Genomic DNA, 72,089 nt, shown 5'->3' with positions numbered 1-72,089 from the left:
TCACAAATGGAAAGAAACGAAAGTTGTAGATAATTAAAAGACCTTTCCGAAATGACCAAAATCAACAAATTCTAACAGATAACGAATCAGATATGAATTTAACAAGAAATCAGATCGTATACAATGAAAAATACGGAAACGAAAAACAAGAGAACAAAGAAGATATCCGTACAAACGAATTCGAATACGAAAATAAAGAATACAAGAAAGATATCCGTACACACGAATTTGAATTTGAAAAGAAAGAGTACAAAAAGATGTTCGTACCTCGAGATCTTAGTAACCGAGAATGCTAATAACGATTTCAGAACCACAAATCACAAGAACCCTAATTCCACAAACGCCAAATTCATAACCCTCCAAAAAGTTCTTGATATTCATCTCAATCTCCATCTATTTTCTCTTTCTCTCTCCCTCTCTCCTCTCTTATTTAATCAAAGTAACGCAAACCCTTTTTTTTAGCAAACCCTAACTCTTCTCTTCCTTCTCCCTTTTTTTATTAAAACCCTCACTCTTTTTTAATAAAGCCTTACTATTTTTTTTAAAACTAATACTCTTAAAACAATATTCTGATCATAAATATAAAAATAAACTTACACAAACTAATTTAATTACAACACACTGACATTAATAAATAATTAAATCAAATAATCCAACTAAAAATAATTATAAAATATCGGGATGTTACAATATGTATGCACTGATGTGAAATAAGGTACAGGACTCGAACAAAACTGACTTAAATATTTTAGTTAATTATTATATGATCAACAAATATAGGAAATTAGATGGAAAATATCTAAATTTTTTGCTAACACGTATCATGGTTGGAGGGTTATTTTTTTTGAGGTTTTTTGAAAAATAACCAAGTCTAAAAATATTTTGCAAAAATACTGTTATTTTTTAAAAAAAATTGCAAAAATACTATTTTTCAAAAAAAAATGCAAAAATACAGTTTTTTGGCAACCAGAATCCACTGCATTCAACTTTTGACGAGTTTCTGCAACTACATGCAACCTCAAATCAACTAAAAAAACTTTATTAAGCTAGTTGCATATCTGGTTGATTCCGTATATTTACAAAAAAATCAAAAGATAGTAAAATCGCAAAAAAAATAGAAAAATTAGTATTTTTGGTAAATTCTCTATTTTTTTAGCTTATATATATTCGGTGGTGATGGTTGAGATGTTGTAACCCGGGTAACATTAAAGAATCGGGTTAATCCGAGAAAAAATCATATTATTATATAAAATAATTTGTAGTCATTTAAATTTAACTAAAATGCTATATTATTTAATTACACAACAATTTACTTGCAATATAGTAATAAAGAAGAATAAGCGAAATTTAGTTCAATTTTAAAAATCGGATCGATTACATATCTTGGAGAGCATTAATCAATAAAATCATATATTTTTAAAATCTTATAAGCGATAATGATTGGAATGCATATTTTTCTGTTGACAAGTGTGAATTATCTTATGTGTCTATTTAACAAATTTGGGTAACAATATTGGGTTTAATTAGGGTTAAAAAATATTTGGGTTCAAGTTTTTCTACTATTTTAAGCCACGCTTGTGTTTGATTTTGAGCCTCACATTCTTAATTTGAAGTCGCACTCGACAGTCCCCACTGAATAGCGACGATTCAAATTTTTCGGCGATGGTTTCGAGTGGCGATGGCGGTTTCAAAAATTACAGATGAAGGAAAATCTCATGGTGGCATCTGCTTGTCCAAACGGTGGCGACCGAGCGTGTCAACTCAGCGGGTCAAATGAGTCATACTGAATTTTAAATTGGAATGATTGTTATTTCCGTTATGGGTAAGTCTAATATCAATAAAAACATGGAATCGGGTATTAGTTTTCATTATCGCACGGTATATATATATATATATATATATATATATATATATATATATATATATACAGGTCCAATCAGGAGCCAACGTGGGTTGGGAAGGAAGGTCAGCCAATCCACCGCAATGTTTCATTGCGGGAGGGTATAATATTTCAATGCGAGCCTTGACCTCCGCAATGATTCATTACGGCGGGTGGCCATGCACACCGCAATGTTCCATTGTTGGGCCGGCCCACAGTTTTTAATACCCCAACTGCCCCTCTCTTTAGTTTTTAATGCCCCAACTGCCCCTCTCTTTAGTTTTTAATGCCCCTTTAGCTTTAAATGTCACTTTTTTTATAATTAAATATAATTTCCTATTTATATAGCTAATATTAATATTCCACTTATTTATTAAAAATATAAAAATAATATTAATATTCAACAGTAATTAATTAAATATAAGTAAAAGTAATATTTTAAAATATTATCAATTTTAATAATAAAATTTAACAATTTTATTTTTTCTGTAATTTTTCTTTAAATTATCCTATGAGTTATTTTAGTTTAAAAAATAGTATTATTAATTTTATACTTTTTTGTGAATTCAAACTTATTTTTTGTGCAAAAGTTGAGAATTGACTGGTCTCTCCCTATTTATGTGCCAATATTAATAAGAATTGACTGGTCAAAAGTTGAGAAGGTTGACCGACCCACCGCATTGTTTCATTGCGGCAGTTGTTTATGCCGCAATGTTTCATTGCGACAATTTATTCAACAGTCCTACCCTCAGCTTCCGCAATATTTTAATCTGTGCCTAAATTTAATTTTTGGATTTTAAAATTCAGATTTTCAGCCTATAAATAGCTCTTGTAATCTCATTTCTTTTCAACATTCTCTTTTCTATTTTCATTCTACATTTTCCCTTCAACATTCTCTTTTCTATTTTCTGAAAAATGGTTTTCTACTATGATTTGGACAATAACAAGGTAATTATCGATGGTGTGGCTTACGACGGGCCCGAAGGAGAAGAAGACATGGCAATAGTTCTCCGCCGTATTCATATGGCGCTTGAGCGCAATAAAAAAAAGGAAAATGAGGCGAAAGCGAAAGCGGAAAAGTTGAAGAAAAAAAAAACGACGATAAGGGTGATAAAGACGGTTCTTCCAACACCGTTAAAACTTGATCATTCTCGTCGGAATAAAATATTTAAGTTATTATATATTTTGTTTAAAAAAATATTTGAATGTACTCCATTTATATTTGAATGAAATAAATTATTTAATGTTTTATTTTTCTTGTACTTGTCCAATTTATTTTATCAATTTTAAATTTTAATAAACAAATATAATGCTAAAATTTGAAAATGTGAAAAACTAAAAAAAAATGAAATTTTATCGAATTTTCGTTACCAATAAAAAAATAATTATATTTGAATGAAATAAATTATTTAATGTTTTATTTTCCTTGTACTTGTCCAATTTATTTTATCAATTTTAAATTTTAATAAACAAATAAAATGCTAAAATTTGAAAATGTGAAAAACTAAAAAAATAAAATTTTATCAAATTTTCATTACCTATAAAAAAATAAGTGTATACTTTTTAACTCTGTTATTATCGGAAACAAATTAATTCATTAAAATATGATTTTTTGTAATTTAAGAAATTAAATCACTGCTTCATTATTTCATTACGGAAGGTGCAATGAAACAATGCGGTAGGAAAAAAATGAAAAAATTATTTAAATTATTAAATAGTTATTAATATTAATAATTTAATACTAACATATATTAATAATATTTTAATATTATTTATATATTTTAAGAGCGGTGTTTTTAATATGTATTAATATCATAATTTTTTGATATGATTATAATCATTATATTTTAACATCCGTACAGTTGGATCATCAAAATTTGTATTTTATAACTTATATGTCAAGAAATATCATCTGACACAACTATTGTGTCAAATATTAACAAAACTATGTAAAATAGTTGCATATTATAATTAAGTTACTCTTATAAACATTTATATTTTGAAAATAAAATTTAACATATTAAATATATAATTATATTTTAACATCCGTATAATTGGATATTTGGAATTAATAATTTATAACTTATATGTAAAGAAATATCATCTCACACAACTATTGTGCCAAATATTAACAAAACTATGTAAAATAGTTGCATATTATATTTAAGTTACTCTTATAAACGTTTATATTTTAAAAATAAAATTTAACATATTAAATATATTATTATATTTTAACATACGTATAATTATATATTTGAAATTAATAATTTATAACCTATATGTCAAGAAATATCATCTGACACAACTATTGTGCCAAATATTCACAAAACTATGTAAAATAGTTGCATATTATAATTAAGTTACTCTTATAAACATTTATATTTTGAAATTGAAATTTAACATATTAAATTAAATATAATAAGTCTAGAAACTATTTTTTAATATTTTTTTTGATTAATTTTCTAATTTTAAAGAAAATAACAAAAATAAACAATCCAAACGCAATGATTCATTGCGGGTGGTGGTATCCACCGCAATGAAACATTGCGGGGGTGTGTTGTATAATTTTTAAAAAACTGTAAATACTTACAGTTGTTGGTTTGTGGGCGTTTACAGTGCCGCAATGAAACATTGTGGCTACCGCAATGAAACGTTGCGGTTGTGCATTAAATGCACACACCTACCTTAATTTGTATGTACCTTTGATCTTATACTGTTGTTTTTACTGCTGCTTAACATTCTGCTCAAATTTATTCTTCTGAAAATCAAGGTTAGTATTCAAAATTCATGGCTTCTTATTTATTTTATTATTCAAGTTCATCTAGTGATCATAACGATTTTAATTATGTAACCGCCCCCCACAAAAAAGAGGGTTTATCGTAAAATCTTTAATGATGATGAAGTAATAGATGTTGATAGTATTGAAGATAAACTTAATGATCCGGGGAAGGGAAAAACGCATAGTGATGATGATGTTGGTTTCGGTTGGAAGAATCACGATGTTCACGGTGATTCCGATGATAGTAATGATTCTTTTAATGGAGATGATGATGATAAAATTAATGATAAAAATTTTATTGGAAATATGAATGATGCAGTTCCTTGTGTTGGTATGATATTTGATTCGTTGGATGAAGCGTAAAGTTTTTATCGAGGTTATGGTCGAAGTATAGGGTTCGAGATAATTATTCGAAGTAGTCATAGGCATTCAAGAAATGGTGATATATCGTCACGTTTGTATATATGTCTAAAGGGTGGAAGATTGGGCCCAAAACCCTTGGAAGTTGAAGATAGGGTTAAAGGGAAACGACCTCGAGATGTCATTCCTCGAACTTGTTGTCGTGCTCGTATGTGTGTTGCTCACAAAGTAAGCTCAAACAAATGGGAAGTAACCAAGGTTAACCTAGAGCACAATCATGCTATGATTACATCAGATAAGGTAAAACTCATGCAAAGATCACGCAACATAGATCCGTTTACCCGATCTTTGATTGAGTTATTTTCTACAAATCAGGTATCGAGACCCCGAAAGTGATGAAGTTACTTAGTGAGACGTGTGGTGGAATTGAAAAAGTTTGCTTTTCCGCTCAAGACGTATGAAATGTAATACGTGACATTCGAAGATGGGTTTTTGATTCCGGTGATGCGGAGTGTGGATTGGTTTTGTTACGAGGCTTGCAAAAACAAAGTGATGGAAATTTTTTCTACCGAGTGGATGTGGATGAGGAGAATCAGGTTAGGGGTTTGGTGTGGGTTGATCCTCGTTCGCTTAACGCGTACAAGAATTTTGGAGATGTGGTAACTTTTGACTCACATATCGGACTAATAGGTTTGACATGCCTTTTATTCCAATTACGGGAGTGAATCACCACTACCAAAATATTTTGTTTGGATTTACACTTATAAGGGACGAGAAAGAGACTTCTTATAGATGGGTTTTGAAGACTTGGTTGGAAGCGATCGATAACAAGCCACTTATTACCATTATTACGGATCAAAACATCGCTTTAAGTAATGCCATTGCTGAGGTTATGCCCAACACCAACCATACCTATTGTACGTGGCATATTAGTAGCAAGTTTCTGGAGAAACTATCTACTTTGTATACTCAATACTCGGAGTTCAAGACGGATTTTAATGCATGTATCTACTAGTCATTGTCACCAACGGAATTTGAAGCTAGGTGGGAGGATTTGAAAGAGAAATATGATCTTGAAAATCACAATTGGCTAAATGATATGTATGCAATTAGACGATAATGGGTTTTTGCTTTCACGAAACAATATTTTGCCGCCGGTATGACTACCACCTCAAGGAGCGAGTCTATGAATTCATTTTTTGATGAGTATGTGAATGCGTCGACTGGTTTGAAAGAATTCATTGAGAATTCACAAAAATCTTTGGAGTCACAATATTTACGGGAGGTTCAAGCCGATTTTGACACCGAGTACAAGGAAATGAGACTATTCTCTAACTCGTCAATGGAGATACATGCCTCCAAGATATACACAAAAGAGATGTTTAAGCGATTTCAAAAAGAGCTTCAAAAAAGTCAATCTTTTGTTGTGAAAAGCATGAAAGGTTGTGGAGATTATCTTTCAAAGATGTATTTGGTAGAAAAGTCCACCTTGCCGAAGATTTATAGAAGGAATTTTTTCTTGAAGGTTTCCATCGACGGGAGTTATTCTTGTACATGTAAAAATTTTGAACATTCCGGGATGATTTATAGACACATGATCCGTTACCTTAACAAGAAACAAAAGACGATGATACCGTCAGATCTTGTCACAATGAGGTGGACAATAAACGGAAACAAAGTTGCGGGACCTCTACCGTGTACCCCTCGGATGCTTGGTAATGTTGTAGAATCTCAAATGGCAAGATATAGTGGATTGTGTAAAGCTTTCCCAGGTTTGTCCGTTGCGGTACAATTACTTGATGAGCGTGATCGAGAGAGAAAAGGAGTATGTGATTAAGTCTTTTCCGTGAGAAGAGAGAGAGAGAGGAAAAAAAAATGAGGACTATGAAAGTGAAGATGAAGAAGATGATGAAGAAGATGATCCGTTATTAGATCCCCCAAGGTCACAAACAAAAGGACGTCCAAAAGCGGGTAGATTCAAAAGTGGTATCGAGACGTCAAGTTCAAATAAACAATTTCGAAAGTGCCGTTTTTGTGGGGCGAGGGAAGAAGGCCATGATAGAAGAAATTGTTCGTCGAGATTATTAGGAAAAAAGGAAAAAAATGATTGTAATTTCTTATCATGTATTTTGAAATATTAATAAATTTTAATTAAATATTTTCAATATTGTTAATGTTAGTACTTGTTGGCATTATTAATAATCCGAAAAAAAAGTGACTCCAAAAAAAAAATTGAAAAAAGTTATTTTTGAAGATTTTTTTTTCAAAGTTGGGCCGAAAGTTTTCTATAAAACAGAAAAAATATTATATAAAAAATAAATCATTTGCAAGTGCAGTGAGCAATCTGCAAAATTCTGCAAAACTATGTTTACCCCCGCAATGAAACATTGCGGGGGTAAATAGAGTTTTGCAGAATTTTGCAGATTGGTCACCGCACTTGCAAATAATTTATTTTTTATATAATACTTTTTATGTTTTACAGAAAACTTTCTGCCCAACTTTGAAAAAAAAATCTTCAAAAATAACTTTTTTTCAATTTGTTTTTGGGATTATTAATAATGCCAACAAGTACTAACATTAACAACATTGAGAATATTTAATTAAAATTCATTAATATTTCAAAGTACATATTCCAATAATGCTAAACAAAAACAAACTGAATTAATGATAGTTTTAATTACATATTTTCTAGATTTGGACAGTTTTTTTTAAAAAAATTGGGCATTACCACTTTGTTTTTAAGTTAAATTTAACCTGTAAAATAAAAAAATCGGCATGACCTATTTGTTTTTAAGCCAACCAAAAACCTGTAAAATTTCAAACCAAACCAAACCAAACTAAACTTAAAAATGAATGGCCTTGACATGCCAACTAAAAACAAACCAAACCAAACTAAACTTAAAAATAAATGGTCTTGACATGCCAACTAAAACCAAACTAAACTTAAAAATAAAAGGCCTTGACATGCCAACTAAACCAAAACAAACTAAACTAAACTTAAAAATAAATGGCCTTGACATGCCAACTACAAACAAATCAACTAAAATAAATACATCTAACCAACCAAAATAAATACAACAAATTTGAATAAAATACAACCGAGCAAAATATGTACAACTAACTAAAGTAACTACAAGTCACTACTCAAATAACAAACTAGTGTCCCGCCTCTCTTTGTCGAATGCCCCACTCAGAAATGTGTCTAACAACCCCTTTTGATAACTCGTGCGCCATCCGATAGCGAAAAGTCTGTACATCAACTATAACGCCCCCAAATCCGGGGTCAGAGGATTTGGTCGTCACTATAAAACTTCAATCCAAATTATCATGTTTAATTAATAAACAAATGCCAACGAAAGATATTTATCATAAATGACCCAAACTAATCCAAGATCTTTTAAGGTTACAGTTCTAGAAACAAGATATCCAAATTCCATCAATAAATTTTTTACTTTCTTTTAAAACTTTTTTATACAAAATCCAATTCAAAACTAAACCCACTAGTATAACTTCGAAATGAAGTATACTAGGCCCAAATAAAATACACAACTATAATATAATATAATATCAAAAACTTTACATAAAAGAACTTACATTAATTCACAAACCCTAGACTTGTTGGATTTTTAACGCAGCGGGGTCATGACAAAACACTTTTACACATACAAAATCCAAATAAAAGCATATAAATCGTGAATAAAAATTCGAGGGATCGAATCTAACCTTTAAAAATAATTCGGAGACAACGACCAGAGATCCTTAGCAGTTGCTCCTCAAGTGTGAAGCACTCCACCGGTATCCACCAAGAAAACGATATTAAGGAGGAGGAAGGAGGTGGAGAGAATTGGGTTTTCCAAACTTTTTGGATTTTGTGTGGGTTCGAATAAAATAGGGTCTATAATAGTGTATTTATAGGCAAAATTTTCAGCTGAAATTTTCCCATAAATATTATTATTATTATCTCATTTATTATTCTCATTAATAATTAAAACACCTTTTAATCATTAATCCTTTTTTCTAAACACTTTACAAATAATTCTCTCTCTTGATTTAATTTCCAAAAATTAAATCATTTAATTAATAATATTAAGAACTTTTCTTAATTAATTTATAATCAATTAAATCTCATTTAATCAATTATTAAATTTTCCAATTAATTATTTATTTCACAAATAAATAATTATTAGCCATTATTAATTAATTTCTCCACCATTAAATCATTCTCTTTTTATGGTGTGACCCTGTAGGTTCAATATTAAGCCGGTAGTAGAAATAAATAATAATAAAACTATTTTATCATTATTTATATAAATTCTCTAATTTATTAAATATGATTAATTAATTAATCACATTTATTCTACATCGTGAGTGATGCTTCTCAACATATCGCGACTATCCGGATAATATGAATTCAGTGCTTAGAATACCAAGAACCTATCAGTGAATAGTTACCGTACAATAAACTCCTTCTACCCTACAATGTCCCGATTAAATACAAGGCATGGATCTCGTGTCAAGCCTATCTAATTTAATTACTTGCTTACCATTTACTATGCATAGTTCTATGCAAATTAGAAACTCCTTTCTAATTTCATTCACTCTGGCCAGAGATTCCTGAACTAGCATAAGTGGATCAGCCTTGAACATTCGCTTCCTTCACTGAAAGGGGTAGATCCTTTATTGATCATACACTATCTTCGTGTACAAATTCCTATACCCAGAAGAGCCCTAATAATTGTCCCTGGAGACTAAGAACTAAACCAAAGCATAGTTCAGTGTACACAAGATGACTATGATGACCTCAAGTCTAAGGATACTTGTACAACTATCACTATGTGAACAACTGCTGACACGTGAGTGAACTCCATCAGTTGTTCAGTTGTGCGAGTCATGTTCAGTGAACTTATTCTATAATAAGCACCTACATACTAGCTATAGTGTCACCACACAAATGTCTATGAGAACAGACATCCTTCATAATGAAGCAAGCATAGTATGTACCGATCTTTGCAGATTATTAATTACCAGTTAGTAATCCTATGACCAGGAACTATTTAAGTTTAGAGTTATCATCTTTTTAGGTCTCACTATTATGATCTCATCATAATCCATAAGAAGCTTTACTCTAAACTATGGTATATCTTATTTAAACACTTAAATAGATAGAGCCCGTAATAAAAACAAAACAAGTCTTTTATTAATATCAATGAAATCAAAACAGATTACATAAACAGTTATTCCTAAATCCTAATACCAGATTGGACTTAGGACATATTCCTTTCAAGATTAACTGCCTTCCAAAAGCTTCTTCTTTGCTTCCTCGAATTACGCAGCTAAACAACGCAAGCTAATCCTCGCTAGAGGTTAAATTTGAAAACAGGCAAGTATGAGCGAAAGAAATGCTCAGCAAGATCATTATGACATATATAGAGTCTTTTGATATAAAACCGACATCTGCATTAGGGCAAACCATTTAAAATCATAATTACTGAATTATAAAATTTTAGTTGAGGAATCCCAGAATTGATTCCTAAATTGTATTCAAAACCATTTTGATATTTTTTAGCGAAATGCTTCAGCAATACTTTAAATCTTGACGAGAATAAAACTCGTAAAACAATGTTTACGGAAATATCGTAAACAACAACAACAAGAAGCAATGATTATGGAATGAATCATAAACTTTACTCAAAACCGAACTCTTGATATTAATAATTATTTTGCTATCATATCAAATTAGATATCAATACGAGCTTTGATGCTCACAACATTCCATACTGAAGTCAACATCAATCATATATACTAATACCACCTTTGATATTTAATAACAACGTAAGTATCAGCATAAATCAGAATCTGAATCAAAACTGCATTTACCCTTATTCCAAAACAGAAACAGCTGATAAATCATTTATTCTATGAATATCAACAACGATATGATAACTTAGATTAGGATCATCCTCCGACGGATGTACTATCACATGCTGATCAGCACGTGTGATAGCACAAGGTCATGAATCGTAGAAACGTGACCCCAAAAACACGAGTACTCAAACAAAAAAAGCAATATACCTGCCTGTGGCAAAAATTGTGTCATAATATTCCATATGACACTTAGAAATAGCCCTCCGCTGGACCGTCCATCCCGGTCACTTACGCAATTATGATCTAATCTTAAAACCTTTTATTGAAATGGAGTCATAATAATCGACACCCGAAATAATTTTATTTTCCCCAATTCTTGGGTAGGAATATTCGCAACCAAATCACTTTTCCCAAAATCCAAAATATTTATAAATCTGATAAATGGAATAAGTAAAACACTTGACTATTCTGAACATAATAGCAGATGAGTATTTGCATAAACAGAATTATTTAATTCAGTAATATGTAAAACATTTATCAATTCTAAACTGAGAATAGGGAAAGCAATACTTGCATAATAAGCTTCAAATTAAATATCACTTGAACAATAAGTGATGACGGGGATACTTGCCTTTTGGTTTTAGTAGTTAGTCACACTCGCAAAGACGCATCTATTCTGACATTCTGTCTCAAAGTATCACCGTCCTGCTTTTCAACACTTTACTGATATGCTACTCATGCGATTGCTAGAAGTCAAATATTCAATACCATTCCATCTCATTCTTTATCCAACGTCTTGTCCTGACCAGCTCGAGAGATCCGTATCTATAATTAAAAGATATAGCTTTAATTGTCTAAACGATAATCACTCGACGAACTGCGCGTCAAAATTCTATCGTCTACCCATACGATAGCCCACACATAAATATAACAGACAAATACAGGACTCTTGATCTACATACACACGTAAACACATAACTCACGTATCACATAATTCATATAACACATGCCTCGGTTCGTCAAAAGATTCGACTTGATAGTTGGTCTAGGGTTGACTCAGAATGACTTGTAAAATAAGGGACATTTCAAAAGCTGAAAAGAACTTACATTAATTCGCAAACCCTATTGAACTTACATATTCCAACTGAAATCGGACTAAAAATATGATTTATCGATCAATAGTTGACTCAGAATGACTTGTAAAATAAGGGATCTTTCGAAACAAAAGGATTCGGGTCTCGAAAGTATTTTTATTGAAAGCGGAATATTTTTCTGAATCTAGAGGCGCTCGTTTCGTATTAAACGGACGAACGGTTGATTTATTATGAATTTTTGAACATTTTCGGATTAAAATTGGACTCCAAATCATTTAAAAATTAAATAATAGGGCTCGAACACCCGAAAATAATTTTATAAGAATTATCGAGCTTGGAAAATAATTTAAAATAATATTTTAAAGCTCGAAACTATTTTTCGAAATTTTTAAATCAAAATAAATAATTAAATCTTATTAAATAATTAATTAAAATTAATTAATAACTAATTAAATTAATTAATCAATTAATATTTAAATTAATTGACCAAATAAATAAATAAATATCAACTAAAATTAATTAACTAAATAATTTGGATTTATTTTTTAATTAAAAATAAATTTTCAGAATTAAAATAATGATTTTCAAAATGAAAATGAATTTTCAGAAATTAAAAATAGGATTTTTGAATTAAAATAAAACAGAAAATGCAGAAACATATTTTTGGTTTTGAAATAGAAGGAAACAAGATCAAAGTCGGGTCAGCTAAATCAGAAAACGGGTCGGAACCGGGTCACCCCCACCCACTTGGGTCGGGATGAACATCGGCGATCGAACCTAGTTCCGACCGTCGCCATTAAAGCCGGAAAGGTCGAGCTTTTCCGGCCAAACAGCGATCTCGACGAATCCTTAACCAAATCAGACGAAATAACTCGCAAAACACAGATCAGGAACTATACAACAAGTTCATATAATCATAATCATCAATCAACCTCCATGTAAACTGAAAAATCAAAATTTAAAACGAATAAAACAATATAAACAAAAATTCGGTCCAACCGATTTAGCAGTAGAACGAACAGAATAATAGTATAAATCAATTGCACATAACATGGAGAAGCTTATTATCACATCAAAATTATTCAAATATTATTCAATCAAAAACCCCCAAATCGGGGTATAAACCCCAAAATACGACTTTACAAATTATTAATCATTTGAAAGATTTGATGGCATAAACAGAAAGAGCATGAAAATCTGAACATTTTGGTTACTCATACTTCAAAAACTGAGATCTGCATTACCCTCAAATTTGGGTTTGATTCTCAGAACTCTTCAAGAACACCAAGAACACATATTTAAATAATTTTCAGAAAATCAAACCTTAATTTCTATATGATATTAAACTCTATTTTTGAAGTATAATATACCAAATTGACCAGAAAAATATTATCTACACGATGGAAGCATCAAATCACATCAACAACATCCAGAACAAATTTTCATAATTTAATTATTAAATAATTCGAATATAAATAAATAAATAAGAAAATTACCATGATTTCTGGGCAGAAACTGATGATTGATTCAGAAAGAAGATTTTGAGAGCTTCGTTTTGATATGCTGCACGCCCGAATCGGAGTTCGATAACGCCTTCGTTCGTGTGTTTGATTCTCAGGAACGTATCGGTTTTCTAGGGTTTTCTCTGTATTTACGGTATTTTAACTGGTTGAAAATGAATAAAAGAAATAAATGAAATAAAAAATAAGCTATTTATATTTATGCAATATTGGATCGTTCTGGATCGTTTTGGATCGTTAAATTAGTTGTTTAGCCGCTAAGTAACTTCAAAATGATCGAAAATAGATTATTTAGCCGTTAAGTAACTATGAAAATGATACAATTAAATACCAGAATTGGATAATTATCAAAACCGAGCTTTTCATAAAACACCATATATGAAAATAATGTAAAAATATCCCGTCTCTCCAGAATATGGATTTTATTGATTTATTGAAATGGTTATCGTTTCGAAAATCTTGCGTCGGGCCGCGCACGGGTCAAACCGTAATCCGGACCAAAAAGTCAAAACACGAAAAATGTCCGGAATTACCATATCAGGTTAGGAAGGAGTTTTCGGAAGAGTTTCGGGTTGTAAAAACGCAAAAACAGTTGAAGTTGGAGGATTCCCAGCTTTATAAAATATTTTTATAATTACTTAGAAAATAATTAATAATTCCATAAATTATTATAAAATCACATAACAGCCCAAAAATTACCAGAAAAATATCACAATTATCTATATTTTATTCTGAGCACATAAAAATTAAAATACTCAAATAATATCACATATAAACACCCAAACATCAATTCCAATTATCAGCTAATTCACCAAAATTCACATAACAATCACATAAACAATTACAAATAATAATAATAATAATAATAATATTTGAAAATATGGGATATTACATCAACTTTAGTGTTCCACACAACTGATGGCAAAGAGATCCCGTTGAGCATAGCGTCCATGTACTTGGAGACATATACACCACAATCAATGCCACCATCTTGCTTGGGTCGAGCATCAAGACCATGAACCCCCATATATTTCAATGGAAATCGAGATGGATGCAAATAATTGAGCATATATGGGATCAACTTTTCCTGCAAAATTTTACACATATTTAGATAAAAATAACGGGAAATGAACCTAACAAGTCATTATTTCATTATTAATATATTTAAAACTAGTGGTAGGGAATTAAAGAATGATATAGTTACCATAATGTAATACTGGAAGGGGTGAGCGATGTTCCCTGGCGTGTCTTTGTCGTCCCTAATAGGATCAATGTTTAGCACTCTCATTTTATTGAGATTAACAATAAACAAGAACCAATGAGAGTTATCACACGTGGGAAAAAATGCAAAGTCACAAAACTGAAGAGGCAAGCTACCCCCCTTGTTAGCATAATCTCTAAAGAACTTCTCCATTGACTCATTGACATCACTTTTTAGGGTACTCGGGGAAGCCTACAATTACAAGTCAAAAAATAGGTTAACATTTATACAGCAGAATTGATATCCGTTTATAGAAAAGCAGGTAGGAGCATTGGTATTTGTTTATAGATTACCATCAAGTTAGGACAATGCTCAAGTGCCATCGCCATGAAAAAGCTAGGAGCAATGAAATACCGCCTGGGGTTGAAACTTTCAGTTCTGGATTTTTTTTCCCATTTTTCCCAGAGTTTATCCTCTTTAAGTCTCAAGAGCTCATCATAGGCATTGAGAACATCATCCTCCACCCAATACTCTGGTCGCAAAGTTTTAATTGGCTATGTGTAAGAGGATAAGTAACGCCCCGCTCACTGTGATCACGCCAAATGTAATCAACCTCTAAACTCCAGAAATGTCGATACAACCACCTCACTTTCCGATTTTTTAGTGGCCTTGTCATATCACCACGCCGCTTAGGACCACCTCGTTTCGCCGCATCCTCCGCCAAATCTTCAACTAAGTACATTTACAAAATAAACAAAAACACAATTAGCACATTTTGAACTAATTAATCTAAGGCCATTTACTTTAAAAAAGAGTTAAGAGTTATTACATCAAACATGTCCCGTAGCTCACTATGAACAGAAGACTCGCCCATGCCCAAATGTACAAATGGAGTGACAATGGAGGAAGAGGTCTCTAAAGATTCTAGAGTATTAGGCATCTGCAATTAAATAATAAATTAAGTACATATTTAACACTTAGTTTAATCCATTTAGTTGTTGGGAATTATATGATAATTCATGGGAAATGAACCTAAATAAGTCATTATTTTCATTATTAGTCCATTTTAAAACTAGTTGTATGAAATTGATGATATTTCACGGGAAATTAACCTAAAAATGTCATTATTTTCACTTTTAATCCATTTATAACTAGTTGTAGGAAATTATCTGATAATTCACGAGAAATGAACCTAAATAAGTCATTATTTTCATTATTAGTCCATTTTAAAACTAGTTGTATGAAATTGATGATATTTCACGGGAAATTAACCTAAAAATGTCATTATTTTCACTTTTAATCCATTTATAACTAGTTGTAGGGAATTATATGATAATTCACGGGAAATGAACCTAAATAAGTCATTATTTTCATCATTAGTCCATTTTAAAACTAGTTGTATGAAATTGATGATATTTCACGGGAAATTAACCTAAAAATGTCATTATTTTCACTTTTAATCCATTTATAACTAGTTGTAGGGAATTAATCCATTTTAATCCCATTTAGTTGACATAATAGAGAACAAATAATACCTTTAATGGAATAGGTTGAAATGTCATAGATCTGTGAACGGTACTGGAGTAGTATAATCAACCTGCAATTGGAAGCCGGTACATAAACATATTCAACGCACGAAGCTAAAATATTTTAGGTGCATAGAATGACAATATTTGTTAAAGATTTGTACCTGAGGGGGAATGAATACAGCTGTGGGAGCAGGGTTGGCTGGAACAACATCAGGAGACTGAACCTCAACCTGCAATTAGAAGCCGATACATAAACAATATTCATCACACGAAGCTAAAAATGCCTAGGTGCATAGAATGACAATATTTGTTAAAGATTTATACCTGAGGGGAATGGATAAACCTGTGGGAGCAGGGGTGGCTGGAACAACATCAACAGACTGAACCTCAACCTGCAATTAGAAGTCGATACATAAACATATTCAACACACGAAGCTACAAATGTGTAAGTGCATCGAATGACAATATTTGTTAAAGATTTGTACCTGAGGGGGAATGGATACAGCTGTCGGAGCAGTGGTGGCTGGAACGTCAGCAGGAGACTGAACCTCAATCTGCAATTAGAAGACGATACATAAACATATTCAATACACGAAGCTAAAAATGTGTAAGTGCATAGGAGGACAATATTTGTCAAAGATTTGTACCTGAGAGGCAATTGATACAGGCGTAGGAGTAGTGACGGGTGGAACATCACCAGTAGACTGAACCTCAACCTGCAATTACAAGCCAATACATAAACATTATTCAACACAGGAAGCTGAAAATGTGTAAGTGCACAGGAGGACAATATTTATAAAATATCTGTACCTGAGGGGAATAGATACATGTGTGTAGGAGCATGGGTGGCTGGAACATCACCAGTAGACTGAACCTCCTGCAATTACAGCCGACACAGACATATTAATTGAAGTTCTACGATGCATGAAATGAAAGCTCTTGTTAGAAATTTATACCTCACGTGGACGTTTAGGGGGGACAAATATTGCGGTATCCTCCTCAGGACCGCCAATCTCATCCTGCCATTAATGTAAATTAAAGACACACATGTCATTTACATATTCAATAGACGAAATTTAAAAGATCACAAGTTCGTGAATGATAGTTATTAGTACCTCACGAGGACGCTTCTGAGAGATAGGGGGTGTTGTCTGTTGCGAGTTACTAGGAGCTGTATCATGAATGTCTACCTCACGTGCATCTCCAGCAGGAGGCTGACGCTCAACAGGAGGCTGCTGAATATCTTTTGGTCTGATGAAAGCGGGCCTACTGTATCCAAGACCCTTCCACTCAGTCATTACCCGATCATAATGTGCGAGAAAATCAGGAATGACATCATAGAACCAGCTAGGAGGGCCGCGCATGTGGATCATGTATGTCATCTTCATAGCACTCTCTAACTACAAATAAATAAACAAGTAAAAACTGTAAATAAGTCCTTAGTTTCATTTTTTATCCATTTTACAAGTAGTTATAGGGAATTAATGTTAATTTACGGAAATTAACCTAAATAAGTCCTTATTTTTATTTCTAATCCATTTACAAGTACTTATAGGGAATTGATGATAATTCACAGGAAATTAACCAAAATAAGTCCCTACTTTCATTTTTAATCCATTTTACAAGTAGTTATAGGCAATTAATTATAATTCAGGGGAAATTAACCTAAATAAGTCCTTATTTTCATTTTTAATCCATTTACAAGTAGTTATAGGTAATTGATGATAATTCACGGGAAATTAACCTAAATAAATGAATATTTTCATTTTTAATTCATTTACAAGTAGTTATAGGGAATTAATGATAATTCACCGAAAATTAACCTAAATAAGTCCTTATTTTCATTTTTAATCCATTTACAAGTAGTTATAGGGAATTAATGATAATTCACGGGAAATTAACCTAAATAAGTCCTTATTTTCATTTTTAATCCATTTACAAGTAGTTATAGGGAATTAATGATAATTCACGGGAAATTAACCTAAATAAGTCCTTATTTTCATTTTTAATCCATTTACAAGTAGTTATAGGGAATTAATGATAATTCACGGGAAATTAACCTAAATAAGTCCTTATTTTCATTTTTAATCCATTTACAAGTAGTTATAGGGAATTAATGATAATTCACGGGAAATTAACCAAAATAAGTCCTTATTTTCATTTTTAATCTATTTTACAAGTAGTTATAGGAAAACAGGTAAAGACTGCAATTGGAAACAAGTAAAGAATACCATACCGCATCACCCATCATCTGCTGAGGGTACCAGTCACGGGGCTGTATGATATCGCCCTCAGGGGGTACACAACGAGCGATCCTCATCTTACTTACCCGTCTATACCACTGCATATACTCGGCGAGAGATATAAACCCGCCATCAACAATCTCCGGCCCGCCCGCAGCCACATAACTCTCCCACTCGGCAACATACTGCTGATGTATAGCAAGACGGTGAGGCCGCTGAAAAGAAGACTGTCTCTCCAACCTCAGAACAACGTGTTCAAACAGATCGTCCTGTATATGCTGGCACATCTCAAACTGTCTCAGTACCCTATCAGAATACTGGTACTCAATGATCTCAAATGCCACCAGCGGGATACGACCAAGAGCCATATGACGGCACACCGGGAAATGAGTAGCATCAACATCATCAGGATCAGCCTCTCTCTTGTAAAGTCTGGCATACGGCTGCCATGTCACCCAGTGTAGCTGTAAACTGTCCAAATCACCCCGGTAGTTACGTGTATGGCAGTGGGGGTTTACTCTACTAACCTTCACTGGCTCGGCCCACGCGCACGCCCTCGGCCACCGAATCTCCTGCTGAGGCACAATCTCCGGCCTCCCGGGTGCCAATCTCTCGTAAGCCCATAACATCAATAGCAGACTACACCCGTTAAAGGTGCGAACAGACCTATCAGCCGACAAAGTCAGTCATCTGTACAAGTGTGCCAAAACAGCTGCACCCCATGCATAATCACGAATCTCCGACTCCTCCATCAGCAGCTGCATATACCGGGGATGCACCACGTCCCGCGAAGATGTAGGGAAAAGCACGTCTCCAATAATAAATAACATATAAGCCCGTGTATGCAATCTGCACTGCACCTCAATCTGAGCATCATCCATATCTCTGGTATCAGCTCTCGTCCCGTACGGCTCCTCAACTGGTTAAAATGCAGCCCATCCTTATAGAACTCCCTGCGCTCCTGCTCTGACATAGACGGATCCTCTCAGTTTTTCATGAACCACGCCTTCGGGTGCTCAAGCTCGCCGTGGGTGAGAGGACGGCCAATAACCGGTAATCCCAGAATCATATAAACATCCTCCAAAGTAATAGTCATCTCCCCACAAGGCAGATGGAATGTGTTAGTCTCTGGCCTCCACCTCTCAATCAAGGCCGTAATGAGTCTGATGTCATTGTGCCAAACCACCCGGGGGTTGCCCAACGCCCCAAAACCATATGCATCCAACAGAGCCTGCTGATCTGGAAGTATATGCCACTCACCCAACCTCGCTATCAGCTGTCTAACATCTACGGTAAACCTATCCCCGCCCTCCCAGATCAGACTGCTAATATGGCGGTCCTGCATAGTCAGCAATGATCGATCAAGAGGTCCACACTCTATGTCCATAGTACCTGACACGGGATAGATAATTACTGTTTGTTTGGAGTTGTACTGATGTGCTTTTTGGTTTAAAATAATGTAAAGAAAAAGAAAATAAACAAATGCGTGAAAATATCATCTCAACATAATCAAATGATTACAACACATGTTTTCTAAATTTTTAAGTGTACTACTTTGCACGTAAATTCACATAAAATTAACAAAAACTATTGTATATTTTCCATTTTTATTCGAATTATTCACTCAATAAATCAAAATATTACATATAAAATATAACAAATTCAAATTAAATTTACACAAGGGGAAAACACGTATTCATTAGGTATATTGCTCTGCAAAATTTTAAAAGTGCGGAACAATTATTCTTGCTTGCATATCTAACTTAAAAGAGCTAGTACATAAAATTACCGACATTACGAAAAATTAATCTCGCAAGCGATCCAATGCCTTAACAGCAGCCTTACATTCCGGCTCGACTCGATATTTATAATTCAGTATAATTCAGACTAGTATAATTCAGTATTTATTAAGATTTATGTAGTTAAATACATAAGACAGCTTCTAAATGATTTTTACATACTAATTACAGAAATTGTGCAGATGTAGGCACTCAGTATTAATACGCATACAAGACTTGTCTCTCCTACTCATTCTGCCTGCCACTATACATCGTCTTCCATTGTTCATTTACTAAATAAACAAATGCGGAGAGCATCAACATCTTTTGAATAACAGACGTACAACATTTTAGTTCCTAAGTAAATCCCTAATTCCAATCACCTCGAGCAATGTCAGATATGTGTCACACATAGTCCTTCTCTATTAACTATTCAAGCTCAATCGCACAATTAAATTTACTTATAAATAAAAATGTACATCAAAAGCCACAAAACTAGCATTTTCCTAAAAACAAATTATAAACACACAATGTGTGTGTTGCCTAGCATATGTTGGTCTTTGTGATTTGAATGTCCCTCGAGCCTTCGCTGGAGTGCACAATGTCTTACTAGGAGAACAAAATAAATTCCCTTCTGCATCCTTATAAATGGGTGTTAGAATTGTATAATTTGAATTATCTCTCGATTCAATTGCTTAAATTTTCTTACATTTTTTTCTTTTTGAGGAAGAAGATTCAAGATTTAAGTTGCATACTTCTCTTTTACTTCCATTTGTTCTAATTTCAATTTTCAACTTCCATAAATACTCTTCCACAGATAACTTAAAATTGTCAGCAACAACCTCACTCACCATCTCCATCCAAACATCATCACGCGGAGAAGTCCAGTCTTTTAAATAACGAAAATTATTTTTGGTGCGCACATCATACCAAATCTGCTTAACGGACACCATAAGCGGTCTCTCTTCTTTAATTTTCTCGATTAATTTAAGGAATTTCCACTCTTCCCGTGGTTTCCAACTTTCATTAACCACATCCCAATCCTGAGTGATTCTCAAATCACTTCAAATCACATATACTTCCACTAGTGTTAACTATGCAACCTCAATCGCGCTACTAAACTTACAGAGTAATCAAAATGTACATCAAACACCGCAAAATAATATATCGAATTCGCTAATCCAATCCAAATCCAAGGCATTCCATTACTCAGAGCTTCAGAATATTTTTCTGAAACAACTTAATTAACTACCTCAACAAGTTAATTAACTACCGAAATGTAAATTACGATTTCAAGCTCAATCACGCTACTTAATTTACACAGTAATCAAAATGCACATCAAAGACCGCAAAATAATATCAAATTCGCTACAAAATTGATTGATTGAGGCTACAAAGTAATCAAACTTGTTTAGATGGATTGATTGAGGCTACAAAATGCCGATTAAAGCTTAAAACTCGACTCCAAAATGTAGGTCGATTCCTAATTAAAGCTTGATTTCGTGATAGCTGAACGGGATTACCCGATTTGAATTATGGAACCTCGATTAGGCGTGTGTATAAGCGGAAGAACACAGCTGCTTGATTAAAGAAGATAACACGAGCTGTTTGATTTCGCTGAAAATGCTTTCGATCGCCTGTGTTTTGTGTTTGTTTCTGGGTTGGGTCGCGTATAATGGTAGTTTCCGCGTGTCTGTGTGTAAAGGAGAACGACTACCGCAATGAATCATTGCGGATTGCGCAATGAAACATTGCGGTCGTTGATATTTGTTATTCGATATAATATTTAATATTATTAATATTTTCAAATATTCAAATATTTTCATTTATTATTAAAAATATTGAATAATTAAAATAAGTAAATATCAAAATATTTTCATTTATTAATTTAATATTTATTATTAAATATTTGAATATATTATTTTCATTTTAATATTTCAATACTTTTAAAATATTAAATATTAAATATTAAATATAATATTTAATAATATTATAAAAATATTTTATAGTGCTTTTTAATATACAATCTTTAATCAGAATTTTTAAACTCAGATCATTAAAATATTATGATGAATTTTGCCCTTTATGATGAATTTTTAAGCTTTTATAATATATTATTATGATTTTAATATTATGTTTGAATTTGAGCTTTCATATTATTAAATATTAAATATTTTAATTATTAATATTATTTTTGTGATATTTGATATTATTATTTTCATATAATTTAATTTGTTTAATATCAATAATTTATAATTTGTTTTTATTTTAATTGTTTAATAAATTCTCATGATTAAATATTAATTTATGTTTAATAATGATTGAGATATTAAATATTATTTGATATATAATATTTTAATTGAAAATCTTAAAAATAAATAATATTATTTATTTATAATCATAATATAAATATTTTGAGATAAATGAATAAACATAAAGAAAGGGAAGAAAAGAAAGAAAAGTACTGTACCACTCCCGCAATGTATTATTGCGGCCCCGCAATGGCTGTAGCTTCTTCAACCATTACTTTTTTTAGATTAACGGCTCAGATCTGTTGGTTGATATAAATACTATCCACCCATGGCTGTAGATAGGGGTCCATATATATATATAGGCGTTTACTTCATGTATAACCATCTTAAATGGAGTACCGTGAATAATCATTGTTTTTATTATAGAATCTCATCAAAAAATTATAAAATTTTATTTCAAGAAATATAAAATTTGATACTAATCTAGAATAATAAATATAATAAAAAATTTAACAATTAAAATTTGATAAAATTATTTGATTTTAAATTTGATTCTACAGTGCAATAATTTTTAATAAGTGTGATTTCACTGTGATTCTGCTATGGAACCAATTTAAATTTTTTCAATAATTTTAATGATTTTTAAAATAAAAAATTGTGTAACTTTTATTTTTAAATTTATAACTATATATGATGAAAAATAAATAAATTATATATTTTTAAAATAATAGTTTTTCACGATTTTGTATATAAGAGTGTAATACATGGAGTGTTATCATATATATATATATATATATGTATGTATTGTACTAGGTCGGTCACAGAAATTACCTCCCTGCTATTCGGAACCCTGCTATTTCGAGTAGAGACATATTCTACTTATATTTCACCCATCTGATATCCTGTTTTAAGCGGTATATACTGGATATGGACGATGATGGTAATAATGACGATCTATTTAACAAATTTGTAACAAGTTTTAATTTATAAAGTATGAACAATTGTAAGTTTTAAATTGTATAACAAATATAGATTTTAGAATTTCGGAATTCAAGTCGAATTCATCATTTTTATTGAAACCGCTACAAATGATACCAACATTGATGGGTAAAAACTAAAACAAATCTGCTGATTTTTCGTTTTAGCATACAAATGTTGGGGTTCAGTCGTGATATTGTGTACTTGAATTAAAACCAAATAAATAAATATTGAGTTGGGTAATTACATACCAAGCAAAATTGGTAATTGGGAGATGATGACTTGTACAAAGTCCAACACCACAGAATAATGAAAGACAGCAGTAGAGTTTAATTGTCAGATAAGACGCTGAGTGGAGCCACGACTGCCCTAATTTAAATCCTTTCAAAATGCAAACTAGCTCCTCTATTTTCTTTATTTTGTTGCCACAAAGTCAAGATAGCGCATACCAGTTTAGGAGGGAACCAATATTTGATTTCCTAAATACTATTCTATCGTTTTATTTTATAATTTTACCATGACTGTTGCTTACTTTTTAGCTAGGTTACTCGGTAACTTACCTAAACGGTATACTCACCATTTATATTTGATATTTGTATATATTTGTTATAATTTTTTTAAAATTTATTAAAATTTTAACATGATATGATAATCTAGTGATAATTATCACCCGTTATTTTGTAAAATTGTCCACCTCATTAACTTAAAAACATCTACTACAATTGAACATTTTTTTTAAAAAAATTATGGAAATGAGCCGAAACTTAAGAATAGGGCTGAGAATTTGATCATGGCCAAGAAATGCCCATACATAATTACATAATTTAAGTATATAATTAATTTAGGAGGTTGACACTTTTTAAATTATGTAATTATGTATCATAATACAAAATTGATAGTAATTTAAATTTAATTAAAATTCAATTTTATATTGAATAATTTATTCTCAATATACCTATAAAAAATATATAAGGATATATCGAATTTTAAAATTGAATCAACAAAGGACGAGGGTTTTTAGAACGATGAGCTGCTTTTAATTTTTTTTTAAAAGATAACAAAATTAAATGATAAAGGGTTTGTCTAATATATGCCATGAACAAATCCTAATCACTAAAATTTATAATTTTGATTAGTGTGATTGTTGTGAATGCAAGAGTTTCTTATTATAAAGAAGTGTAAGTTAATCAAAATAAGTTAAAATTATAAAATTTTATTCTTAGCACAGAAAATTGAAAGATAAAATACCGTCTGTCATTCTTTTCGAATCTTTAATATCACTGTCTAATTAAAATAGATATTCAAAAATAAAATAAAAAGAAAGTAGGCCTGTAAAATAGTAAAATTTAATCATGGCCTAGAACGAAAGGCCATGTATATGTGTTTTAGGTGTTGATGATAAGCGCAACGTGGCCCCGCTAATCATGGAGATAAGTCGTTTGGTGGTTGATGGTCGAGTCAAGTGCTGGTTTGTTTTTGATAAAACTCATGATCCAAAATCATCCAAACAGTAGGAGAAAAAAGACTACCTAATTCCATTTTCCTTGTCTTTGGAGTTGAATGCTTGTTGTTTTTTTTTTTGTTATATTAGTATTACTTTTTATTTACACCGCCTCTTCCTCGTCTTCTTTCATTTGGTTTCTTTTCAAATACTAATAATTCACACATGCTAACCAATTATTATGCATCAAGCAGGCACTACTGCATTGCTCATGGCAAATCCTATATATGCCTCCGGACAAAATTTTAAAATAAATGGACAAAATATCATTGGCAAATGGCAATGGTATTTATTATCTTCACCTGAGCAGAATAAATAGGTAATAATAGGTTCTGTCAGACAGGAGTCACAGGACTGGTATGGAGTAATTAATAAGTTACAGGAATGTTCTTTCTGTCTCTGACCTTCTCCTACATTGTCCAACCAGATCTTAAGAAACAATTGTTAAACATACTAGCAATGTAGAATGGAGATGAACGTGATCAAGTCTCCAAAGTTGGAAGTTTTTTTTGAACCAGGGAGAGAGTAAATAATGGATCGTTAATTAAACATAATTGAACTTAATAAAGTTTTTGTAAATTTTGAATTGAACACCAAGAATTTATTATATATAATTTTAAATTTATTTATCCCAATTGAATATTAATATTTTGTTTGGAGTATTTTATTCGTAATTTATAAGGATTAGAGCAAGTCCAAGGTATGCGGTGTCATAAATCCAAATTTAACGCAACAAAAAAATTTGTTTAAACAATATCCTAAACTTGCATTAAAATGCTAGGATAAATCTCAAACGCCCTCTATTTTTAAGACTATTCTAGGAAAGTCTTATTTTATTTTTAATAATAAAAAATTAATATACCATTTTTTACCCTTCACCTCTCATTCTGTTCATTAATACATTTCAAATATATTTTTTATTATAATAATAGGGCTTAGAAGTAAATTTTTTTGTTGAAATTCATATATACAAATAATGTCTTAAATAACTAGGAAATTATGTCTTATACTATCGTGAATTAGTAGCTGTGTGGCATGATTATTTGTTACTGGTCATAGTTTTTCATAAGTTAGTTTTAAAATTTTCTTTTTCTCAATAAAAATTTAAATATTGAATTTTTATTCATAATATTTTTTAAAAAAAATAAATTTAAAAAATTATACAATATAAAAAATTTAAAATGCGTGCCGAACCATCTCTCTCAAATATAAAATATTGAGAGGGACAAATTTGGAGTTTCTTATAAGCCCTAGTCAAACATCACTTAATTTATCATTGATCTTTCTACATAAAAATTCGTTAAAATTATAAGATTTTACGGTGAAATATTCAGTTAGCTTTCGTGAAAATTAAAATGGGAATTTCTGAAAACATAGGACTTGTTTAATGTTTTCCATACAAATATTGTTTTCAAAATAAACCTTTTTTCCAAATATGTAATTCATTAAAATCATTAGCTTTTAAATTTTACCAATTATTATTTTAGCTGTTTTTTCAGAATATTTTAGCTGTTTTTTAGCAAAAATTGTTATTGAGCAATACGGGGCCCATTTGTTTATGGAGGAATGAACCCCATGAACTGGACGAGTGATTATTTCGGTTAGATTGTTTGATGAATTTTTTTTTTTATTTAGCTGGACGACTCGTGTTTATCTGAACCACTTCTAAATTGGTCAGTGTAAATAATTTAGGTGAACCATTCAAGAATGCATTCACAACTCTCTTATATTGAGTTATTTTAAAGATTAGTCCAGGCAAAAAAAGTAAAACCGTAGCAATGGTCAATCATCTTTATTATAGTTATTATACTGTGTTCGCTAGTTCAACATTTGTTATATTTAAAAGTCGCTTCTCAATAGAATTATATATTTTTTTCTTTTTTCTTTTTATTTATAAATGTTCATATTATTTTACTTATTATAATTAACACCAAAAAAATTAGTAATACCTAAATTAAATTAAAATTAATATGAGTAATATAGAACATGACAAAATTATGAAGTAAATAAATTAGATATTAGAAAATTAAACATTTATAATTTTATCATTCAGAACAATTTAACAAATAATAACACGTGTTCAGCATCCAGATCAATCATTAATTCAGAATTTTAACCATTCAGAAATTATTGTTCATATATAACAAATGAGCCCGAAATTACCAATTACCAAAAAGCTATTCAAGAAACTGAGGCCTGGCCTGATAGTTTTGGGCCACACGCTTAGGCCGAGCCTCATCAATCTCAAGTTCCGGGTCGGGCCAAAACAATTAGAATAATTAGGGTTTTGTTTGCAACATCATCTATTTTTCAGACAAGTTAATTCCAAGTTGTTGTCCAGGTTAAACATGGCGAAGAACAGGAACAAGAAGAACAAGAAGAATGGTTCAACATCAATGGATACTGAAGCTGCACCAGTAGATGTACCTCAATGTACTTACTATCTTATTTTTCATTTTTGTTGTTTGTCTTTTATTTTTTGATTATCTGCTTCTGTAATTTGCATTGGTTCCTTGTATATTTGCTTTCAGCCATGGACACTTCTGAAAATATAGTTTCGAATCAACCTCGTACTCCTTCGATCAGGTCATACAACTTTAAGGCTTTGTCACTCTACTTAGAATGTTTTTATTTGGTTGTTACAATGTTATTAATTTAAAGTTTAAACTTAAAATAATTTATTTGACAAAATTGTTAAGTTCAAATATATGTATTGTTTATTATTTGATTTCTGATTTATCGTGACGAAGCAATATGGTGTGTCTTGGCGAAGTGTTATTGAGAATTACCATGACGGACTTTGTGTAATTAGGTGTTTTTTATTGGTTTGGGATGTTAGAGTGCAATCTCAAGGAGATGTAATACGTGAACACGATAGTGGTGTCTAGTAATGTTCAGGATTTTGAGGCTTGATTATCTTATTACGTAAAGGTCTACTCTGGCATATTTGTTATTTAAACTAGGTCAAAATGCAATACCTAATGTGTTTCAGCCTTTCAGGGTTTAGTTCAGTAGTTATGACTTATGAGTTTACTTGAATAAGCCCCTATGAACTCTTGATTTGTTATGGAAGTACCAAATCCATGGCCCTGGGGATCCACATCTGATGCATCCTTCGTATGCAATATAGAACTGACTTTAGGCTGCTTCTCTGTATATATGTGAAGTGGTCTATGCAAAGTGAGTCTTGGGTAGAAGTATAGTAGAACAGAGTTTAGAGTCAAGTGGTCTTTGTGTTAAATATTTAGGATAGTGCTAATTTTCCGTGAATACTACTTATGTTGCCATATTGTGATAGTGGGCGGTGGCCTTTTTTTTGGCACATTTTGAAGCTAAAATGCCTAAATTATCGCTTCCTGAAAAATTTGCCTATAATAGTGTAAAGGCAACAAATTTAGTAGTTACGTTTCTAAATCATTATCATGCATATCAACACTGTGTCAGGCCTTTTATAATTTCTCGTTTCTGCTTATGACATGCATGCTAAGAGACCCCTCTCCTACTCAGAAGTTACAACAAATTTAGTCTTGTGCCTGCGTACAAACAATGAAAGTACAATTGTATTGGATGTGAATAGAACCTACAAGCCCAGGGCTTCAATCTTCCACTAGACCACACTACTGAACTATTGGAGCAATTTTTGTAAATTATAGCGATGACCAGAATTGAAGCGAAAATCGAAGCCATATGAGAACCCTCACCAACAAACCGAATCAGAGTTTGGCATTTAGTGTTTAGGTTCTACTATAAGTATATACTATATACTATATAGTGACACCACCATAGCCTGCAGAGAAGCAGCACTCTTAATATGATAGTTTTTTAGGCAAAGCTGGCCTGGGAATGAATTTTCATCAATATAAAGTCTATGTGACCACTCTCCATCTGTGGAGGGTGAATGACTTGAATTAAATAGGTCTTAGCTTGCATTTTTTATGATAACGAAGAACATACTTTTAGTGGACAGGGGTATTGTCGACGATATTGGTTAAATACTTGAATTGTACTTTTAGTCTGAAGTTCAAACATTTATTAATTCTACTCCAAATTTCTGTACTAACAAATCACGACCATAATGTTATACTTAATCACTCATCCTTCTCAGTAAACATTTTGTATGCAGAAAAGTGAGGGGGGTACAGATGAAGAGAACGAAGAATGTCCGGAAAAAGAAGGCCATAGCAAAAGCTGTATCTCGGACTGAAAAGTCAGCTACCAAAGTTTTGAAGAATGAAAGCAAGACATTGAGAACTCAATCTGCGAAAAAGCTATATGACTGAGTGACCTTTAGGGGAGGCCTCTCCTCGTATTGATTTATAAATATAACTTTGTATCCTTTAAATTCCTAGCCTTCTATCTTCTGGAGAGCTTTAAGCATGTAATTGAGCTCTCAATGCTTTTAGACCATTGGAAAGATTTCATGTAATGATCATCTCACTAATGTAATACAAGTTCTGCCAGTTTTAAGATGTCATTTAATTAACATGGAAAGAATGTGAGACTTGCCAAGAGGCTGTAATGTTGTGTTGTAGACAATGTCTAAACATTGATAAATTGGATGAAATTAAACTAACTTGCCACTTGAATCTGATAAAACAGCCCGGGCTTTTGTTAGAAGTCTTCATACCAAACTCGATGTAATAAATTTGAAGACCTATATCCTTTCGTTTGCTGCTTCTCATTGATACAAAATTCTTATACCATTTTGCGTAACAAGACTCGAAAAGTCTTTTTTTCTCAAAGCAAACAGGTTACTTCATTGCCATGGGTGCTTGCTTGCTTGGTGTCTACCCTTGTCATTATTTAAAATTCATTATACATAAATGTTTTCTGATATTTTGAATTTCAATAAAGAAAAGAATGGTGCGTTTCTTGAGTTACAAAAATGACAAATATAAATTTTAATATATAATAAATTAATTTAAGAAAAACAAAACTGCTCATCGCTAATTTGTGCCAGTAAACTATAATCGAGACCAGAGTATGTAAAAATTCAATTAATACAATACCATTTTCCGGCTAGTACAAGTAATTTTAAAATATAATCATTGAACTGAGAAGTAATCTCAGTATACAAGCTATAATTCCGTCCATTTTGTAGCAAGTATCTCTGGTGCAATAGTGCACACCAAAAGTCATCTAAAAATTTCTAAGATGTGCTCCTGTTGATTTTCTCAAAATACCTGTTCAGTGACTCCTTCCTCTGCAGTCTCATATCCTCTTTAAACCTATTAATAAATGCCTCGGCTCGCTTGTTCAACTCGTCTTGACTCAGGGATGGATCTTTCCTCAGTTTTCCAGGACCATGTGATCGTGCTAGCCTCTTTGACATGTTATCAATCCGGTGGCTGCTATTCTGGTCCTTGAATATTTGAGATTTGATCAACTTATGTTGATCTTGCAAGTTATCGCAGCCAGTTTGCTCGGGCATTGGCTGCCTGTTTGTAATGGCATTCCAAGTACTCTCCAAGGTGTCTAGTTCCCGCTTAGGCTTTGAAGCTCTCAATCTCATCTTCCCTGAATATTGAAAAGCTATTAGAAAGCATCATATACCATAAGTTTCTTTTAATAATTTCCAACTTGTATATTTTAAAGTTTGTTTTTCAGCAGGTAGCTTAAGTACATACTTGAGAAGTGTTTTGCCTGTCCTGTGACAACCAAATATAAGGAAACAAATCGAGAGCTAACAAAGTAAATTAATTCACATTTGATTATAGCGGCGGTTCATAGTACGTACCTTCTGGATTGGCTTTGACAGTGTTATGGTAAACGATCTTAGCTGAAGAAGGCAGCTTTGGCATCATAATATTATCATTATTCTCCTCAAAACTGGCCTTGTCAGTAGTACTTTTACCTGAGTAAAGAAGGCCAGTAGCAATAGAATCATCAACGTGTACATCCTTCACAAGTGCCGGGCTATTAGTCTCAGCAACACTGTTGTCTGCTTTTCCATTAAAATCAAACTCATCTGAAACTTTATATTTTAACTTAACCTCTGGCGGAGAGTGTGGCTGCATTACCTCTACCAATACATCTGCATTGCCATAATAATCATCATCCGGTAATTTGTTGGGCTCACAGTAGTAATTGGTAACATGCTTTTGAAGCTTTGAGGAGGCGAAAATAGTGATGATGATAAAATTGATAACAAGATAAAGATAAGGAGGCTTGAGCCAAGAGGCCACAAGGGTCCAAATCCATGGAACTCGAGAAACTGTAAATTCTGTTACAAGAGATGCAGAGAGTTTCGCCACAACTGCCATGAACAAAACAGCAACGGTACTTAGACCAAATCTGAATGATATGATCATCGCGTGAATAAGATTTCCCTTTATTTTCTAGCTGATAAATATGCAAGAGGATATCAATGTCTAGTACATATAGGGAAATTAGCACCTAATGAGGAGTATAAAGAAGAATGTACGCATACTGCTATATATAGCTGAAAAGTATGAATAATGGCGTGTAGCGGCGGAACTAGTAAGAGCCTAAATTTAGTGATTTTTTTTATATTTTCAGTCACATTTCATTTTGAGTATACAGTTACACAAACGTGTGTTTCAAAAAGGTGGACTATGGTTCAGACGGTCTACAAAATTGAATTGTGATTGTGGTGTAACTTCTATGTATTATGATAACTAAATCAGGACCATTGGTTATGTAGGTTGGGTCTCTTTGAAAATACTGGTTACCTGAATAGAAAAAAGACATGCATACAAAGAAGCGGCTGAGGTAGAAGATTTACTCAAACTATTTTTCTGGTTTATATTCATAATAACTTTAAATCCATTTCAAGACTGCAATATTTGGACTAAATACCACGGATAATGTGATACATATAATGAAATAAATCTGGACCATGCATTATATGTACATCATCTATATCCGATACGCGTTCACAGCCATTTGTATGTTGTTACTGTGAGTCGAGTTTGGGCCATATATTTCTCAGATTCAGATGTGCTACTGACTCGAGACTTGGGTGGAAACAAACAAAGAGAAGGCATAGTCAAAAACGTATAATTTGTATAGTATGGCTATGTCATGCTCAGATTTACAGTAGTATGAACACCGTCCAATGTACAAATGAATGACAAATGTTTAGCTATGTTGACTTATGTTACAGCCTCATCTTAATCATCCGATACACAAATTAGATTTAATAAATCACTCGCATCTCCATATTCCAAAAATTACTAATAAAAAGTTACTACAAATTTTTGTCCTCCGGGGGCACATGTTCTGTAGAATTTTACTGTCCTCTTTAGTTGGGAGGAAGAAGCAACAGACCCAAAAAAGGTTTTAAAACAATTTAGCTACTAACTAAAATCAGCATTACCTTTCAAACCTAAGTTATCAACTTCTATTTTGCTAGATTAATCTTTCTTCTTGTCTTTCACCCTTGATTTTGTGTCACCTGCATAAGGTGCAGCACTGTATGCAGACATCTGAAAGATAGAGAAGAAAACCATTTCAACTACTACCAATAAATTTTGATATGCTTGCTGTATGACCACATCAATCCAGATATGACGAGATTTGATTATGCCCATTGCTACTAAAATTTGAAGCAGAACTCCCTAATAACATGATAAGAGAAAAGTAATTATGATGCTGTCAATCACATGTAACATATAATTGCAAATCAACAAAAGCAGCCGTGTTTATATATTTATACGAGTCCTTGGAGATGAGACTAGAACTGTGTTTTGGGATCACCAGAATTCATCTGTTTTCTGAAATTATCTATGAGGTGGCAATCTAAACTATTTAACTTTGCACATAACAAGAAATAAACATTAAACGTTTTGAAGGAGACCTAATAATGATGATCAGAAAATTTTCGTTATATACATGAAGAGAAAAATTGCTTTAGTTACGCAAAGAATACCTACCAGAAACAGAAAAAGACAATCCCTTTGACACACAAGAACTTGGCTAGTGGATTATGTGGTGCCAACTCCTTATCAAACACATGATAGAAAAGCACTAGAGAGTACAATGCCAAAGAAACTGAAATGTTCAGTATGACGGTGAATGTCCAGCTAATCCACTCGGGATAGATGTCAAGAAGTTGAAGAGATATCATCAATATGGAGCACACAGGGCGAATTGCTACAAACTGCCATGTCCAATACTTGAGTTGCTTTAGCGTTTTATGGTTCAGATGGACAGACTGAGGCTGCAAGTAAAAAAAATGTTTCAAATACTTAGTTATGGTTTGACATTTTAGAACAGTTAACAGACAATGAATAATTCCTCAACATGTCATGATAAGTGCAAGTATAATTGTACTTCCTCGACATGTCACGATAAGTGCAAGTGTAATTGCAGCAATGCCATGCATGCTCTTTCTTTCTTTTGTTCAACCTCTCTAATATGCAGTACTAGAAATTTTTTTTGCAGCAATCTCCCACTTTCTGGGTTCAAGCACTTATCGATTAGATAGTTATCAGCATTGCATTGCACCTCTAAAAATTATATGAATAGCATCGCACTTATCGATTAGATAGTTATCAGCATCGAAGACACCTCTACCTGAAAAAGAGTCATCGGAAATGAGTGGTGGATTTCTCTTCCTTTGACCTCATCAGGCACTATGCTTTCGCTTATTGATATGTTCAAGTATGCATATAACAAAGCCAAGAATTTGGCCATCACCTGCATAGGTTAAAATAGTAATTATGCTTTATGCAATAGGAACACCTATACAGTGATATTGCAGTAAAAGCTTACCAGACCCTCATAAAATTCTTTGAGCGATTCCAAGAACATAAAGAAAGCTTCAGATCCACGGAATTTTAGCAAACCAACATAGGAAACCACAGCATATATAGGAGCCATCAGAATGATAGCGACTATAGCTTTCTGCTCCTTTGGAGTCTTCCAATGTGAGAGATGTGCTAAGAGAAGCTTTATGCTTAAAAACACACTAAGAATTACACATAAGGTGGATCCGTACAGGGTAAGTTGTACACGATTCATGTTGTATATATTTAAATTCACTGTGATGCTCCCTGTGAATCAAACAGAACCAGAACTGATAGAGGTATATGGATGCCCCTCTTCTCTTGGTAACACAAGATTGTGTGTTCGAGGAGACCCCTGTGTGTGAGAACATGTTAACAGATCTCTTAAAAGTTAAAACACAAAAAGTGACTAGAAAGTTACTAGTTTTAAGATCACAAGTCCTTAATTGAAATAAATGGAGAAAATGAAAGATTGCTAAACATTCAAGTAGAAGTCGATTCAATCCAAGTTGTGGAGTATTTTGCTAGTGTTCCGAATTGCAGTATCAAATTATCATTTTCATAGACCAATCCCCTGAACTAGCTAGGTTAGCAGTATATTGTTAATGTCATATATTGGTCAATGATAATCACCATTTCCTAATCACAATCACAACCACAGTTTACGAGTCCTTGGCACAAAGCATACATTTAACTTGATCTTTTGCACTACCTACTCTGAATTTTGGACATATAATAGCAAACTAAAACCTAAAATTCTGCAAGTAAACAATTCATCTTCACTACTGCCATGCAAAGAATCCGTGCTACAACTAGAACTTGTCATCCCAATATTAACAATTTCCACCGTTATTGTCTCCCGGGGTTCATCTTACTAGCATTACTAATAAAGTAGACATTACAAAAAGGCGATGGTAAATCCGAAACACGTCCTCGTTGCACCTAATTATTATTACTTACCTGACACACGAGAAAAAAATATACAGGTACACATATTTTCTCGCAACTTGATGATGAGATCACAAAGGGAGTGCGAGAGAGCAACACAAAAGAGGATGAATATGTTAATCATAGAAATGTAATAAAACAGATTCAAATAACATGAAATGTGATCAGATAACTTGATCAAAGTAATAGTAGGTAAAATGGATCATATGTAGGAGTCATACTTTACAATATTAATGTAGAATGAAGAGATGAAATACAAATGTAAAGCTAGGAGAGATGGATTAAGTTACAACTCACAAGTGAATCTGAATCCTCCGTGGCGCGGAGTGTAATGTGATTGATGCCGAGGAGATGATGATATCTATGTCGTTTTAATATGGTATGGACACACAGGCCATATCTCTATGCACCGTACCTCATAAACCTACGACCTACCTATCGAATAAGAATGGGATTAGCCAGAAATCAATACATTTTAAATCTTTCTTAGTGTTAAATAAAAAATTAATCGCGAGGGTATGAAAATGTCTGTTTGCGCAGTTCCATAAAAAATGTAATTGAATTAACTTTTATAGAGAGGAGGGATGGGTATTTTACACGTTCCGTCCCACTATGATCCGATCCCCGCCCTCTTCTGGTTTGGGCAGAAACGGGAAAAAATATCACTGCGGGCATACCACGGGCTATAATCTGGTATTAAAAAAGTTCGGTAATTTGATCCGGAACAACACTTGGCTTCCTAACTGTGAGTGCATTAAAATATATATTTTTCTCAAGATGACGAGATCTTACGGAGGAGTTTTTTTAAACTATTTACCTTAAAGTTCAATGAAATCCACCTTTTAATAGGAGTTCTCGGAGTTCATATATGTTTGCAAGTAAAATATAGCTTAAAATATTGCAAAACATATTATTTTTCGACAAACATCACTATTCTATTAAAAATCTTGTAGATTGCATACATTTTATAAGCAGAACATTGTAAAAATATATTATTCTATAAAACATGTTTAGTTTGCAGAATATAAATGTTCATGTTGCAGAACGTATTGCAGAACATACATATTGTACTTTAAATATATGAGATTTGCATGATTTTGTTGAAGTTATGCTATTTGTGTAACATGTTTCGTAAAATAACACGTTTTGCAAGATATTTTATTTGCAGAACGTATATAAACTCCGAGAACTCCGACAAAAAAGTGGACTCCATAAAACTCAGTGTACATTTATAACTTAAATCAATATTAGTGAAAGTAATGAACTTGTTAAGAAAAATGTTTGAACTTGATCAACAACATACCAAAATTTTCAACAAACATTTTTATCTTTGGGATAATTCTCCATGACGAAACTCGGAGTTGTGGCCACTGGCCAGGAAGCTGGGGACACGGTGCTTTTTGCAGCTGCTAGAAGAGTCCAGGTGCGGTGGCCTTCAGAAATTGCTCAAGGCAAAGTACTAACAATGGCAGTTTCGTATACGTTGTTTTCAAAATATTATTGCGGAATCTGACTTTCTGGTGCAGTTTCTCTACTATCCAAATAGGGATTCGCTCCAAGAAGATATTCCGATAGAGATTCAATCTTATGTACCGAATGATATACTTTCTATTGATTAATGAAGTTGGTTTGAGTTTAAAAAAAAAAAAAAACTTTTTTACATTAGTGATACAACACACTGATAGCTTTCGAATTGGTATCCATTCATAATGAGAAAAATTTCATTTTTCAGGGACTAAAAACGATGGCATTACATTATAATAAATAACAAATTGGCCACGAAATTTGGCCAGTAAGTCAGAACTATCAGTAGCTACTTGTTGGCGACTTAAGAGTACCAATAACAAAATAGCTTTGAAAACCAATTTTTTTTAGCTCACACAGAGTTTACTGTTCTCTTGAGAATTATCAACTCGGGGGCGAATTTGTGTAGTCCGCTTGTGCATCTACTAATTCTGATTATATAAAAGTTTCCAAAGAGAACACAGAAAAAGTTCCCACTAATTACAAATTTCATATTTTTTCAAAAGTTCCTAATAATTCATTTCACAGGCATAGCACACTTGAGAGAGATAAAAAACCCAACGGCTCTTTGGATATGGATGGAAATGGAAATAAAAGGAGGAATGTAAGGATGAAAACATGGTAATTGACAATAATAACAGGCTTGGAATGCAAATAAGTAAAGAATTATATTCCCAACAATGATATCGGGAAAGAAATACACATGTAATTAGAGTTTTCATTTTCAGGTTCATTTACCATCACGCAAACGTGTTGTAATTCAGACACAGGGAAACAAAGCTAATGTTAAAAGAGTTTCCGCAATCGAGATCTGACAGAAGGAAAACAAAAAAGTAAAGCAAAGAAATTAAGCAATCACATGTTCAAAGGAAATTGAGCCTATCTATGCATTTCTACTCTACTTTCATACATGGCCTAAAATATTGCCACAAACAGCTCCATAATTAGATCCAGAATAATCTCTACCGATGCATACAGCCAGCTTAATACAGGAGAAGAATAGAAGAGTTAAAGACACAAACGTAGAATACACAAGGAAACACTCCATAATTCTTAGATTCAGATCAAAGCAAAGATTACAAAAAAAAAATTCCCAATAACAATATAAACACACGAACTCTCTACAACATTGAAATTTATGTAATACAAGATTTTATAAACAGATTGAACCAGGTTAACCATAAATATTAGTATGAACACTGATATGAATGTATCATAGCGAAATGTTCAGACTTTCAAACTACTAGTGCAGGATAAAGGCAACTCCTTGTTAATTTGAGAAAGAATGAAGAACCTCAACAAGTCGCCTAAGTACTCTCAAAATGATTGGCCGACATGTTGCTCAATTGATTGTGACAAGTCGACAAGTTTCATATACACACATTTATTGGATTTGATTCAAACAACTCAGCAGTCAGCACACATAATAGAATAAATTAAAGGGCCTGATGTGCCTGAGGCCTGAGGGTGACCTCCGATAGTACCCTGAGGTTAACAACCTGTGTAGGGGTAGTTATGTAAATTATAGGGAAAAGAGTTAACTATTTACAAAAATACTCAAAATTTCTACTAAATTTTTTTATAACCCCAGGAAACACCCTGAGGTCATCCTCAGGGTCAGTTTTCTTTAGATTAAAAGTAATACAACAGATACTACAAATAGATAATTACTTGTATAAATATATAAATTAAAAACGAATGCAAAAACATTGAAATAAACTCAAATAAAAATTAGTAGTAAAAACATATATGAATAAAAAGCTAGAATACAAAATACTAGCATTGCTTTAAAATAATTTCTTTTTACATATATCATGGTAAAAAATCTGATTGTAGATATTGTATCAAGATTATATATCATACACATAGCATACACATACAAAAAAGGAGAGGAACAATTGGAGAAGCCGGAAAAGAAACAAAATGCTGAATGCCGAATTTCACGCACGGAAAAGAAGAATGCCGAATTCAACTTATCGTCGCCTCCACAGAGATGACAGCGGTTAAAAGACGACATTACATAGCACACACATTTGACAGAACGGGAACAGCCAGGAAAAGAAGAATGTCCAATGTCGGACGTGAAACCCAGAAAAGAAAAACACTGAATGCTGAATCTAGGTCATCATCGAGTCAAGAGATAATGGAGGGTGAAAGACATGTTCAATTGGAAAAGAATCAGATGGGGGCGAAAACGCGTAAGTATTCTTTTCCAATCTCTTTAATCCCTAATGTTTTATAAGTATCTGGGCTATCGGGTCGGGTTTGTTTGCAAATTCAAACTGTCTAAACATAATAAGTTGTCGGTGACTTCTAAAGATACAGTTGTCGATGTCATGATTATCATGATAAATACTAAAATGGAGCTGGGATAGTAATAAAACCTAGAAGAAACTCGACTTGTCCTACTAGGGAAGGATGGATTAAGATTCTAAAGGAATTTAAAAGGTCTTGGCGTGACTTAGCTTTCAAGAGACACAACATTCTGATATAAATATTTGTTACCTGCATTTAATCGTTATAATGGTGGCTAACCTGCGGCTTAACCTGGTCAGTTATCTTTAAAGATCTATATGATTATATTTACCCTCTATACCATAATTCTTCCATTTATCCGCTTAAACATCTAATATTTTCATGAATTACTGGCAAATGGCTTTGTTATCCTTCCATTTATCAGGTTAAACATCTACTATTTACATAAATAACTGACAAATGACTACATTCACTGCTAGTAATTTTCATTGTACAACCACTTTTCACCAACTTAGGAACAACAGAGAAAACTGAAAATTGTAAACAAAGAAAAATGGTAAAAGAAACCATCAAACAGATGTAAACATTGATTGTAAGATGTAACTAACTCTAATATGCTAAACACCAATGTAATTGATATGTCCAACAAATATTCATCCATACTGCATATGCATATAAAAAATAATGTAAATATAAACACCTCATGCATTTGCAAAAGCAGGTCCTAAGACTAAAACAAAATTTCTAGTTTTACACAAAGTAATGTAGAGCTGGTATATATAAATTACAAAGATTTTATGCAGATACTCCTTTTGGATACTGCCTGTGATCCTATGTCAAAAGCAAAATCTAGCTACCTCAACTTTAAAAAAAATGAAAAAGAAAAGAAGAAAAAAGCTACCTTGGTTAATCTCCAATGAATTGGTTGGTTTTGCCCAGTCAGTAAAAGGTTAGCTTCAAGAAGCACCTGTGGCAAACTCTCTACCATCTTTTTGCATGCTTTACTATTTATAACTAGGTAGGCCTTCATGTACACATAGGACTTTTTGATGCATCTAGAACCAAATAATCAGCATGCAGCACTTTGCTTTTTTGAAGAAATTCGATATCCCTTGCCTCTTCGTGCACTAACAATACTAGCCATCAGAGAGCTGCCTATGGTTCCCAAAGCATCTGCTCCCATTAGCTTCAAGTCATGTTTTTTTAGAAAATCTGACAATTTACTCTCGTATTCGCCACTTAAAGATTGCAACTCATGTGCCTGTTGGCGGGACAATATAGCATAAAGGTGCACCGGTTGAGTCAAGGTATGTTGGTAACTGCTCTCTAATTTCTTTTGATTATAGTGTTCATTAGTGGACCTTTCAAATGTAACCCTCATTAGTGCCAAGGATTTTGGATCGTCTGTTAAAGGATCAAATACAAACAAAAACTTTCCGACGGCCAGATCAGGCTTATTGAACAGTTTTACAAGAACATCATTGCTAGGTCCAACATACTTCTGTATATACTTTTTAGGATCACTTTGCTGAGACTTGCTGGCTTGCAAAATGCGTGAAGCTTCTCTAAAACCACTTAAGTATGCACCATGCATGGTGGCTGGATGTTGACGATTAGTGGCTTCACCAGCAAAGAACAATTTGTTCCCTACACTTTCAGCAAGTATATCATAATCGCTGCCGGAAGATTGTACTCTGACATGAGAGTAGGACCCATAAGAAAGAGGGTCACTGCCCCATCTTGTACAAATAGATTGAATGGGGTCGGGAACATGAATGCCCTTTGGACCATATATACCTAAAAACATAAAATAGGTTTACAGAGGCCATTCACAACAATTGAGTGCATTGGATTGGACAAATTAGTAAGTGCAAACAAAATTTTATGTTCTTTAGATAAAATCTATATACCTCTAAGGACACTTAAAGCACAATGAAGCAAACCGGATGGACTTGCATTTTCAAAAGACCGAGCAGCTTCTCCAGCAACCAAGGCTACTAGAACTGGGCCCCCAGAAACAGTATGGTAACTATAAAACAAGAAATACTTTCCTCGTTCATTACTGTTTTCGCTGAGAGAACCAAATGTATCTAGGTCTTCACCCCAAAAAACATGCGAGAACACCATAGCAACCTTATTCAGCAAACCAAAACCTAGTCTATCTATTGCTTCTACCTTCCTTTGAGGCAAATCTGGTTCAAATTTAATGGCCCTTTTCTTCAGAACCCCAAGAGGAACAGTGCAAAGCACAGCATCTGCTTGAAAAATTTGGTCCCCAGCAATAACTTCAACACCTCCATTTCCGTATTTAATTGTCTGCACTGTTTTCCCATAATAAATAGGAACACCTTCACACAATGCTTTAATTAGTCTCCAATTTCCACCGGCAAGAAAGCAGTGATCACCACCCATTTCATAGGGATCATCCTGATCCCAGTACGCAGCGGAAAGTTCTGACAAGCAACCTGCATTTGCATATTCCAGATTTGCATAATGCCAATCAAGAAGTTGTCTTTCCTCGGTATTTTTCGCTACAGCATATAAGTTTCTAAGTGTTTCTAAAACTGAACCTAAAGATATGTCATATGCAAATCCGCCAATTATTTGCCTTAATTCACTGACTTTGTCAAGTAACTTGTTGAAGATAAGTTCAACCCTCGAGTCAATTTCCTGATTAACCGAAGCCCCGTCAGGCTTGTACAAGGGGCATTTATCTCTGATCTTGTGAAGAGGAATAGAAAGCTGTCTTGCCAAAACGCCCAGAGGATTAGCATGGATGCCTGTAATGACGCTGCCACCAAGATCCACAGTAGCTCCACTATCCTTACTATTCATTTTCTGTGAATAAACTCTTCCACCAGGTCGGGTCCTACCTTCAAGAACTACAACTTTAAAACCAAAAGAGAGTAACTGCCTTGCTGCTGCTAAACCAGCAAGTCCGGCCCCAACAATTATCACAGACCCTTCTGTTGCCTCCTCAGGAATTTGAGACGTAAATGACTGTGAAACACCAAAGTTTATATACCCATTAAACAAAAGAAAGTCATAAGCGGCAGACATCAAATGCTCACACTCATTGCTCACAGTTTCCCTAATCTGTCCTTTCGAAAGCCAAATCCTTACATTGCTCCTCCACCTCGCCAGTATATGGTTCCTCACAACAATGTAATCATTTTGTTCTTTTCCACCTAATTCCGACACAACCCCTGCAGCAATTTCATCCGGAAGCAACGCATCAATTGGAAATCCAAGAGATATAGCAATCATAGCCTCAATTTCCGTTTCTTTCTGCAAATCTTCTTTAGTCCTAATCCGTTTTCTCGAAACTCCACCTACATGATCCCCTATAAGTTCATCCATCTGATCCTCATTGTAATTTCTCGAAACTACTTTCCTCCTCGATGTCCTCCGGACTGAACCATCCGGGGTCTCCATCATCACAATCCTCGAAAACTCTCAAATCAAACAATCCTACCAATCACCACTTCTTCTATCTACTAATAGTCATATATTACATCACTTATCAGCACATATCACATAAAAATCAACTCAAAGAACTGTATAATAAACAAAAAAAACACAAAATCAATATAACTTCAACTAAATTAATCAAAAACATAATAATAAATTAAATTAACAAATCAGGTACATTATAATCATAAGAAACCCTAGGGATTATTAAAAAATTAAAAATGTAACAATTGGGACCTAAATTAGCATTAAACTGATTAAATAAAATGTGCGCTAAATTGAATTGAAAAACGTACCGTTGGATCGAAGCTCAATTTGAGGATTGAAGTTTGTTGTGCACGGTTTAGTGAATTAGGGTTTAGTGTGTTTGTTTTTTGAAATTGGGGCAAATAGAGAGTTGAGTTGACTCGGTTAAATATTATGTATATTGAATTGGAGGGAACCGAACAGGCTATGGGCCATGCAGTTATGGTCTGTGGCACTTAATTACGGCCCAATCTCCGGACAAACAATAATAAATGGACTTGCGACATGTTTAGAATTATACACTACCTTATTCTTGCCCCGATAAAAAGACTACTTTAAAATACAATAAAATTGTATACCGATAAAAAATCTACCTACCAATACCATACTTGCATTACAATTATCCAATGGATACGAATATTTGTGGATATCGACGTACACCGACGAACCCGAGGATCGATTTTATTAGAACAAATATTTAATTATAAGACTGTATAGTCTATATTGGTAAAAAAACAAAGATGCACTTTCATTTTTGAAAAATTACTGAACATAATAATTTTTTTAATTTTTTCCGATTTAACTATTTTCTGTTTTTTTTTTGTAAAAATATGGAATCAACCAAAATCAAGCACATATGTAACTAGTTAAATCGAGTTTTTTTTGTTACATTTAAGATTGCATGAGTTTGCATGTAATTGCAGAAACTCGTCGAAACTTTCATCCAGTTGATTACAATTGCAAAAAATCGTATTTTTTCAAAAAAAATTCAAAAAAGTATTTTTGCAATTTTTTTAAAAAATGACAGTATTTTTACAAAAATATTTTTAAATTTTTTCAAAAAAGCCTTTCATTCTTTTAATTTAATCTTGATACCTAAATATGAAATTTACAATTATTATCTATTATACTCTATATTTAAAAGAATTATGTATTTATGAAATTTTTTGTCGGTAAATAAAACTTTTATATATGAATACGCCCATCCTGCCATCCATATCTCCTCTTTAACATAAAAAAATGATCGATAAATTCACTTCCCGTCCTATGACCTTGTATCAGTTTTTAATTTCGCATCTCAGTTTTTATATGCAAATCTAATCAACTAATCAGCAACGCAAATTTAAAAACTGGTGTCTTGCTCCACCAGGCACCATAAGAAGAACAGATGAATGCTCGAAGTTAGGTATCATATATGGGTAAATTTACATTGGGTTGTCATGTACTCATAAAATGTTATACTTTTTTTAGCTATATCACATATGCACAAGTTAGCTATTTTATTATATTTGCATGCAAAAGATATCACACTAAGCAAACTTTAACGAATACCTTAATTTTCTTTTAAAGCTCTATACATGATCTGAAGAGATGTTACTATCATCAACTAAATTTTTAACTAAAAGAAGGCTGTTAACATAATCTGCTAAAAGAATTCAAAAGAAGATTAAATATAAGAGATAAGAGATGAGGAGGAAATGGGATACTTGCAGTACTTTATCAATCAAACCCATTGAAAATGCTTTTCTTTTTCTAATGTGAAACTTTTTGAGGTACTTGTTAGCTTTTAACAAATCTTTAAAGCAATTAGAGATGGATTAATTTGTAAGTAATATACTTCAGAAGCCTGATTCGATGGGCCTGATTCGATGTTCATATGATAAAATGGAGATGAAAACTATAAGTAGAGAGGAAAGATGCTGGAAAATAATATCAGTAACATTTAACACAATCCAGTCGGTCATAGTTAGCAAAAAAAACAATATCCAGTCAGTCATTCCTTTGCAAAATATGAGAATGTCAAGCCTTTTTTTAGTCATTGTGTTGCTATTTGTTTCAGGGATAGTTCAAACCAAAGCATATACTAGCCTCTATTGTGACTCCTTGTCTCGCTGCAGTGTGAAAACGGTGTATTTCCCCGAGGAATGTCCAGACAGCGAATCCAACAACCGCACAGAAAAAGTTTGTCGTATTGACTGTGATTCTCCCAAATGCAAATCTGAGTGCCACATTTTCAAAATACCAGCATTGTTTTAAAATTATATGTAGTTCGTTTAGTTGAATGATTGATTTCACACAGGTCTTTAAATAACAGTCTTCTGAATACAGACAATGATTTTCGTAGGTATTTATTTTAATAAACATCTCTACTTTTTTTCAGGTGTTAAACCAGACTGTAACAGCCCTGGATCAGCATGCTATGATCCCCGTTTAATCGGAGGAGATGGTGTGGTATTCTATTTCCACGGAAAGAGCAACCAGCATTTCAGCTTAGTCTCTGACAAAAACATCCAAATCAATGCTCGATTCATTGGCCACAGACCAGCTGGTCGAACCAACTTTACTTGGATTCAAGCCCTTGGCCTACTATTCGATTCTCACACTTTCTCCGTTGAGGCGATTAAATCTGCTGTATGGGACAACGAAATTGATCATTTGAAATTTTCTTATGATGGTGAGGATATTCTTAAGATGTATCAGGCTACTAGCTACCTCCTGTTGCTTTGTTTATCTATATCCAAAACTAAGTTAAATAAAACATACTTAAGTTCTAACAGTGTTTTTATACAAACTTTCTGCCTCAAATTTGGTATATTAAGCTACATTTACCCAAGAACAAAAAAGTTAAAGATATATATGACCTAGAATAAAACTAAGACACCAATCAGCTGTGGTAAATCTTGGGGGAAAAATGCTGAATATAATTGACACAAACATGAAACATCTAGATAAGATATCAGGTTTTAGCAATTGTCGTGGAGCCATGACCTGAATCATGCGATCCAATATTCTGTGATAAATCAAGTACTAAAACCTACTACATCTTATCAAATACTAAATGATTAACAAAAGATGCAGAGAACTGATCAAGGTACTAGGTAGATGAAGATAAGAACATGAATACATATCACAACTTAATGAAGATTAGTCAAGGATCCTTCGTTTAACACATACGTTTCCACACATTTCAGAAAAGCAAGTGCAGAATTTGTAGTTTCCCGCGGCATAAGAGTTTCTTCTGCTTCAGTCTCATACACCACTTTCATATCCACTAGTGTCACTGAGTCTGTGATTGCTGTAAGTTGAAAAGATGTTTTGTATGAGGTAAAACCATGATTCAAATGACCCCCTTCCATTACTTGTAATGCAATCAGATGCAAAGCCTCGTCGTATTCAACAATCTTTTCCTTCTGATCAGCTAATTTCTTTACATCTAAACCACAGTGAGGTCAGAACTTTAATCAGCAGCATGATCAACAAAGATATATTAAACAGATTACAAAATTTGAAAGGAAAAGGGAACTAAGTTGACCAACCAGAGCCAAACTTGAATAGGAAAACAGTACCAAGGCCACCGTCTCCCTCAAGAATCTGAGCTTCTTTAACTAAATTGGGGATAATTCTTGGAAGCGCAGAGCATATATCTTTCGCTAAAGCCCCCCATAGAATTTTAATCCCAACACCAACTTTTGCTTGGGCTTTAAGTTCTTTCATCAGTCTTTTCCGCAAACCCTTCAGATGGATAAATAGAATTGTACTATGTATTAAGAACAATATATACTTGCATAGAATTTTGCCGTGCAAATGGCATCTTTGTTTGTCAGCATATGGTTGAGAGAGCATAAAACATTGTTACCTCTTTTGTCTTTATAGCTAATATTCCTGATGGACAATAATGATTTAGTTTTATATGGAAGAACAGTCTCTTAAGATAAATTAGTAACTAAACAAAAATTTAACCAAAGTCATATATTTTTGCAATTATATTTCTGAAACGCAAACATTCGTCTCATTGTCTCAAACAAATACAAGAAACAAAATAATTTGATGCACTTTACTGGTTATTTTCATTTCAGATCACCGCCGACTTCTTTATCGTTTCAAAAATTTCTTCAGAAAAACTATGATGAGGTAACAACCCTGAATTCAAATTTATATGAAATTGGTTAATATTTTGGCACCATGGACTAGAATGCTGTAGATTAGAATAGGGTTAAATTTCAATATAGTCACTTAACTCAAGTGCATATTTTGAAAAATTCATTCCTATGGGACTCATTTGCATCATATCAACTAGCAAGTAATGACACTACGTTAATTAATTGAATTGAGCGATTTTTTTTTAACGTTAAATACTTACAGCTTGACAAGAATTTAAAGTGATCTAAACCCACTTAAAATATATCAACTGAACTAATACAACATACAAAAACATGTATATACAAGTACCTACTTATATATTAGAAACTCTCCTAATTTCTAATAGTATAAACCCTAAAATGAAAAATACAAACTTGAATTCAAATTAAAAAATCTTTTACTTATTTAACAACTACACAAGTAGCACTACAAGAAAACAGGACATAACCGACCACAGGCCGTGGTCGATTTTAGCCTGGTCGGTTATGATCTTTGGTCGGATTTAACCCTCATAACCGACCAACATTGTGATCGGTTAAGTGCCCGGGCATTTTACCCAAATGTGGGGTCACTGTGTACACGTGGTAACATGTGTACACACGTGTTGCCACATCACTGAGTCATCACCGACCGTAGGTGGTCGGTTATGTCTATTTTTAAAAAGTTGACTGAAACTCATAACCGACCGTGGACAAAGTGTGCACATAGCGGGACACGTGGTCAAACGGTCGGTTGACTAAAACCCTTGCACGCTTCCAAGACACACTTGACATCCCATTCATTTACCCGACCACCCACTTATCATACTCATAGCGAGATAGTCACTAATTGTCCACATAATAGCCGCTCTCATTGTAAAATTTTGTTTCAAAGATTGGTCGTATGTCTTCACCCCGGTATTCCACAATATCTTCAATTCATCGATGAGAGGCCTTAGACAAACGTTAATATCTTTTCCAATACTATTTGGACCCGTAACTATATCGGTCATGAACATATAAGGCTTTTTCATACACATCGATGGTGAAAGATTGTAAACAACTATCACCACGGGCCACACACTATATGTTTTTTCCCGGTAGGGCCAAAAGGGTTGAAACCGTCGGTCGCAAGACCGAGCCTTATGTTACGAATCTCTTGAGCAAATGAAGGATACCGACGGTCAAAATTTTTCCACTCTTCTCCATCCGCGGGATGACTTATTTCTCCATCTTTCACATCTCTATTTTTGTACCATCTCATGTGATCGGATGTATGTGCCGATATATATAAGCGTTGTAATCGAGGGATCAAAGGAAAATGTCTTAAAATTTTTTTTTTGCTATTTTTTTACCATCTTTCCTAGAAACATCCCGATAACGATCTTCACCACATATATCACACACAACTTTATCCTTGTCATCTCTATAAAATAACATACAATCATTCTCACATAAATCAATTTTTTCATATTCAACCCTCAAATCCTTCATAATTTTTTTCATTGCATAATAACTTTCGGGTAATGTATGTTTTTTGGTAACACATCCGTAAGAAATTTAAGCAAACTATCAAAAGCTTTATTACTACAATGCGAGTTATTTTTGAATTTCAATAATTTGGTGGTAAAGTTTAATCTTGTGTACTTTGTATTGCCGGGATAATTAGGTGCTCCATTTTCAACAATAACCTCGTACAATTTTTTAGCACTATAATTTGGAGCTTCTTCTACATTCATAGTTCCCGTATCCGTAGTTTCATAAAATTGATAATTTTCACCGGCTAAATCATGTAACATCGCATTCAAATCTACCGGTTCTTCTACTCTCGAAGGTTCCCGAACACAATAACGGTGATGTGATATTCGACTACGTTTTCTTCCTATTTTTTCACCGTGCGACGTCCACACGGTATAACCCTCAAGCATCCCTTTAGCGAGCAAATGAAATCTAACATCATCAATTTTTAATCAATTCAAATTTTTACAACGTTTACACGGACACTTCATTGTTCCATCTTCCATTCCATTTTCGCTAGCAAATTTTAAAAAAATTTCTACACCAATTCTATATTCCGGGGTCAATGAAATTTTATCGTTTTGCAATTGATTACCAATCTAATTTCGATCAATGGTTTCCATCTACAATAATATTTTTTAAAATTAAAAAAAAAACATATTTAACAAATAATTTATCATTAATCTCATAATTATTCATATATTTCATAAAACACACGCACAAACACACACACTATAATTACAATAAATGAAACTAACTTACAAATTATCTACTACCAAACTTCAATTCTCATTATAAACATTATATAAAAAAATAAAAACATTGAATACATACAACAACATTTAATACATACACCAACATAAAAACACACGCACATTAATTACAAAATATGTAAATAACTTACAATTTTCTAAAACTTCTCCACTTCAATCCTCAATCACTTGTGTCTTTTTAATTTTTTGCCCAAAATCAAGAAATGAGGGATATAACAAAAAAATTAAAAAAAATAGGTTAAAACCGACCGTTAGCGGTCGATTTTAGGCAGAAGAATAATACGGTAACGGGCACTTTTTTTTGTACTTTAAATTAATTTTTTATTATTCTATAAAACCGACCACCATGTATGGTCAGTTTTAACCTGCAGAATTTGTGGATATAACCGACCACATGTAGGTGGTCGGTTTTAAAAGTGACATATCAGCAAAACGGTGTCGTTTTTTTTCCAGTAAAACCGACTACCAGTGGATGGTCGATTTTATGTGTGTCACGTCATCGATACGGTGTCTTTTAGTTGACATATAACCTACCACTGACATTGGTCGGTTTTAAGGTGTCTAAATCGTTTTAAGATGTCTAAATCGACGTCGATCAGTTATATCAGATTAGTTTTACCCTGTTTTCTTGTAGTGTACAAGGTTAAGTTTTGAATACTCAAAAACTCATAAAAATTTCGGGAGTGGGTTTGATGAAATAAAGGTCGGAATCTTCTGTAGTTATATAAAGATGATTTGCCAGGTTCTTTGTATATATAATTGTTGGATGAGTTGCAAAATCTATACCTTTCTGATGTTGCATATGTGAGTATTGTATATATGGAATTTGTGTTCTTCCTTTTTTGAAATTGTTTGTATTTTATATTTCTTTTATTTTTAATCACTTTCTGATCTCAATACGAAGTCAGATTTTTTTAAAAAAATATTTAATGATTTCCCCGTTACAAAATCTTAAAAGTTTGATATTATTATCTTAAAAATTGTGAAACTAAAAAAAAAACTTTAAAAAAATCAAATATTTCTTGTTTTTTTAAAATATTAAAAGGAGATGATTGAGATTTAAAATGAAAGCAAAAGATAAATGTTCATTTATAAATAAATTTCAATTATTTTTGTAAATATAAAAACATATTTTTTCTTAATAATAAAAAAGTTAAATTTTCAATTTCAAAAGAATAATGGCTCCGACATGAATTTGATTTTTACATTTTAATTTATTTACTTTATACTTTGAATTTTTAAATGTCACATGTCCATAAATAAGATTACAAATTTAAAAACTTTCACGTTGAAATGCAATTTTTTTATAAAATCAAAAAGCAAACATGTGAATTTTATAAAATTTAACATATAATTTTATTTTTCACAAAATTAAAATGTAAGAACTTGATTTTTATTGTAAATAAAGTTAATTGATTCTAGTTTGAAAATATACTGATCTTCACCAGATCCTAATAGTGAATTGAACTGAATTATACAGAGGAATTGCAGGATTGAGAAATCTGAAACATACAAATGAAATTCATACATAGGGAGGACATACATAATGCATGAGCTGAATAGAAATACAGGTAAAGTAGCTACCAGTTCCCCAACTAGATTAAACTAGAGAAATCAACATGTCTGCGTGTTAATAGAAGCCTTGCTAATACACTTGTGTTATTCAACTACTAGTATGATCACGCAATTCTTGTACAAGTATTGACAAGAGAATTTTACATCTACTTGGACGTTACACGGTTACAAATTAATCCTTATACCAAAATAAAGCTGCTCCTTTTTTCAGACTCGATCAGTACATTTATGGATTAAAATGTTCAAGGCCTTTTTTTGCAAAAGAAGGTGGACAAATTATTAATCTCTTATTAAGTATGAACGAGACACGCCCCCATTGAAAAGTATTAGTGCAATTAGGAGCCACTTTTAATGTGGCTTCTTCTCACTTTGACAATTCTCTCAGGGCGCCCAAAGATTATATCTATCTCAAACTTTCAGTGTGTCATTATTAGCTGAAAGCACCCTTGCACCTCATGCCTCATAAACAAATTAATCCAAGACATTAATATCTTTAGATCAAACTAATTGCTTTTTCAATGTAATTTATTTTCTTTTCATTATAACCTGTATATTTATACCATATCCACAATTTTCAGGAAACAACGACCTGGTTTACAAAAGTAGCGAAAACATCAAAATTCTAAATCTGCATAGCTAATGCAATATCTGCTGTCGTATGATTAGGTGTAATATTACATAACGCGCAACAATATTCAAAAACTGAATTTGTAGGACATGTGTATGCGAGTGTGAGTGTGAGTGAGAATGAAGGATCATTTGTAAGACTTGAGAGTTGCTCCGCAGTAAGTACAGACAATAGCTTTCCAGGTTTCCCAATAAAGCGGGATGTTACAAAATCTTGTGGAGACTTGCATGTCTGCAACTTTGGCACCACAACCACACTTAGAACATATCCCTGCCACCGGTTTCGCCCTCCTCAGCATCCTTCTCTGATCCACCAAGAAGCAAAAACACGCCATTGATGAATATCGATTGATGTTCTCCTGATGTTTCTTCTATTTATGTTGCACCTCGATGACTTCTCTGTTTTTTTTGTTGGCTAAATGATAGCAAGACTCTTTGTGTTGTTTGTTGGAGAGCAGGAGTGATGCTCGTCTTGTTTATATTCTACATTGTAACTTCTTAGGATGACTCACAATGGACGTACCTGGAAGGGGGCTATGTTGGGGCCATTTAATTAAGTACATCTATATATCCCCCCACCTTGTTTGAATCATTCAGAACAGACTCGAAATTATATGTCATGTGGAATTAGCAGTAGCTCATTGTAGTAATTGTTTGCGCACATTCCTGTTTTATGTTAGTATAATATTTCACTATTTAATAATCGGTTACGGCAATTCAATTTACTCATACAACGTTGTTGGGTGAATTTTAGAATGTGAGAGTTATCAAAAGAGTTGCGATATGTTACTGAAATGAAATTCGAAAGGAAAGTATTATCGGTTGGTGTGTCACTCAATTAACATTTCTAGATTACTGCACATAAAGCACACCAAATGAGAAACTTGAAAATTATAGTAATAGTCATTCCTATTATCAAGAACATGAACCAAAAATATATCTGTTCTTCACCTACAGGCTACAGGGTAAAATTAATAAAGAACAATAAATTAGGGAGAAAGATGGGCAGCTCTTTTGCCATACCTAGCCCTTACGGGGGGCCTTTTTGTGATGCAAAGGGATGAGCTGAACTTGTAGCATGATATGCGCCGCCCTACATTGTTCAAAGTACCCAGTAGTGTGTACACACTTATGTTATTTATGAATTGCATTAGCATGTCCTTTCTATTCCTTCGTTTACAAAATAAGGACATGGTCAATGAACGCAACATACCAAAGTAATAAGTCGGTCATTAATAGAAGGGTAGTTTTAAAAAGGCTTAATGATATTTTCAGCCCTGAGTTTTGCACCCGTGCACCCTCCCGATATCCAAACCATATATTTTAACCCTTGGGCCGAGTTGGGTCGCTTTAACGTTGGAATCTGGCTGGGGTATTTTGGGCAGAAACTTTCTACTTTTCCTTCCTAAAACAGAGAACACTCTCCCGCCAACAACAACCCTTGTAGTTATATATAAATATATATGGTAAATTATAGCAAACAACTTCTCATTCTTGAAATACACAGAATATGGATCCCCATTGTTGGTGTGGAAGAGCTGCCGTGTTGAGAACTTCATAGACCGATGCTAATCCGGGAAGAAGGTTTTGGGGTTGCTTTCGATATATGATAAATTGTGTGATATAATTAGTAGTAGTTTGTGATATATTTTGTGTGCTTAATACTTTTATTTGCAGGAACAAAGAAGTAATGCTTGTAACTTCCATTTGTGGTTTGACCCCCCAATGTGTCAAAGATCAAGAATGATAATTCCACGACTATTAAGGAGAACTGAAAAGCTAGAAGAAGAAGCGGAGAAACTTGAAGTTGTTGTTGCTGGAATGAAAACAAAACGAGGAAGGAATGTATTTGTTTATGTTACTGTGTTCATGTTGTTAATCTTTGTACTGATGATGAAGAATGATGGGGAGGTTGTAGTGAAGAAACAAAATGAACTAGTTTAATTTTGTTAAATTTCTTACCTATGTACTACAGATGCTTGTAATGCAAGTATGAATGAATAGCAAGAAAATTAAGCCCATATCAAAGTTTCAAACTTAAATTAAGCATACCAAAGTGAAATCAAAAGCTGCAGTTCAGTTTTGCAACACATCATAACAAAAGAAATCAGGTCTTTAAACGTAAACAAAAGCACTGCTTAATGTCTGAAATTGAACAAGATCAACTTAAACAAAAGAGCATTCTTCAAGTGTCCTTGTCCTTCCCTTTTCCTGATTATTTTTCCTTGGCATCATTCCTCAAATTCTTTCTTGTTACCTCAATAGCAACTCTCAAAGCCCCTGAAGTTATGACATTTTTCCCACGAGATAGGAAAGGTGCAGATTTCAGCTTTATTTTTCCAATTATGGTCTTGAATTGCTTCACATGTGGTGGCATTTGTTTCCCCATCTTCACTGGTCCTGTGTATGTGTTGTGTAACTCTCTAGAATTTGGTCCATCTGCCATCATTGTGTCACCATCATCTTCATCAAGACATACAGGAGTATCACTTGTATTTTTGAACCTTCCAAAAGTTGTTTTGATGTACAATCTATTACTTCTTCTCACATCAGGTGGAGAGGAAGCCCTAGCAGCTCTGGATGTTTTATGTGCCTCAATCTTAGAGCTCATTTCAGCTTTTATCACTTTTCTTCTTTCCTCTTCAGCAACTTTCTGAGGGACTAAGTCATCCAATATTTGAGCTTCTTGCTGTAACTTAAATATCTGAGCCTCCTTCTGCAGTTTTAATTTTTGAGCTTCCACTTGGTACTTCAAAGGCTGGGTTTTTTTGGAGTGCTTGACTTCATCAACTTTCTTCTTCATCTTTAAGTTATTGACTTGTTCCTTCAAAGGTTCAACTACTTCCTTTTCCTTCACCTTTTCTGCATCAATCTTCATCCTCTTCTTCATTGCTTTGATTCTTTCAGCTGCCGGCATAATAGGTGAATCCAGAGTAGTTGTAAGTACTCTGTGACCCCTAAATTCTCTAATTTTCCTTGCTACTATTTCAATTGGGGCCTCCTCATCAACAAAAGGTTCATACACCATATTTTCTGCAGTTGTTATTTCTTCAGCAACCTGGCTTGGCTGGGTGACTGGTGGACCATCAAACTCCACAACCAACTCATTATATGCAGCTTGCATTTCCTCCTCTTCATGTTCATTGACATTATCCTCATCAGGTGCTTGAATCCTTGGTTGTGCAGAACTTGATGCCTTAGGGTTAAGATCAGGGCATGTTCTTTTGTTATGCCCTGCTTTCTTACACTTCCCACATCTACATTTGAATACAATAAAATTAGTCTAAGTCTAACATTTGAATTAAAATTACAAGTTTTGAAAGTAAGCATTACCTCACAGTCATCTGAGTAGTCCTGCTTAATTTTGTCACTCCATCATGTACAATTACTTGGGCTTCTACTGGTTCAACTCTTCTTCTTTTTTTGGGTCTCCCTGGTTGCTTCTGAACAGTAGGTGGTTTTAGCACCAAACCAGATTTTGTCCAATACTTATGTCCATTCATAGGGTAAACTATTCCAGAGTAAGCCTTTTTGTATGCATTGGCTGAATACAGTTGGTCCACATAATCCTCTACATTGTAACCTAACCTATTCAGACAACTTATAGCATGGTGTAAAGGGATCCCAGTAAGGTCCCATCTTCTACATCCACATGTGGATATTCTATTGCCTATGTGAACAGCAAATTTAGAGCCATTAACAGTTGTAACTTCAAATTCATCATACCCAGCATATGAACTATAACAGCCTCCACTCCATTTCTTAAATTTATCTAGCAACTTATAGATTTTTCGTGTAAATTTCCTATTATCCCTACCATTTAATTCTTCTTTTTTACTCTGCAATCTATTCATCATGTACTCTCTTATCATTTCAAGCATCACTAGTATACCCTGATCCCTAGCCCATATAAATGCATCTATTGAAGGACTCAAACATGTTGTTCAACAGAAGATCACATTTGGTATCAGTCTTAAAATGAGACATTGTCCAGTGATGGAAAGTCACATTTGTTAGTCATTTCCAAGCTCCTACATTTTCCTCCTTGACAATGTTCATGGCATTCTGAAAGGACTCTACATTACTTGCCCTATCACAGCTCCATAACTTCTCCTTAAGTGACCTACCCCCATATTTTTGCTTGAAGTTATTATGCATATGCCTAACACAATATCTCTGCTCATCCATTGGTATCATTTCTTCTACCACATTTAACAACCCTTTTTGCCTGTCACTAATGAAAGTCCACCCATCCCTAGTCCTAATATCAAAGTCCTGAACTAGTAAAACAAGAAACCACCTCCATGTTTCTAACCTCTCAGCTTCTACTACTGCATATGCTAAAGGGAACATACAGTTATTAGGATCAATGGCAACTGCACACAATAACTGACCTTTATACACTGTTTTAATATGGCATCCATCTAATCTAATCACCTTCATGCACCCTAGCTTGAATCCATGTTTTAATCCACCAAGGCAGATGTAGATCCTCCTAAATTGACCAACATTTCCTGCAACAAATACAATGTAAACATAATTTAGCACAAAAGAAAAACAGATCTGAAAAACAAATACCAATAAAATACATGTCAGACCTAGTTCAATGTCAATCTCAACTGTAGAGTTGGGATTTCTTTTCAAAAGCTCTATCTTGTAATCCCACAGTTTCTCATATTGCTCCTCATGTGTGCCATTGATGGTCTTCATGCACTTCCTTCTTGCTTTTCTGAGAATATGAGCTGGGAAATCAATTTGCAAATCCTTCAAGACAGTCTTGTGGAAAGATTTGATAGGCCAAGTTGGATTTATCCTGAATTCAGGCAGATACTTCCTTGCTAGAAAACCAGAGTTAATAAGGGGAAGACCTCTTTGCTCTCTCAAACATGTGTGGTATGTAAAGACACAAACAATAAAAGCATAAGTTATGGTCACCAATAGTAAAAGATACATTATAACATTAGTAAAAGACTAATATGTACCTGGTCCCACAGTCTTTATTTGGATGCACTTGTCAAAATTTAATCCTGCATAAATGAACCAGGGGCATGGATCCTTACAAACTGCTCTGACCCTAGTTCTATTACTCTTCACAAACTTTACTACCCTCCCTTCAGTATAGGAATGCTTCATTATGGCCTCTCTGCATTGATAATGATATGTGAAAATGGTCCCAACAGTCCACTTTATATTGTCACTATCCTTAAATAATGGAAATGATTGCCTTCTCTTGAAGGGCATCAAGTTCTTTCTCCAAGTCATTGTCTGGCAAACTCTATAAGTCATCACAGTCACTTTTATGTCTTTCCCCTTCACTTTCATCTCCCACTTTCTTACCTAGTCCTAGGTCTTCTCTGATTCTACCTACCCATTCCACCCCCTCATCAATATTGTTAGCAAAAAGCATGTCATCATCAATCATAGAATAGTCAGAATTATCAAAATTATAGTCATCAAGTTCATCACTCCACTCCCCAACATCATTACTTCCATCTCCTTCAATCCTTTGAAATAAATTATGATCTTCAAATGAGTCTAAACTGGTTTCATCATAATGCTTGACATAAACATCTATCTTGTTATTATTTGTCCTAGCAAGCCCTATCATATCCTCTATATCAGTTTGACATTTCATTAGAACCAGACCATTTTCCAAATCTTTACTAGGATTCCTATAGTACATACAAAATAGTCCACTATGACCTATAGCTTTAGTTCGAGCTCTCAAATTATCATAAGTCAATTTCCCTTCAGATTCAAAATAGTACAGTGTCACTCGACCACCAATATATTCAGTTCGTGGTTCCCATTTTAACCTCCCACCATGATATAAGGTCAAATTTATGATACCATCACCTTCAATTGCAAAATAAATCAAGTATAAGCACATTTAACAGCGTGGATACATAATTAAACCTCTACAAAAATACCCACATAATTATCACAACATGCAACATCAATATACTTCATATATACACAGAACCATCTAATATTTAACAAGATAAGTAACATTAAAGGCTAACTCATACAAAAAAACGATCAATTAAAAATCAGAATGATAGTTTAAGAAATCATACCAGTAGAGAGTTCATCTGAATCGCCCATGATTTCAGACCACTAAACGCCGTTGATTAGATGAAAATCAGAATAAAAAAGGTTAGATGAAAGTGAAAGGGTTGAAGGAGACGAAAAGATAAGGGATTTTATGTTCTATACTTACAGTGTCGGAATATCGTGTGTTAAAAGACTGAATTAACCCAGCCGATTTGGGCTGCTCTGTAACGTTAATAAGGCCCAACTCGGCCCAAGGGTTAAAAGGTATATTTTGGATACCCGGGGGGCGAAAATGTATGACTTTAAACATAAAGGGTTTATTGGTGCACGGGTGCAAACCTCAAGGCTAAAAAGGTCATTAAGCCTTTTAAAAATACCGATTTTCTTCTGGTTACCATTGTTTTATGACATCAGATTTCCATCCTAGTTTCATCTAAAATGTGCACTTTTAACCATAAAAATACAAAACAGGTGAACATTAAAAATGTTTGGAATGTTAATACCCAATGATGCGTGATTCAGTCTTGTCACTTCAGTTTTTTACCGACCTCTGTGGTAAGCATGTGAACCTTTGAATCTGTATGTTCCTGTGATGAGGGAACTTCACCTTGCGAATCTGTAGCATGTGAACGAAGTGCAGGTTGGATAACCTCAAGAAGACACGTTATTTAACAGCTATAAAGTGGATGATAAATTTGCAGTGCGAAACATTGTAAAAGATGATTTACTGGCCAATTTAAAATGGAACTCTTCAAGAGAAAGAAGAGTAGGATTTCTTCTGAGAAGCTATGTCAAAATGGGAATAAGAATAAAAGTAGCATCAGAGCTTTTGGAAGTCGCAACTGGGAGAAGTTCTTCGTTTCCTCATCGATAAAAGTAGATCAAGAGAATCGCAAGATCACCAAGAAATATGCCTTTAATTCTTCAATTGTGTCTCCTTTATCATATATGACTTTGTCACGATAATGAATTGGACTGCCTTTAGTCCATTGAATGTACATTTCCCCATTTGGATATAGCCTATAGGCGCAGGTTAGTTCACTTGAGACACCATTCCTGAAGTCTAGCTTTTCGTAGTTGTAAATCGTTCAACTCCTTATACACATTTTTGGGGTTTTGTTTAGTGGTGATGGTTAACATGCTGAGGGTGCAACTAATAACTTGCAACCAATGGCCTGATGCTGGAGGGTGAAACAGTAGCATGCTGCTGTATTGTTTGCAATTTGCATTAAAAAAACTACATTATCTGACTATCTAACGTAGATAGTATCACTAACTGATCCTAATTTGAACTAAAATAAAAACATAGCCTGCAATCGAAAATAGTCTGCAATCTAAAACTCCCAACTTCTGAGCTAGGACCATCATAAACTTCCTGTCGACTTCTCTCTGAGTATAAGTCTTTCCATGAATACTCAATTCATTTAGCAACTTGTTCAGTCTTTCAAAGACTCGTGTTATACTTTCTCCAGGAAAGGACTTAAAAGCCTCATATTGTGAAGTCAAGATATCCACTCGATTTTACTTGACGTCTTCAGTTCCTTCCATAATCAGTTCTATGGTCTCCCACATATGCTTGACACTTTCACAGACCATAATTTGGTGACTCATATCATCATCCATTGAATCCACCAAAATAAACTACATGCTTTCATCTAAAGCAATTAATTCATTATCAACAACAGTCCATTCTGATTCAGGATATGACATTCTTGAATTAGGGATCTCTAGATGGTCCTTCATAGGCACATGTCTTCCATCAAACTACCGCAGCCCAATAGCCCCACCTTGGTGCGAACCTTTGGCTCTGGTACCACTTGTCGGTGTTAGAATATATATATTTATTATATATTATTAGTGATATATTATATTAAGGGTGTTTTCATAATTTAGCTTGTAACAATTTATTATATAAACATTGAGACATGTATCCTGATTATTAAGTATTATAATAAAACCTCAGTTCTTTATTTTGTCTCTCAACTTTTATCATGGTATCAAGATCTAGGTTATGGATAAATTAATTCGTTGATTGCTTTAATTTATTTGAGGTTGTTTTTTTTATTGACATGGCTTTCGGTAAAGATGATTATCTTTAGTCGATTAGTGTTCAGTTGGATGGTACAAATTATTCTTATTGGAGTTATGTTATGAAAAAAAATTTACGTGGCAAAACTCTGTGGAGTTATGTTCGTGATAAAGATACTAAGACTAAACCAGCAGATGGTAAGACCGATGATTCTGCAAAAGCAATTGAGGTTTGGGAGGCTGATAATTCGAAAATTATTACATGGATTAATAATTCTGTTACACATTCTATTGGTGCCCAGTTGGCAAAGTATGAAACGGCTAAAGAGGTATGGGATCATCTATCCAGGTTGTATACACAATCCAATTTTGCTAAACAGTATCAATTAGAGAAGGATAATAGTGACTTCAACAACAAAATATGTCTATTCAAGAATTTCATTCTGCCATGTCTTCTTTATGGGATCAACTTGCATTGACTGAACCAGCAGAATTGACTGCAGTAGCTGCTTATGTCAAGAGACGAGAAGAACAACGTTTGGTACAATTTTTAATGGCTCTTCGTTCTGATTTTGAACCTTTGCGAGGGTCAATCTTGCATCATACTCCACTTCCATCAGTTGATTCTGTTGTTAATGAACTTTTAGCGGAGGAGATTCGTTATCTGGTACTCCTTCTATTTTTGTCGTTCCTCCACGATCATCCGGTGGTATTCAAAATAGGTCTATTCGGCCTCTTCAAGATGAATGTTCTTATTGTATAGATAAGGGTCTTTGGAGATCTTCGTGTCCTCAACTATTGGCTATGCAACAACGTACACCTCAACAGTTACGTCAGCAACAACGACCTTGGACATCTCGTTCACCTCAACAGCAACAACGTCCTTGGACACCTCGTTCACCACGTCAGTCTCAGCACCCTTCGGGTCCCGTTACCTGGACACCTCGACCGCCACCCGCTACTAATTCAGTTACTGCTCCATCTTTGGATCCTTATATGCTTGAGCAGTTTCAGCAGTTTATCGCTTCTCAACCATATGCTATGTCTACATCTCCTTCACTAGGTTTGTCATCCTCCACTTCATCAATTATATCTTCTTCCATATGGATTTTGGGTTCAGGTGTTTCTCATCATATGTCTCCAACTTTATCATCGTTTATATCTTTGTATTCTACCGCATCTTTGTCCATTATGACTGCTGATGGTTCTCCCATGTTATTGGAAGGTGTTGGTTCTGTTGTCACACCTAACGTGTCCCTATCTGATGTATATTATGTTCTCAATCTTAAGATGAATTTGGTTTCTGTGAGTCAGTTTTGTGCATCTGTATACTTACTCTCATTCTCTTCTTCCACTTGTTGTGTTCAGGACCCAAGATCTCAGAAAGTGATTGGGATAGGTCGTAGGCAAGGGGGACTCTATATTTTGGATGAACTGAAAGTCTCGGATGTTGGAGCTTCTACTATTGATTTTCATCTTTTCGTTTGAGTAATTCTTCGTCAGATTTTTATCTTTGGCATTCTCGTTTGGGCCATGTGTCTGCCCCTCGTTTACAGTATATGGTTTCTACAGGAGTTTTAGGACATTTAAAAACTCATGATATTTTTTATTGTAGTGGTTGTAAACTGGCTAAATTTGATGCTTTGCCATTTTATAAAAGTGTTTCTTTTACTGTTGCACCTTTTGATATTATTCATTCTGATGTGTGGAGACCTTCACCTGTACCCACAAAGGGGGGTTCTAGATATTAGTGTCCTTTATTGATGATTATACTTGTTTTACATGGGTTTATATTATGAAACATAGGTCTTATTTTCTTGATATATACAAGGAATTTCGTGCTCTTGTACATACTCAACATTCTGCTGTTATTAAATGTTTTCGTTGTGATTTGGGGGGTGAATACACTTCTAATGAATTTTTCCAGTTACTTGCTTCTGATGGTACTATACGTCAAACCTCGTGTACAGACACGCCTTATCAAAATAGAGTTGCTGAAAGAAAACATCGTCATATTGTAGAAACAGCTCGCTCCTTCTTGTTGTCCGCTCAGGTTCCTAGTGTGTTTTGGTGGGAAGCAGTTCGTACTGCGACCTGTGTGATTAATATGATTCCTACTTCTCATAATTCAGGTTTGTCTCCTTTTCAGAAATTATATAAGATGTTCCAGACTATTCCTTATTGCTTGTTTTTGGTTCCACTTATTTTGTCCTTCTCCCACATGTAGAGCGTAAAAATTAACTCCTAAATCTGCTTTGTGTGTTTTCTTGGGTTATGGTATCAGTCAGAAAGGATATCGTTGTTTTGATCCTGCTAGACAAAAGTTATATATTTCTCGTCATGTTGTGTTTCTTGAGCATATTCCATATTTTTCTATCCCTGCTAGTTCTCATAATATGACATAGGCAGATCTCATTTGTATTGATCCTTTTGACTCAGATGTTGAGGAAACTTTGCCCACAGCTCCTAGTACTTCAGTTCCTGAGACATCTCAGACTCCCCCATCTTCGCCCCTGTCTACGACTACTCAATCCTCTCCAGAGATTTTGGATCCTCCTCCTCTCACTCGTCAATCTACTCGTATTCGTAACTCCACTCGACTTTCTGATTTTTCTTATTCATCTTATTCTCCTTCATTTGCCTCATTTGTTACATCTATTCACGGTTTATCTGAGCATGTTTCCTATAGAGATGCTGTTTGTGATCCTCTTTGGCAGGCAGTTATGGCTGAGGAACTTACTGCTTTACATCAGACACATACATGAGACTTGGTTCCCTTACCATCAGGGAAACATGCTATTGGTTGTCGTTGGGTCTATAAAATTAAGACCAAATCTGATGGTTTCGTTTAGCGCTATAAGGCTCGGCTTGTTGCTAAAGGCTATTCTCAGGAGTATGGTTTGGATTATGAGGAGACCTTTGCACCTGTTGCAAAGATGACGACGGTTCGTACTCTAATTGCAGTTGCTTCAGTTTCCAAATGGAACATATTTCAGTTAGATGTTAAAAATGCTTTCTTGTATGGTGATCTACATGAGGAAGTTTATATGACACCTCCTCCTGGTTTTCCTCATCGGCTTGATTATGTTTGTCGACTTCGTAAGTCACTATATGGTCTACGATAGACATCTCATTGTTGGTTTAAGAAATTTTCCACTGTACTTATTTCACTCGATTTTCATTCTAGTCATCATGATTCTGCTTTATTTGTTCAGTGTACAAGTGTAGGTCGTATTCTCTTGGCTTTGTATGTTGATGATATGATTATTACTGGTGATGATTGTGCCGGTATTGAGTCGTTAAAACGGGAGTTGGCTCATTGTTTCACTATGAAAGACTTAGGTTTGCTTCGTTATTTTTTGGGGATCGAGGTTGCTACTTCATCACATGTTTATCTTTTATCACAGTCTAAATATATTGCTGATTTATTTGATCGTGCTCGCCTTACTGATAATAAGATTGTGGATACTCCTCTTGAGATGAATGTTCGATATTCTTCATCTGATGGTCTTCATTTGGCGGATCCTACTTTATATCGTACTATTATGGGTAGTCTTGTTTATCTCACTGTTACTCGTCCAGATATTGCGCATGATGTTCATGTTGTTAGTCAGTTCGTCACTTTTCCTACTACTGTGCATTGGGGAGCTGTTCTTCGTATTCTCAGAAACCTTCGAGGGACTCAGTTTCAGAGTCTATTGTTTCCTTCTACTTCATCTTTAGAGTTGCGTGCTTATAGTGATGCTGATTGGGATGGAGATCCAGAAGATCGCAAGTCTACTACTGGTTTTTGTATTTTTCTTGGTGATTCTTTAATTTCATGGAAAAGTAAGAAACAAGATGTTGTTTCTCAATCATCTTCGGAAGCTGAGTATCATGCAATGGCTTCCACTACTTGTGAGATTGTTTGGTTACGTTGGTTGCTTGCAGATTTGGGTATTAAGCTTACGCATCCTACTCCGCTATATTACGATAATAAGAGTGCAGTTTATATTGCTCATAATTCTGTTTTTCATGAACGCACTAAACATATTGAGATTGATTGTCATGTTACCCGTCATCACTTGCAGCAGGGTACTATCACATTACCTTATGTCTCTTCTTCACTTCAGATTGCAGATATTTTTACCAAAGCTCATTCGATTTCGCGCTTTCGGTTCTTGTCTGAAAAACTCTCAATGCTTAATGGTGCAACATCGTGAGTTTGAGGGGGGATGTTAGAATATATTATGTTAAGGGTGTTTTCATAATTTAGCTTGTAACAGTTTATTATATAAATATTGAGACATGTATCCTGATTATTAAGTATTATAATAAAACCCTAATTCTTTATTTTTGTCTCTCAACTTTTATCAGTCGGGTCGTGAGCAAGCCGTAACTCCACATTAGTATGCTATTGTCCGCTCTGAACCGAGCCCGCACGAATTTTTTTTAAGCACATCCCGAAAGTTCTCACACTAATGGAATTAACTGCTTGATCTACATACAAGAAAATTATCTTTTATCTCATCGATGTGGTACTTGGGTTGACACTACCCAACAAGCACCCACGGATATATTTTTACTGGCAACAAAACCAGTGAACAGTTACCTCCAGTTCTAAATCAGGCTGAAAAATTTGAAGTCGAGCTCCATTAGACTTCCCCTACAAGTGATTTTTAATTTTTGCTTTCAGAACCTCAGATAGAATTTGAACCATGCCCAACTGAGCAAAATCACACTGACTTATACAACTCAAACCCAATGAAAGTAAATGCAGGCTATGAAAATAAACAAGTTTATGCAATTTAAATTTTTTAGTCTATCTCTGTAACCCTGCTAGTGAAAACTACTACAATACATTAGACTAAAATATAGCAATACAGTTATAAATTTTCAAAATTCATAAATAATATTTAAATTATATATTTAAAATATAATATTTATTTATTATATTAGTAACCGATTCGATTCAGTTTTTATCGGTTCGATTGAAATGTATAACTGGAATCGAGACATTTAAATCGGTTCGATTTATATTTTTCGGTTTGGTTCCATACCACTTTTATTTGTATCGGTTTTGTCTGGTTTTTTCTGATTTCGATTTTAATTCAATTTTTTGCTCAGTCATAGTTTTATGCTAGTTTGTTACTTTTTAGGGCGTTGGCTTGCTAAAAAAGAAAAACTTTAAGATCTCATGTCCCTAACATATTTATATTATCTATACGGAAAATAATTTTTTTGCCACTCAAATGTTGAATCTATTAGAAAGTAACAACTCGGCTTTCAAATCATTAACAACCATTAACATTACATTTATTTTAGCTTCAAGTCATTCTATCAATTATTTGGTTAAATAATGTTGATGTAAACGTTAGTGTTGAATAGGTTGATGATATAACATAACCGAAAATAAATTATTAGGAAATAATCACTAAACTTCATATAATTTTACAAAGATATCACTTTATTTCATCCATGTTTACCACATATACCCATTCGCCGCTTTACCTCTCAAAATACTCATTTGTTACGTCCTTTCCAAAGGCATATCCAAGTATATATAAATCTATCGAGCATGCATAGTACGTAAATGGCGGTGATCTAATCGGCCACGTATACATGAAATATACACGCTTCAATCACATGCTTACAAGTTATAAATATAAAATATATATCTTTTTATGGTACGCTTTGCATGATAACTGTAATAACCCGAATTTTTTGGACTTTGTAAAACGTTAATGAATAGTAATTCTGACGATCAATGAAAATTTTTATGACCGCACCATATACAAGTATTTAATTTAGTTTCCGAGTTGATATTATGATTAAATTTAATAAACGAGTGAATGTAAAAGTCATAAATTCTATTTTGCAATATTTTCTGAATTTCATAAAATCGTTCGAGTACTTTCAAGTCTTCGAAAATATTATTTCAACTTATTTTGAATATTTTGACGATAGTGTCAAAAGGAACTCCCCCTTAAATTCTTATATGTTGACAACGGTCAACTCATATTAACGTAATATTTCCTCCAAAAATTCCCCGAAGTATGTATATATATCGGTATGTACCTATCAACAAGCAGTATGTTTAGGAAACAATACAAGTTCCAGATATATGATAGATTTCTTAAAGGACAAGAAGGGATAGACTCCAGTACTTTGTGTACTAGGGAGACTCCTAATTAATTTCCGCATGAGAAGGTACCATGTATACCGATGGACATGCGAAGTGTGCAAAATATACCCGGGAGAAAGGGGAAGCATATAAGCCCAAATGCGGCCACAGCAACAACCGGTAGTAAGGAAGTCGTCCTTCTACTAGTAGAGAACAATGATAATATTATGCTATACGACTAATCATCGTATAGTAGGGGCTCCGGTGAATGTCCTAAATCTTCCAATTGAATTGATATGCAATACTGTAAATCAAGCCTAGGTGCTGGGTTCACTAAGACTATTCGCAGAATAATTGAGTAACAAAAGATGTTGTTTCAAAATGGGGGTATATCACCAAGAGAGCCATTATCCTGAGTATATAATACTATCGGCTGTATTGGCAAGATATTTTGATATACATAAATATTTGAACTGATTTAAATAGAAACAGGTTTATACCACCGAGATTTTAAACTTTTTATTATACGATAAAGTACGGAATATTATTTTACTTTAGCAGTCATTTTCAAACTGTTTTATTTTATTTTTGAATGTTATTGCTCACTCTTGCTTTATTTAAATGTCAAAATACAGTAGATAACCAATATTTCGGTAAGGAAGTTAACCAACTGCAGTATATGGAAAACACATAAGCTTTTCGTAAACTCATTGCAGCCTTGCCTCAGGTGAGCCAGAGTATTCAGATAGGATTCGGTTATTATTAAAGATTACTACAACATCATGTAGAAGTTGTGAGTAGTTGTGTAAGGTTCTAGAATGTATATTTGGTTTATAATAACAGATCATACATATTGTATATCGTTTCTAAGGCCATAACTTGTGTGTGTGAGAGTTTGGGGTCTATGATGTGGTTTATTGGATTATTGAGTTAATATAGGTTTCAGATAATTGGATGAATAAGTGACGACCCAGATTCATGATCCCGAATTTGGGGCCGCTACAATAACATAACTAAATGGTATATAATTACATACGACATATTTAGTAGGACAAATTTGGCGCCTTTCTGGTGTATCCAGACAATACCCCTTGAACTACAATGAATTTGATCAACACTCCTCCTGTGTTATGTGCTTATGTGTCGATGCTCATTTATGTCTGACGAGTATGGTGAGCATTTTGGGCAGTAAACGACGGGTATTTTGAGTAACCCAAAATGGTATTACTAAGGTAATTTGAAAATAAAATAAAATAATGGTGTGATAAACAACAAGTTTATATATAATATACTTCCCAATCTATAAATAAATAAAAATATATATGTGTGCGTCTATATATATAATTATCAATGATTATATTTTATTAAGTTTTTTACCTATCATACCTCGTCGAATGTTTAAACATGTATCAACATTAATTTAATGGACATATCATTCATACTTAACGGAATGACTAAAAGAAAAAACTCATGTAACATTCTTGACTATTTTAAATTATTTGAATGTTTATTAAGTCGACACTTTCTAATATTTTCTAATAGACTTAATAGTTGAGTGATAAAAAATCTATTTTCATTCCTCTTTATTTTTTTATCAAAATAATTATCTTAGAACTCATCACCCTCCATACTTTTATGATAACCTTTAAACTCAAATGAAATCTTTGATGAATAGAACACAATAATATGAATTAATCTTGATTCATAAATGAATTCAAACAAAAAAGCTATTTAGAAAAAATACTGTTTTGATTTTGGTAGATGGACACTTTTCACACGTGGGACCACTTTTGCTGGCATGGCACAGTTTTCTTGATTGCCACGTCAACAGTGGGACCCAGCTTGTGCCACATCAGCAATGAGTCCCACCGGTGCCATATCAGTACGGGTCCTACATTGTCACGTCAGTAGTGGGGACCACATAGCCACATCAACAGGGTCTAGTGCAACACTAAAGGGAAATACAACATAAAGAGCATGCAACATTAAAATATGAACAAATGTAACACTTTTAAGAAGAAAATTTGGAATGACAGTTCTATTTATGTAGATTTTATTTATAAAACCAGAATTAAAAACCAAAACCAAAACCTCCACAATTGCGCCATCCCAATAACATTTATAAATCACCACCCCCAACAATCCAGACATAACTCCATCACAGCCATACCCATTCCAACACCATTATACTCCTTCAAACATTAATACCATACTCCTTCCAACGAAAATTTATAAAAAAAGCAACATAATGATATTAGTCTAAAAGTAGGGTAGATACATAATGATATTGCTAAACATCAGTGCCTGGTTGAGTCAGAGGAGTGTAAGTTTCATCGTGGTCACTCGATACCGTAACACAAAAGTCTTTAATAAGATCCAGATTAGCTTCCCCTAGCCTTTTCATCAGCCTTGCATTGTTCTCCTGCATCATTTGCCTTATTCTGGCCTCAAAATCGACCTCGAGATCTTGCTTTATTTATTGTGGTCAACTCATGTGTAGAATTTTTTGTAGGAGCAGGAGTTGAGCTTTCTTCATATTTCTTTCCATTCCTTCCAATAAGACAGTTCTTTCCATGACTCTTTCCATCAGCGACCAAAGTATTTGCCTCATCAATTTTTCCTGATTCAACCAGCGCCGTAATCCTCATCTATCAGAGATGGCCATATCAAATATTTCAGATCAAACATAAACTCAATGTAATCAAATATGAACTCAGATCACTTTTATATGAGAAAATCAGAAAATACTTACATATTTGGCTTTTAGTTCATCAGTGTTTGTTTTGTAGCTTCTCCCCTCTGTTCGCTTATAAGTTTCCAAAAAAAAATTCAGCAGCAGATAGCTGGGAAACATCTGGGACCTTCTTTTTCCATCACATATTAGGATTATAAAAAGTCAAACCCAATGTTCATTGCAAGCACAAATCCTTATTTGCACTAAAAAACCAAAATTGATGAAAATCTACTAATTTCTATATATACCATCTTTTGTATAGCTTGCGCATGAGTTCTAGGACCCATGGTATGTGTCTCAACCAATGTATTATGACGCGATGCATTGTCATCAACTAGTTTCTACAAAAATAAAAAGAAGATCAATGATCAGTTGAACACAATCTGCTTTGTCCACTAGTATTAATTAAAGCCGCTAACTTATTTTAGTGTCATTTTGGCCTTGTATTCTTTTAGTGTCATTCTAGTTGTACCTTAACTTCTTCATCCGCCCAATACTTTAACAGTTGTTTAAAATCCTGAAGAGAAATTGATTTAGGCCTTTTCTCAATCTTTTACTCGTCGGTTTGATTTTTCTCGTAATACTTGGCTTTAAATCAACACTTGTACTGCCTCCATGACTCATTAACTTTGTGCATGACCCATTGGTATCCTTCCCCCGCAATGACATACCTAGCCTACAATGAATCAAACATATAACTGAATTTTAAACTGACCAATAGAAAATAAAATTATAGGAAGTGATCGATATAGGGTGTTTGAATTTACCAGCGTGTACTCCCACATTTGTTCTTTCAATTGCTTGGGAACAACATGCCAATTGATGTAAATGAGAGACACGTTATTCTTTTCTACTGTCCCGATAAAATTACTTAGCTCAGTAATAACGCTTTGATCATCAGAAACTAGATGCCCTTGTTTATTCAAGGTGATGACTATTTTTTCATCTGGACCCCTTGCATGAACCTTACACATTTTTGACAGTCCTCTAGGTTTCCTTCGAGCTATCACTTTAGACACCAGGTACAAAGAAAAATATAAATAAATAAATACTGCGGTGAAAATAAAAACACAAATGCCAGGGAAAAAAATAATTTTAAGGCTGCGATGATACTAAACACTGTCGTCAATAGATGAAAACAACATTTTACCTGCTTCAACTTCTTCATCTGCACTCTTTTGCTGCTTAAAATCAAAAGTCTCCTCTATTGTCAGAGCAACAACATTCTCCTCTTGACACTTTCTCATCGCATTATAAGCAGCGATTGTATCGGGTTCTTCAACATTCCTTGATTCTTTGAAAAGTTCCTGCTTGTTGGTTTTAAAACTTGAGCACGACACAAACTTGTAGCTCCCCTGTCAGTGTTAGCTTTTTTCGGAGGCCTCTTTATTGTATTGACGGCACATGGTGGTTCCTTCTCACTGTAACTGGTTGCAGTGGCTAGCGAACCAGTTCTTGGTCGAGTTTCAGGTGGATTTTTTTGGCCTTGACAGCTTACCTTCTCTATGTTCAGTTTGGTATGTTTTGTGCATGTAGCCAAAATAATCCAGGTTAAAATTTACGCGGATAAATCCAAAATGGCAAGTGATTGGTTAATGATAAATTTTATGTACCTCTGATGAGTCCTCACTGTCATCTGCACCCTCCTCTTGTGGAATATATTCATTGCAGTCCTCGGCCTCTTTATGTTTTTTCAATTTGTACTCCAGCATGTTTCTTACGACCAGGTAAACCGAGTAATTTAGCAGCTTCATCAACTTGTTTCATTTTATCGAGTCTTTCTAGTTCATACTTTATCAAATTTGTCAACAGTGGTGGTGGTGGTAACTACAATTAAATGATTATATGACCATAGCATACAAGCACAAAAACACACATAAATACAAGTAAACAAAAACAACCCTCAAAATTACAAGTGAACAAATTGAAGAAAAAATTACCTGCAAATCAACAAATATGCATCCAGTATCTTCCTCTGGTTCATCGACTAAATTTAACTTCATCCCCGCACTTCCTTTATCAGTGACATTAACATTTTTCGTACTGGTAATCAAATTCGGCACTGATGAAAAAGTGTTCCCCTTATCTAGCAGATCATGTGCTTTCTTTTTATTTTTTCAGTTTCTACAGAAGTTGATGTGTGGTAGTGTACTTTCGATGGCGGTTTCTTAGATGAATCTGTAACAATAAAAATAAGAAAATGGTGGACTTGGTAAATCTTACACAGCTATGAACGAGAATGAGATTGTAATATATATACATTTATGTATACCTTCAATTAAGTTTTTCCTTGGATGTATGATTATGTGGTTCCATTTGCCTTAATTGCTCAACATCTTTGTCAATAGTGATGTCAACGTAAAAATCAACTTCTTCCCCATCATCACAGTCTTCTACAAAGTCAATTGCTTCCTTGTCCAAAAGTAGCTTCCATTTACCCCTCTTTTTGGTAACATTAATTCCTCCAATTTCAGATAAATGGATCTCATCTTTCACATACTTATCCAGCACACTATACGAGAATTTTCAACATTAACACATGGTACTATCAGTGATTTTCACCGAAATAAACAGTCTTCTTAAATACTCCACCATAGTGCAATATGATATTTATATGTTTTTCATCATGTTAGAAATGAATATATTATTACCGACTTACGTGTATGATGATAAAGATTTTAAAAAAATAATAATTAAAGGTATCCACATTTAATTATGATTGAGGAAAACATCGTAAGTGTTCACTACTTTATGTTAACACAGATATTATTAAACTACTATATGCAGATTAAAAAATTATAAAATTACCTAAGTAGCAAGTAACAATTAATTTGACCTAAAGATCAAGAACAGGAGGCTCAAAGTTAATTTGTGTTCGGGAAACATCATCCTTAAACCAACCCCCATCAGTAACTTCAGTTTCAATTTCATGGTCAATGTCAATATCATGTGTATGAGGATTGTCCAAGTCTTCTTCTACTGCATTAATATTTTCAGAATTACACCATTCCCGCGGAAAATTCTTCGCTACATAATGGCAGTTTTTTTGAATGGGATCTACTACATAAAATACTTGTTGCATTTGGGACGACATGACATAAGGATCAGCTTTATGGTGTAACCTAGAAAAATTTACTCGAGTAAGACCATGCGAATCTTTTTCAACCTGGTACCAACAACACATAAAAAGGACCATAAAAAAAACATCCCAGTAATCAATTTCAACAATTTCTTCTACTGATCCGTAATAGTTGACATGTCCAACTATTGGGTTCTGGTCTTTCGAACTAGCAAAGCTAGTGGTTTCAACAGTCAAGAATACGCCTTTATTTAATGTGGTACAACGAGAATTTCTAGATTTTATATGAAACATGTATCCATTAATGAAATAACCATTGAAGTTCCTAGCTACTCGATTTGGACCCAATGCAAGAACCTCTAAATCTCTTGAAAATTGTCCCTTTTCAGTACCTCTTCCCTTAACCATTTCTAGAAGTATTTGATGTGTGCTCGTTACCTTTTGTATTTCCTTGGATCTACAATACCATCCACTATCGCTTGATGGTCCCTAAAATATTTTTAAGGTGAAATAAATTAAGAAGTGCATATACTAATTTTATAGAATTGAGTACAATTAAATAAGGACTTCAGAACTTACTCAATATAACTCTTTATTTCCATACTATCGGAATTGAATAAAATGTAGCAATGTGCTTTTTTCCAGTCTGAATCTTTTAATTTGATTAACTTGCCATCTTTTTTCTTTTTTGTTCCAATGTGGAATTTTATATCTGTTGAACACCTCCCAACTTTTAAAATATCCTTTGTACTTCCATCAGCGCTCAAAAACCTAGAACAGAACGTGACACACTCTTCTGCTAAGTAACCTTCTACAATGGAGCCCTCCCATCTGCTTTTAATTCGAACATAAGATTTTAACTTCCTGAGATATCGCTCAATCGCAAACATGCATCTTAGATGTTCAAGTTCCCCGTATTCAACTTGTTTGCAAAGATGAAAAGGCTAGTGCACCATGATATCGAAGAAAGATTGTATAAAAATCATTTCAAATTGACAAAGTATCTCGATGATTTCTTTTTACAGCTTTTTAATAGCATCTAATTCTATTACTTTGCTCCAAAGACTTCTCACAATGCCCCAAATCTGATCAGTGGTACAATAACCTCCGGTTTCAATGTTCTCTTCACGATAAATTGTAATAAATAGTATAGTATAAAGTGAACATCATGACTCTAACACCCCTCTAATTTTCTCTCTTTTACGTGCACGTACCAACCAACATTTAAAGCACAACCATAAGAAAGTTTGACATTCTTCAATAAAGAGCAAAACATTTCTTTCTCCTTATTTGTCATGTCAAATATTGTTGCAACTATTTCAACATATTTTCCATTACCAGAGTCAACAGGATGCATGGGCTTTCTTATGCCCGACTCTTGTAAATCCATACGATCCTCTAGGTGATCCTTTGACTTACCACTTATATTAAGTAAAGTATCTAATATATTGTCACATATGCTCTTCTTTACAAGCATGGCGTCGAGGATATGTCGAAGTAGATTATGTTTCCAATACGGCAAATC

General features: G+C 33.7%; 6 protein-coding genes across 9 annotated transcripts; 1 reads left to right on the top strand and 5 right to left on the bottom strand.

Annotated features, from left to right (window-relative positions):
- Positions 1–29,870: 29,870 nt before the first annotated feature.
- Positions 29,871–31,472, bottom strand: LOC141721233 (uncharacterized). The gene is made up of 2 exons (XM_074524058.1): positions 30,717–31,472; positions 29,871–30,496 (listed from the first exon to the last, which is right to left on the bottom strand). The coding sequence occupies exons 1-2, from the start codon at positions 31,288–31,290 to the stop codon at positions 30,129–30,131; spliced, it is 942 nt and encodes a 313-aa protein (XP_074380159.1). The 5' UTR covers positions 31,291–31,472; the 3' UTR covers positions 29,871–30,128.
- Positions 31,473–32,070: 598 nt separating this feature from the next.
- Positions 32,071–35,320, bottom strand: LOC141717228 (uncharacterized). 3 transcript variants are annotated; one of them, XM_074519321.1, is made up of 5 exons: positions 34,975–35,320; positions 33,716–34,084; positions 33,518–33,640; positions 32,871–33,161; positions 32,071–32,559 (listed from the first exon to the last, which is right to left on the bottom strand). In XM_074519321.1, exons 2-4 carry the CDS (start codon positions 33,962–33,964, stop codon positions 32,871–32,873), a joined length of 663 nt encoding a protein of 220 aa, XP_074375422.1. In that variant the 5' UTR covers positions 33,965–34,084; positions 34,975–35,320; the 3' UTR covers positions 32,071–32,559. The 3 variants fall into 3 exon arrangements, with proteins under 3 accessions (XP_074375422.1, XP_074375421.1, XP_074375423.1); XM_074519320.1 differs by having other exon boundaries at positions 32,875–33,161; XM_074519322.1 differs by having other exon boundaries at positions 32,071–32,427; positions 32,875–33,161.
- A 3,824-nt stretch (positions 35,321–39,144) lies between these two features.
- LOC141721232 (lysine-specific histone demethylase 1 homolog 2) lies at positions 39,145–42,361 on the bottom strand. 2 transcript variants are annotated; one of them, XM_074524056.1, is made up of 3 exons: positions 42,225–42,361; positions 40,368–42,014; positions 39,145–40,254 (listed from the first exon to the last, which is right to left on the bottom strand). In XM_074524056.1, the coding sequence occupies exons 2-3, from the start codon at positions 41,893–41,895 to the stop codon at positions 39,527–39,529; spliced, it is 2,256 nt and encodes a 751-aa protein (XP_074380157.1). In that variant the 5' UTR covers positions 41,896–42,014; positions 42,225–42,361; the 3' UTR covers positions 39,145–39,526. The 2 variants fall into 2 exon arrangements, with proteins under 2 accessions (XP_074380157.1, XP_074380158.1); XM_074524057.1 differs by having other exon boundaries at positions 40,368–41,951; positions 42,225–42,320.
- Positions 42,362–43,971: 1,610 nt separating this feature from the next.
- Positions 43,972–44,947, top strand: LOC141719848 (uncharacterized). Its single transcript, XM_074522214.1, has 3 exons — positions 43,972–44,152; positions 44,336–44,629; positions 44,904–44,947. Exons 1-3 carry the CDS (start codon positions 43,972–43,974, stop codon positions 44,945–44,947), a joined length of 519 nt encoding a protein of 172 aa, XP_074378315.1.
- A 5,573-nt stretch (positions 44,948–50,520) lies between these two features.
- On the bottom strand, positions 50,521–51,117 carry LOC141717227 (uncharacterized). The gene has a single exon (XM_074519319.1). The coding sequence runs from the start codon at positions 50,899–50,901 to the stop codon at positions 50,695–50,697; it is 207 nt and encodes a 68-aa protein (XP_074375420.1). The 5' UTR covers positions 50,902–51,117; the 3' UTR covers positions 50,521–50,694.
- Positions 51,118–54,583: 3,466 nt separating this feature from the next.
- LOC141719847 (uncharacterized) lies at positions 54,584–55,519 on the bottom strand. The gene is made up of 2 exons (XM_074522213.1): positions 55,165–55,519; positions 54,584–55,080 (listed from the first exon to the last, which is right to left on the bottom strand). The coding sequence occupies exons 1-2, from the start codon at positions 55,517–55,519 to the stop codon at positions 54,584–54,586; spliced, it is 852 nt and encodes a 283-aa protein (XP_074378314.1).
- Between the last annotated feature and the right edge of the window lie 16,570 nt (positions 55,520–72,089).

Source organism: Apium graveolens, chromosome 4, assembly GCF_009905375.1.
Source record: "Apium graveolens cultivar Ventura chromosome 4, ASM990537v1, whole genome shotgun sequence".
In the NCBI taxonomy this organism is placed as follows: domain Eukaryota; kingdom Viridiplantae; phylum Streptophyta; class Magnoliopsida; order Apiales; family Apiaceae; genus Apium; species Apium graveolens.
This window is presented reverse-complemented; position numbering and strand designations above follow the sequence as displayed.

Coding starts and splice junctions, on each gene's coding strand:
- LOC141717227 (XM_074519319.1), bottom strand. CDS start 50,901: ATGGCGTGTTTTTGCTTCTTGGTGGATCAGAGAAGGATGCTGAGGAGG.
- LOC141721232 (XM_074524056.1), bottom strand. CDS start 41,895: ATGATGGAGACCCCGGATGGTTCAGTCCGGAGGACATCGAGGAGGAAA. Junction 40,255..40,367: donor TGCTTTAAGTGTCCTTAGAG/GTATATAGATTT, acceptor TTATGTTTTTAG/GTATATATGGTCCAAAGGGC.
- LOC141719848 (XM_074522214.1), top strand. CDS start 43,972: ATGTCAAGCCTTTTTTTAGTCATTGTGTTGCTATTTGTTTCAGGGATA. Junction 44,153..44,335: donor AAAAGTTTGTCGTATTGACT/GTGATTCTCCCA, acceptor ACTTTTTTTCAG/GTGTTAAACCAGACTGTAAC. Junction 44,630..44,903: donor TTTGAAATTTTCTTATGATG/GTGAGGATATTC, acceptor TGAAACATCTAG/ATAAGATATCAGGTTTTAGC.
- LOC141721233 (XM_074524058.1), bottom strand. CDS start 31,290: ATGATCATATCATTCAGATTTGGTCTAAGTACCGTTGCTGTTTTGTTC. Junction 30,497..30,716: donor TGTCAAAGCCAATCCAGAAG/GTACGTACTATG, acceptor TTCAATATTCAG/GGAAGATGAGATTGAGAGCT.
- LOC141717228 (XM_074519320.1), bottom strand. CDS start 33,964: ATGAATCGTGTACAACTTACCCTGTACGGATCCACCTTATGTGTAATT. Junction 33,641..33,715: donor AAGAATTTTATGAGGGTCTG/GTAAGCTTTTAC, acceptor TAACCTATGCAG/GTGATGGCCAAATTCTTGGC. Junction 33,162..33,517: donor TTCCGATGACTCTTTTTCAG/GTAGAGGTGTCT, acceptor TTTTACTTGCAG/CCTCAGTCTGTCCATCTGAA.
- LOC141719847 (XM_074522213.1), bottom strand. CDS start 55,519: ATGTATCTTTTACTATTGGTGACCATAACTTATGCTTTTATTGTTTGT. Junction 55,081..55,164: donor TGAGATTGACATTGAACTAG/GTCTGACATGTA, acceptor TATTTGTTGCAG/GAAATGTTGGTCAATTTAGG.